At 47.8% G+C, this 60,948-nt stretch overlaps 4 protein-coding genes and 2 non-coding genes across 6 annotated transcripts in view; 3 read left to right on the top strand and 3 right to left on the bottom strand.

Moving 5' to 3' along the window:
- Nucleotides 1–2,190, top strand: part of LOC142432607 (leukocyte immunoglobulin-like receptor subfamily A member 6) — a 7,439-nt gene extending 5,249 nt beyond the window's left edge. The window contains exon 8 of the mRNA XM_075537834.1: nt 2,159–2,190. Within this exon, the coding sequence (XP_075393949.1) occupies nt 2,159–2,190 (32 nt within the window). The remainder of the gene's footprint in view (nt 1–2,158) is intronic.
- A 6,390-nt stretch (nt 2,191–8,580) lies between these two features.
- On the top strand, nt 8,581–29,851 carry LOC142432608 (leukocyte immunoglobulin-like receptor subfamily A member 3). The gene is made up of 6 exons (XM_075537835.1): nt 8,581–8,749; nt 8,967–9,248; nt 9,512–9,805; nt 28,493–28,792; nt 29,011–29,292; nt 29,550–29,851. The coding sequence occupies exons 1-6, from the start codon at nt 8,581–8,583 to the stop codon at nt 29,849–29,851; spliced, it is 1,629 nt and encodes a 542-aa protein (XP_075393950.1).
- LOC142432977 (U1 spliceosomal RNA) lies at nt 20,323–20,486 on the bottom strand. Its single transcript, XR_012781048.1, has one exon. It is a non-coding gene; the product is annotated as a U1 spliceosomal RNA (small nuclear RNA).
- Nucleotides 29,852–40,346: 10,495 nt separating the features above from the next.
- Nucleotides 40,347–40,510, bottom strand: LOC142432978 (U1 spliceosomal RNA). Its single transcript, XR_012781049.1, has one exon. It is a non-coding gene; the product is annotated as a U1 spliceosomal RNA (small nuclear RNA).
- A 7,028-nt stretch (nt 40,511–47,538) lies between these two features.
- Nucleotides 47,539–52,752, top strand: LOC142432609 (leukocyte immunoglobulin-like receptor subfamily B member 3). The gene is made up of 10 exons (XM_075537836.1): nt 47,539–47,587; nt 47,803–47,838; nt 48,023–48,307; nt 48,473–48,772; nt 48,992–49,273; nt 49,544–49,837; nt 50,424–50,462; nt 51,568–51,672; nt 52,400–52,436; nt 52,722–52,752. Exons 1-10 carry the CDS (start codon nt 47,539–47,541, stop codon nt 52,750–52,752), a joined length of 1,458 nt encoding a protein of 485 aa, XP_075393951.1.
- Nucleotides 52,753–55,616: 2,864 nt separating this feature from the next.
- Nucleotides 55,617–59,876, bottom strand: RPS9 (ribosomal protein S9). The gene is made up of 5 exons (XM_075536951.1): nt 59,802–59,876; nt 59,455–59,576; nt 59,202–59,324; nt 56,652–56,838; nt 55,617–55,859 (listed from the first exon to the last, which is right to left on the bottom strand). Exons 2-5 carry the CDS (start codon nt 59,549–59,551, stop codon nt 55,682–55,684), a joined length of 585 nt encoding a protein of 194 aa, XP_075393066.1. The 5' UTR covers nt 59,552–59,576; nt 59,802–59,876; the 3' UTR covers nt 55,617–55,681.
- Between the last annotated feature and the right edge of the window lie 1,072 nt (nt 59,877–60,948).

Consider the following 60,948-nt stretch of genomic DNA (forward strand, 5'->3'; position numbering starts at 1 on the left):
GTGCACGCCTCCATGATACAATCGCCGAGGACAAACGGGTGCATAAGCAAATGTGGTGAAGAAAGCTGATGGTGCCCGGCTATCAAAAGAGAGAGTGTCTGGGGTCTCAAAGGCTTGAAGGTAAACAAGTGGCCATCTAGTTCAGAAGCAACAAAGCCCACATGGAAGAAGCACACCAGACTGTGCGATCACGAGGTGTCGAAGGGATCAGGTATAAGGCATCATCAGAAAAAAATAAATCTTACCATAGTGAATGAAGGAGGAAGTGCAGAGTGGAGACCCAAAGCCCATTTGTCAGCCACTGGAGATCCCTTTGCAGAGGGGTCTAGGGGAGGAGAGGAGTCAGTCAGGGTGCGATGTAGCACCAATGAAGAATACAGCTTTCCTGCAGTTCCTAAATGCTTCCTGCCCCCCAACTATCATGATCCGAATTCTACCTTGCAAGTTTGGATAGAGCAGAAGATGTTCACTGGTGCAGATAGGAGCTGGAAGCACAGGGAATCAGGGCAGATGGTACCTTCAGGACCAGGGGCGTGAGGGGTGATACTGGGAGAGTAGAGGGTGAGTGGGTTGGAAAGAGGTAACCAATTACAAGGATCTACATGTGACCACCTCCGTGGGGGATGGACTACAGAAAAAGGCAGTGAAGGGAGACGCCAGACAGGGCAAGATATGACAAAATACTAATTTATAAATTTTCAAGGGCTCATGAGGGAGAGGAGACGGGGGAGGGAGAGGAAAAAATAGGACTTGATACAAAGGGCTTAAGTGGAGAACAAATGCTTTGAAAATGATGCAGGCAAAGAATGTACAGATGTGCTTTACACAATTGATATATGTATCAATTGTGATAAGACTTGTATGAGCCCCTAATAAAATGTTAAAAAAAAAAAAGAAAATATATGGCATGTCCCACCCCTGACTTCTCTTCTGACCTCACTGCTGAGACCCAAACAAGTTCATGGGGGTCAGGGAGAGAAGTGGGGGCAGAAAGGAGGCCGAAAAGGAATAAAACTCATCAAAAAGAAAAAGCAGATACATCCCCAAATTCACCTTCCTATTTCTCCAAACCTTGTAGATTCTCATCTGAACGTCAAATCCAGCAATGGTGAGTCACAAAAACGTCATCTTCCATGGGAGACACACTTTCTCAGCTGGAGGCTCTTCATTCCTACTCTACAGCAGAACTTGTGTCTTGGAGACTGAGAGAGTGCATGGGAGGAGGGTGGTGACGATGGGATCACAAACCTGGGTTGGGGAGAGATAGCACATGTGGTGGCTTCAGCTGGGTGGAATAGAGTGTCTCAGGTGAAGGAGGAGCAGGCTGAGCCCCTGGCCTTGTCTGCTGTGCAGAGGTCTCTGGATCACAACCACACAGCCATGGAATTAGACCCACGAGAGAGCAAGTCAGTTTCTCTCTTTGGGCTGAGCTGCGGGGGGAAGGGTGACCACTGGGTGTGCTCAGTCCATTCTTGAGGTGGTGACATGAGAAGATGCCCCCTCTTCTTCCCTCTGCGATGCATGTGGCCCCCGGAAAAGGTGGCACACTCCCGGGAGGGGGCTGATGCAGCAGCAACACGGCGATTCTTGTTCTTCCACACACTCGGGGCTCCCTTCTTCCTGAGGGTCGCTGTGGCTTTACAGAGGATGGGAACCGAGAGGCAGCATCCTCCTCAGTTCACATCCTAACCTGTCATCCACCTCCCGTCTATGGAGTCGCTCAGAAGCCACAATTCTTCGTGGATTTCAGGTTCAGTTGTGCTGCAGCAGCGACCCAACATGCTTTTCTTGCTTACAATGGCATGTACGGGGATCAGAACTCTGAAAGCCTGGCCAATGGAACTAGCCTGAGACTGCGAACAGTACAGGATAGAATCCCCCCGTCCATGACTACACTCTCTCACTTCAATTGACTGACAGTGCACAGACAACCCAACTGGGCTTCAGAGTTTCACAGAGAAGAATGGAGCCTCAAGTCCATGGGGACAGGCCATGGTGACATGTTTCCCCTATAATGATCTGCAGGGGACAATTTGGAGAAAGAGAGAGAGGCAGTGGGGAGTGGGGAATAACAGATTGCCGATCGCAACCCGGACGCTTGCAGACTGTGTGACCTGAGGCACATGATAAACTTCTCTGACCTTGTTTCCTCCTCCAGAAATTGATTGGGGTGAGGAGGACACAATGTGACAATGAATAGGTGGGGTGCAGACCACAATGGATGAAGGAAAATGCCCAAGCAAATGCTCATAGGCAGCAGGTGCCCAATGAATGGATATCACAGATTTATTATGGACATCACTCTTCCACCAGGTCTCCCAGGATTCGTCAAATTTCTGATCGGGGACTTGGTGGCACACAGCCTTCTCTTCCTCCTCTTCCTTCTCCTCTTCCTCTTCATCAGACACAAATTCCAGGGAAAACGCAGTAAGTGCTGTCAGCAGGGGATGGGAGGGCATGGCCACAGGAGGTTCTGGGTTCATGGGTTCCCCATGGTAAAACACTCTGGGAAAGAACCAACAGGCTCAAACTCACCCTGCAACACCGACCCACCACTCATTCTCTCGGGGCTTTAGCCTCCCCATCTGAGGCTGAGTGAGGTCTCAGGGACTCTTGCCAAGAAACAGCATTCCTTTGTTCTGACCCCAGAAGGCGCTGCCCTAAGACATGAACAGCCTGAAGGGGAAGTGGAGCTGCACAAGCAGGTGAGACCCTCTATTAGGACCACACCTCTACACCCTCCTTGTCCATGAACTCACCCAGGTCACACTGGCCCAGCCTCACAGAAACCAACTCTAACTGGAAGCAGGTGGTTGGTCACATTCCTCTTGGAGCATGCAGCTCTTGGGTCTGCTTTGGCCTCCTGTCTCCCCAAAGTTGTCCCCTCACCTGAACCTCCAGTTCGTGAGTGTTCAGTAAATGGTGGGGTCAATAGAAGTTGTGGTGTGCACATCATTTGCATGACTCAATTTTCCAATCTCCTCCTTGGACTTCAAGCAACTTATTTGCGTGGTCACAACAAGCCCTTTGGAGGAGCTACCCCATCAGCCTAGAAGGCCCTTAGCAGTGCATCGCATGGCATGTGCTAAAGGTGTCCTTCATGGTCCTCAATCTTATAAAATACTTAAAATATGCACATAAAGGATTTCATGCTTTGCTACTTATTTCTAAACTTCACGTAAGTGTTTGAAGTTAAAACACTTTCAGAGATGAAACATCTTAGATCTGAACCTTGTCCCATGAGAACATAACGTCAACTTTGCAGCAGCCTGAAGATCGAGTACCCAAAGACGGAAGATTATAAAATGGATCTTTCTTCCCCCTAATCTCCAGAGCACAGTCCTGCCCTCAGCTCCATCTCAGGAAACGCACCCTCCTCTCTGCTTCCCCCAAGTCCACTCAAGCTCTTGAGGAGAAGGACCGCAACACCGGCATGAGGAGAACAGGAGGGGACATTCTGGTATGGAACGCGGAGACACACAGATGCTGGTGACAATGCTGAGAAAATGGATAGACTAAGAATGGTTCAGTGTACAATCAGGGGGAGGAAACAATGAGACCGACACTTCCGGGGGGACATGGGAGAGGGGGAGGTGGGGTGGAAAGGAAGTGGTGTTAACAAACCCAGGGACAAGGGAACAACAAGTGATCAAAATCTGTGGTGAGGAGGGTGTAGCACGCCTGGTAGGGAGTGATGAAGGATAATGTAACCGAGAGGAATTACTGACGCCCAAATGAAGGCTGAGCATGAGAGTGGGACAAGAGGAAAGGCAAAGGACTTCGAGGAAAGAGCTAGGAGGCAAAGGGTATTTATAGAGGTCTAAATAAAGGCATGTACATATGTAAATATATTTATATATTAGGATGGAGAAATAGATTCATTTGTATATATTTATAAGTTTAGTATTAAGGTAACAGATGGACATTGGTCCTCCACTCAAGTCTTCCCTCAATGCAAGAATACTTGCTTCTATTCAACTGGCATTCCATGATGCTCACCTTCCCGACACAGTCGCTGAACACAGGGCGGGTGCATAAACTAATGTGGTGAAGACAACTGATGGAGCCCGGCTATCAAAAGATATACCGGGTAGGGTGTTAAAGACTTGATGGTAAACAAGTAGCCTTCTAGCTCAGAAGCATCAAAGCCAACATGGAAGAAGAACACCAGCCAGGTTGATCCTGAGGCATCAAAGGGATAAGGTATCAGGCCTCAAGGAACAAAAAATCATATCATTGTGCATGGGTGGGAGTGCAGAGTGGGGACCCAAAGCCCATCTCTAGGCAACTTGACATCCCCTTACGAAAGGGTCATAGGGAGAAGACGAGCCAGTCAGGGTGAAGTGTAGCAACGATGAAACATACAACTCTCCTCTCATTCCAATTTTAGTATATGTGCTGCCGAAGCGACCACATCTCCTCTCATTCTTAAATGCTTCCACCACCACCCCCACCCCTCACAACCCTCACCCACTATCATGATCTCAAATCTACCTTACAAATCTAGCTACACCAGAGGATGTACACAGGTAAAAACAGGAACTGGAAACACAAGGAATCCAGGACGGATCATTCCTTCAGTACCAGTGGTGAGAGTGGTTATACCGGGAGGGTGGAGGGAGGGTGAGGTTAAAAAGGGGAACTGATTACAAGGACCTATATATAACCTGCTCTCGGGGGGATGGGCAACAGGAAAGTGGGGGAAGGGAGACATCAGACGGTGTAAGATATAACAAAATAATAATTTATGGGGCAGTGGGGAGCAGGGAGGAAGGGGATAATTTAGGAGCTGATGTCAGGGACCTTCGTGGAGAGGAAATGTTTTGAGAATTATCAGGGTAATGAATGTACAAATGTGCTTTATACAATTTATGTCTGGATGGATTGTGATAAAGAGATGCATGAGCCCCCAGTAAAATGATATTTTTTTAAAAAGAAATTGCTTCGTGTTGAGCAAGAATGCAATACAATATGGTGGGATCTTGAAAACAACATTGTCCTTTTAACTGCAATGGTCGTAGGGAGGAAGGAGAGAGGGGCTTTTAGGAAGGAAGAGTGTCAGCCATACTTCGCAGCAAGGAGAGCTCTCAGTTCAGGATCTCTCTGTGGGCTGTCGTTAAAGACAATTCACCAGAGGACAACGTGAATCACGAGTGTTCTCCACATTAAGGTTTCTCTCCCAAGTCGTCTTCCTTTTCTGGACTCCTCATCATTGGAGGGCAACACCTTCCAGCAGTATGTGAATAAAGGAATCCCCCTGTACATCCTGAGAAGAGATTTCTTCATAACTATCATCATGAGGGATCCCTTTGTCAGTAAGAATCAGCCTCAGCTCAATAGGCAAATGTGGTGAAGAAAGCTGATGGTGCCTGGCTATCAAAAGAGAAAGTGTCTGGGGTCTTAAAGGCTTGAGGTAAACAAGTGGCCATCTAGCTCAGAAGCAACAAAGCCCACATAGAAGAAGCACACCAGCCTGTGCAATCACGAGGTGTCGAAGGGATCAGGTATAAGGCATCATCAGAAAAAAATAAATCTTACCATAGTGAATGAAGGTGGAAGTGTCGAGTGGAGACCCAAAGCCCATTTGTCTGCCACTGGAGATCCGCTGGCAGAGGGTTCTAGGGGAGGAGATGAGTCAGTGAGATGCTTTGAAAATGATGAGGGAAAAGAATGTACAGATGTGTTTTACAAAATTGATGTATGTATAGATTCTGATCAGAGTTGTATGAGTCCCTAATAAAATGTTTTTTTTAAAGAAGAATCAGCCTCACCTCACCTACAATTACCGAGCCATGTCATCAACCATTCCTGTGAAGAATTCAGAACAAAGGGGAAAAGATCACAACAGAATTTCAAACTCTCATGGGGTCTAGCCTGCATGCAGTCATGGTAGTTGGATGAACCCCAAAATTATGTTCCCGAGACAAGTTTTCTATTAAAAATGCTCAGACCGCTACTCATACCAAAAACAAGTTACCTGACTTGGTAAACAAGGTTTGCCATCAGATTGTGATCTTTTAAAATCTTTTCAAGGGAATTCCTTTGAGAACAACCACTCAAAAGCACGGATGGAAAAGTTAGAAGGCAGTGTGTTTAGCTGATCAAGCTGTTAAAAAAAAATCAGAAAAAACTGGGGAGAAGAGTTGAAGACTGTAATCCCAAGGACTAAACGTTACATGTGCAAATTTGGGGGTTGATGTATTGCATGATCTCTGTAGAATCAACACAATATACAGTTAAGTCTCCAAAAAGAATCAACATCTACATCAGGCTGGTTCCTTTCAGACAGAGATTAAGTTGACCTTCACCTTGCCGCTTTTTCATGATTGCTGGAACCATGACACCCTCACTTTTCTGCTGGGACCTAATTTTTCGCACCTCTCACCGAGCTCACGGAAACACCCCTCAGCCTTAGCAACGGGACAGAAACAGAAGGATCTGAACAAAGATGACATGCAACAGAGGGAGGGCTCCTCCTCCCCAGGCTCTCACGCTCACTGTCTCCCTCTCCACAGCCAGGAGAGGTTTCTACTTGTCTCATCCACTCAACCATAATTCCTGTGCTTTGTACAGGGTTGGAGAAGATATTCACATAAATCATGGGCAACACCGATGGCTCTTTTCCCGGTATGAAACTATTGTTGGAGTTTTCCTATACTTCATTATTCATAGAGCCCGTCCTCATTCCGGTTCTTTTTAATGATTTATAATGATTTTTCATCATTATAAAGATGATTTTCCTAAAACATGGATCTGTGCATACTATCTTCCCTTCTTAATTCTTCCCCTTGCCTGAAACTCTAACTCCAAAGCCTTGCCCGGTCCACGAACCCTGTGTGAGCAGCACCCCGAGGTGTTCTCGGTGTTTTCAGTGCTCAAGCTTTTTCTCCTCCCGTGCTCTCTCTCTGTGTGTGTTCAACCCTGAAGCCTTGAGCTCTGCCTCCTCATGGATTTCTAAATGCCAAGATCCAGGTCTCCAAACCCCATATAATATTCTCCATGCCCTATTTCGCTCCACTTTCCGTTTTCAGAAAATTGCTCCCAAATTTTCTCTGTCACCAAGTGTTCGTGTCTGTGCTGTGTTCATCTGAGCTCCGTGAATCCAGGAAGGCAGCGGTCTAAGTACTCCATCAGTGAATCTCCAGGTCTCACCTGCATTATTGGACCAATTCACCAGTGCTCAGACCACACTGCTTGGCTCTCTGGATGTGGGAGGGAAGGAGGGAAAGGGGCCTGTGTGGAGGCTCAGGAAGGAGAAGTGACTTGTTTCACTTCACCCAGCCTGTGCAAAGAGCAGGCTCTGGAATGCAACTTGCATGGGCTTTCCTCAAAGTCAGCCCCCGACATTGGGGAGGGCAGAGCCAGGCCACAGAGATCGGCTCTTCTCCTTCCTGGGAGGTGCCTGATGAGGAAATTGTGTGACACACAACAGAGGCTTAGGACTGGTCACACACTGAGTGTGTCTCTGCTGCCAGGCTCCGTAGTCCATATACTTCATCTGCAGCCTTGGAGCCATGCAGGGCGGTGGCACATCCCTGAGCCTCACTGCCCTGCTGTGTGTCGGTAAGCCGTGGGAAGAGGGGGGGGGGGGGGATTCACGCTCTTCACACTCAGACTCAGGGTCACTGGGGGACACGCGGGATCTAGAAGACTCATGAGGAAGGTGAGTCTTCCAAGGGAGGAATTCATTTTCAATCCCAATCTGAGCCAAGGGACTTGGAATACGTGTGGTGTTTCTGTGGGGTGGAAGGACAAGCTTCTGATGGGACCCTCTCTTCCAGGGGCCCTACAGAGCATCTGGGTCCAGGCACAGACAGGTGAGTTCTCTCCAGGCCCCCATCTCTATTGTCTGCTAAGCACAGGAAGCCCCTATGGGCAACTAAGGGAGGTACCAAGGGTCTCGGCTGGTGGGGACCAGTGTGCGGGGGGCTTTGGAGTGAGGGCTGAGGATACTGAGGGGAGGGGACACCGTGGAACTCCAGGTCTGATTCTTTTTCAGGAATTCTCCCCAAACCCTCCATCTGGGCTGACCCGGTACGCTTCTTCACCACGGGTAGTGCTGTGACCATCTGGTGTCAGGGGTCTCAGCCGGCTCAGGGCTTCCGGCTGTATAGAGAAGGATCATTGTATGATGAGACTGCGAATCTACAGAACTCCAGAAACTGGAGTGCTTCCTTCAATATCACTGACATGGACAGAGACCATGCAGGGAAATTCCAGTGTGACTACCACAGACCAGGTGACGCGTCACAGCCTAGTGACCCTCTGCTCCTTGTCCTGACAGGTAAGAGGGGGACACCTGACAGCCACCTTCGCTGTGAGCTCCTCCCACAGGCAGGTGGGCATGTGACCTCAAGGATGGCGGCCTCACCTCTCCCAGACTGCACCTGGGGTTACTGCAGGGGGTCTCTATTCCCCATTTTAACTCAGCTCCTTCCTTCCGTCTCAGGAGCACACTCTCCACCTCATCTCTCCGTCAATCTGAGTAGTCTAGTCACTTCTGGGGAGAAGGTGTCCCTCACCTGCAGCTCAACTCACAGATTTCACGCTTTCCATCTGCTGAAAGAAGGGACAGACCACATGGCCCTGCACAAGAGAGCTGACTTCCCAGGCACCGGGACCCAGGCTGTCTTCCCTGTGGACCCAATGAACCCTTCTTCTGGAGGAACCTACAGATGCTATGGTTCTTACAGTAATTACCCCAATGTGTGGTCACAGCCCAGTAACCCCGTGGATCTGATGGTCTCAGGTGAGAGAGCCCCTGTCCAGCCCCATCCCTTCCCTGAGGCTTCAACTGACTGATCTGAGCCAGTTTCCCAAGGACCCTAGTGGTAAGCAATTAATCACAGTGATCACTTAGGGACAAAATCTAATGAGGAGTGTGAAGAGGTCAGGGTGGTCTCTGCAGTCCCTGTGGACAAAGTGGGATGTGCGTCTCCTTCATTGCCCCATCTCCTGGTCCCCAGGGGTGCACAGGAAACCCTCTCTGACCGCCTCTCCACACTCACCGGTGATGGCTGGAGACAACCTGACCCTGCAGTGTCGCTCAGATGATGGATTTGACAAGTTTGCTCTGGCCAGGGATTGGCCGTCTTCAGATCTCCAGCTCCTGCCCGTGCAGACCAGTCCCAACTTCACCCTGACTCCTGTGTTCAGTGAACATGGGGGCCAGTATAGGTGTTACGGTGGATACGGACTCTCCTATGAGTGGTCAGCGCCCAGTGAGCCCCTGGACATCCTGGTGGCAGGTGTGCAGCCCCTTGCCAGCCCTACACTCAGATGGTCTCTCGGGAAGACACAGGGCCTGGGGCAGAGCTGAGATGCCTCTATGATTCTGGAAGCAAGGGGGGGGGGGCAGTTAGAGACAAGGCAGGAGGAGACAGACATCGGGCACTATTTGACAGCATGGAAACAGGGGTCACAGATGGGTGTCCCTGGAGAGTGTGGGGTGTCAGCCTTACGGGGGTGGGGACTGACTCCACTACACAATGGCCTCCTTCTCTCCCAGGAGCTTCCGATGACAAGCCCTCCCTCTCAGCCCACCCGGGCCCCTTGGTGAGCCCAGGACAGAAGGTGACGCTACAGTGTCGATCCAGTCACTGGTATGACACAGTCTATTGGTTCAAGGAGGACATCAATAACCCTCCTCAGCCCATTCATCCTGAGAGCCCGACGGGGTCCTCCCAGGCTGACTTCACCATGAGCCCTGCGACCTCAGCCCACGAGGGCACCTACAGGTGCTACACGGCACGCAGCAAATACCTGTTGTCCCAGCCCAGTGAGCCTCTGGAGCTGGTGCTCTCAGGTGAGTGACTCCTTAGCCCCTTCCCACTATGGGCTTGGGCCACCTGACGGCTCTGCTCCAGGGGACAACTAGACTGGAAGTAAAGAAAATAAATTCTAAAGGTGAATCATCCAAGGAGACCCAACGCCCTGAAGCATAGAAAATAGAGGTAACGTCCCACCCCTGCCTTCTCCTCTGACTTCACTGCTGAGACCCAGAGAGTTTCATCTGGGGGAGGGGGGGGGGGAAGAAGGTGGGCTGAAAAGAAATAAAACTCACCAAAAGGAAAAAGCAGAGACAACCCCAAGTTCATCCTTCCTGTTTCTCCAAACCTTGTAGATTCTCATCTGAACATCAAATCCAGCAATGGTGAGTCACAAAGATGTCATCCTCCGTGGGAAACACACTTTCTCAGCTACTGGGCTCTTCATTCATGCTCCGCAGCCCAACTTTTGTCTGGGAGACTGAGAAAGAGCACGGGAGGAGGGTGGTGACACTGGGATCAAAAACCTGGGTTGGGGACAGATAGAGCATGTGGTGTCTTCAGCTGGGGGAAATAGAGTGTCTCAGGTGAAGGAGGAGCAAGCTGAGCCCTCGCGTTGTCTGCTGGCAGAGGTCTCAGGATCACAACCAGACAGCCATGGAATCAGACCCACCAGAGAGCAAGTCAGTTTCTCTCTTTGGGCTGGGCTGGGAGGAAAGGGGTGACCACTGGGTGTGCTCAGTCCATTCTTCAGGTGGTGACATCAGAAGATGCCCCCTCTTCGTCTCTCCGGGATGCATGTGGCCCCTTGAAAATGCGGCGCACTAGCGGGAGGGGGCTCATGCAGCAGGAACACGGCCATGCTTGTTCTTCCACACACTGGGGGCTCCCTTCCTCCCGAGAGCCACTTTGGCTTTACAGAAGGACAGGAACCGAGAGGCGGCATCCTTCTCAGTTCACATCCTAGCCTGTCATCCACCTCCCGTCTACGGTATCTCTTGGAAGCCACAATATTGTGGATTTCAGATTCAATGGTGCTGGAGCCGCGACCCAACATGTTCTTGTTATAATGACATGTACAGGGATCAGAACCCTGAAAGCCTGGACAATGGAACTAGCCTGAGACTGGGAACAATACAGGATAAAATCCATCGTCCATGAGCACACTCTCTCACATACATAGACTCACAGTGCACAGACAACCACCTGGGACTTGGTGTTTAAGAGAGAAGAAAGGAGACACAAGTTGATGGGAATAGACCATGGTGACATGTTTCCCCCCTCATGATCTGCATGGAGCAGGTTGGAGAGAGAGAGAGGCAGTGGGGAGTGGGGATTAACAGATTGCCAATCTCAACTTGCAGACTGTGTGACCTGAGGCACATGATAAGGCTCTCTGAGCCTGTTTCCTCCTCCAGAAATTGATTGGGGTGAGGAGGACACAATGTCACAGTGCATAGGTGGGGTGCACCGCACACAGCATGAAGGAAAACTCCCAAGCAAATGCTAATAGGCAGCAGGTGCCCAGTGAATGGACATCACAGATTTATTACGGACATCACTCTTCCACCAGGTCTCCCAGGATTCCTGAAAGTTCTGATTGGGGATTTGGTGGCACACAGCCTTCTCTTCCTCCTCTTCCTTCTCCTCTTCCTCTTCATCAGATACAAATTCCAGGGAAAACGCAGTAAGTGCTGTCAGAAGGGATGGGAGGGCATGGCAACAGGAGCTCCTGTTTTCCCATGGGTAAAACACAGGTGCACACTAGGCAATAAAAAACAGGCTCAAACTCACCTCTGAACCCAACCCACCACTCTCCTCTCTGGGCTTCTGCTTCCCCATCTGAGGCAGAACGAGGTCTCAGGGACTCTTTCCAAGAAACAGCATTCCTTTGTTCTGACCCCAGAAGGCGCTGCCCTAAGAGATGAACAGCCTGAAGGGGAAGTGGAGCTGCAAAAGCAGGTGAGCCCTCTGATAAGGACCACACCTCCACACCCTTCTTGTCCATGAACTCACCCAGGTCACACTTTACCTGCCTCACAGAAACCAACTCTAATTGGAAGCAGGAGGTTGGTCAGTCACGCTTCTCTTGGAGAATGCAGCTCTTGGGTCTGCTTTGGTCTCCTGTCTCCCCAATGCTGTCCCCTCACCTGAACCTCCAGTTCGTGAGTGTTCAGTGAATGGTGGGGTCAATAGAAGTTGTTGTGTGCACCTCATTTGCATGACTCAATTGTACAAACTCCTCCTTGGACCTAAAGAAAGTTATTTACATGGTCACAACAAGCCCTTTGGAGGAGCTACCCCATCAGCCTAGAAGGCCCTTAGCAGTCCATCGCATGGCATGTGCTAAGGTGTCCTTCACGTTCCTCAATCTTATAAAATACTGAAAATACGCACATAAAGGATTTTATGCTTTGTTACTTATTTTTAAACTTCACATAAGTGTTTGAAGTTAAAAATTTTCAGAGATGAATCATATTAGATCAGAACCCTGTCCTATGAGAATATAACGTCAAGTTTGCAGCGCCCTGAATATCGAGAACCCAAAGACGGAAGGTTATAAAATGGAATTTCCTTCCCCCTTAATCTCCAGAGCACAGTCCAGCGCTCAGCTTCATCTCAGGAAACGCACCCTCCTCTCTGCTTCCCCCAAGTCCACTCAAGCTCCTGAGGAGAAGAACATCAAGACCAGCACGAGGAGAACAGGAGGGGACATTCTGGTATGGAACGCGGAGACACAGGTGTTGGTGACAATGCTGAGAAAATGGATAGACTAAGAATGGTTCGGAGTACAATTTGGAGGAGAAACCAATGAGAACGACCCTTCTGAGGGGACATGGGAGAGGGGGAGGTGGGGTGGAAAGGAAGTGGTGTTAACAAACCCAGGGACAAGGGAACAACAAGTGATCAAAATCTGTGGTGAGGGGGGTGTAGCACGCCTGGTAGGGCGTGATCAAGCGTAATGTAACCAAGAGGAATTACTGACGCCCAAATGAAGGCTGAGCATGAGAGTGGAACAAGAGGAAAGGCAAAGGACGTAGAGAAAAGACCTAGGAGGCAAAGGGCATTGATAGAGGTCTAAATAACCGCAAGTACCTATGTAAATATATTTATAGAGAAGATGGAGAAATAGATTTACTTGTATATATTTATAAGTTTGGTATTAAGGTAGCATATGGACATTGGGCCTCCACTCATGTAATCCCTCAATGCAAGAATACTTGCTTCTATTCAACTGGCATTCCATGGTGCTCACATTTCTGACACAATCGCTGAAGACAAAGCGGGTGCATAAGCAAATTTGGTGAAGAAAACTGATGGAACCCAGCTATTAAAAGGTATACCATGAAGGGTGTTAAAGATTTCAAGGGAAACACGTGGCCATCTAACTCAGAAGCAACAAAGCTAACATGGAAGAACACCAGCCTGCTTGATCATGAGGTGTCAAAATGATAAGGTATCAGGCCTCAAAGAACAAAACCATATCATTGTGCATGAGGGGGGAGTGCAGACTGGGACCCAAAGCCCATCTCTAGGCAACTAGACATCCCCTTACGAAAGGGTCATTGGGAGGAGACGAGCCAGTCAGGGTGCAGTGTAGCAAGAATGAAACATACAACTTTCCTCTCATTCCTAAATGCTTCCACCACCCCCATCACCCACCCACTATCATGGTCTCAAATCTACCTTACAAATCTGAATAGGCCAGAGGAATGTACTCTGGTACAAATAGGAACTGGAAGCACAAGGAATCCAGGACGGATGATTCCTTCAGGACCAGTGGTTAGTGTGGCTGTATCAGGAGGGTGGAGGGAGGGTGAGGTCGAAAAGGGGAACGGATTACAAGGATCTATATATAACCTCCTACCGGGGGGGATAGGTAACAGGAAAGTGGGTGAAGGGAGACATCAGACAGTGTAAGATATAACAAAATAATAATTTATAAATTATAGAGGGTTCATGGGGCAGTTTGGAGCCGGGAGGAAGGGGATAATTGAGGAGCGGATGTCAGGGACCATAGTGGAGAGGAAATGTTTTGAGAATTATGAGGGCAATGAATGTACAAATGTGCTTTATACAATTTATGTCTGGATGGATTGTGATAAGAGATGCATGAGCCCCCAATAAAATTATTTTTTTAAAAGGAATGGCTCAGTGTTGACCATGAATGCAATACAATATGGTGGGATCTTGGAATGGACATTGTCCTTCCTTTTACCCCAATTGTCGTAGGGACGAAGGAAAGAGGGACATGCAGGAAGGAAGAGTCTCAGCAGTACTTCGCAGCATGGAGAACTCTCAGTTCAGGATCTCTCCGTGGGCTGCCCTTAAAGACAGTTCGCCAGAGGGAGACGAGGAGCATGTGTGTTCTCCACATTGAGGTTTCTCTCCCAAGTCGTCTTCCTTTTGTGGACTCCTCGTCATTGGAGGGCAACACCTTCCAGCAGCACGTGAATAAAGGAATCCCCCTGTACATCCTGAGAAGAGATTTCTTCATAACTAATGTCATGAGGGATCCCTTTGTCAGTAAGAATCAGCATCAGCTCACCTACAATTAGTGAGCCTTGTTATCAAGGATTCTTGCAAAGAATTCGGAACAAAGGGGAAAAGTTCACAACAGAATTTCAAATTCTCATGGGAGTAGCCTGTATGCAGGCATGGCAGGTGGATGAACCCCAAAACCATGTCCCCGAGATCATGCTAACAACTTTTCTATCAAAGGGGCTCAGACAGCTACTGAAACTAAACACAAGTTACCAAAACTGGTAAACAAGGTTTGCCATCAGACTGTGCTCATTTGAAACCCTTCCAAGGGAATTCCTTTGAGAACAGCCACTCAAAAGCACGGATGGAAAAGTTAGAAAGCTGTGTGTTTAGATGAATGATGGAGTAAAAAAAAATCAGAAAAAAACTGGTGAGAACAGTTGAAGACTGTAATCCCCAGGACTAAACGTTACATGTGCATATTTGGGTACTGGTGTATTGCATGATCTCTGTAGAATCAACATAATACAGAGTTGAGTCTCCAAAAAGAATCAACATCTACATCAGGCTGGTTCCTTTCAGACAGAGATTAAGTCGACCTTCACTTTGTCACTTTTTCATGATTTCTGAAACGATGACACTCTCACTTCTCCGCTGGGACCTCATCTTTCGCACCTATCACCGAGCTCACAGAAACACGCCTCAGCCTAAGCAACGGGACAGAAATGGGGAAGGATCTGATCAAAGATGACATGCAATAGAGGGAAGGCTCCTCCTCCCCAGGCTCTCATGCTCACTGTTTCACTCTCCACAACCAGGAGAGGTTCAACATCCATCTCTCTGCAATCAGCGCCCCCCACCTCCAGGCTCCCCATCGGCTCCCACTGGGCCATCAAGCTCTCAGCTCCAAGCTCTCCTCTCCAACTCAGTCAACTCACAGGCCCACAGCTCCCCCTGGGAGCTCCCCACCACGGGAGCTCTCTTACTGCTCTCCACCCTCAGCCTATGCAATGTCCACATAGGAACTCCTGTTTTCTCACCAAGGTCCTCCTACTCTTAACTACATTACATATGCTTAGTGCTTCGGAGATCTTTGTTTATGTATGAGATTCTCATTGTGTTTTCCATAGTTTCTGGGTTATTGACTTCATCAGAATATGGACATCCAATTACTCAGTTTGTATCATGTTTTATTGCTGTTAAGGTACTCAATTCCATCTAATAACCACTTTGACGTCGACATTCGAGGTCTCTTTAACAATTTAGAAATATACAATTCATGTGGAATAAAAATGTGTCAGTGCATTGATTTTTCTTTTTTTTTTCTTCTTTTACATTTTATTAGGGACTCATACAACTCTTATCACAATCCATACATATACATACATCAATTGTATAAAGCACATCCATACATTCCCTGCCCCAATCATTCTCAAGGCATTTGCTCTCCACTCAAGCCCCTTGCATCAGGTCCTCTTTTTTTTTCCCCCTCCCTCCCCATTCCCCCCTCCCTCATATGCCCTTGGTAATTTATACCTCGTTATTTTGTCATATCTTGCCCTATCCGGAGTCTCCCTTCCCCCCTTCTCTGCTGTCCCTCTCCCAGGGAAGAGGTCACATGTGGATCCTTGTAATCAGTTCCCCCCTTCCAACCCACTCACCCTCCACTCTCCCAGCATCGTCCCTCACACCCTTGGTCCTGAAGGTATATTCCGCCCTGGACTCCCTGTACCCCCAACCCTCATATGCACCAGTGTACAGCCTCTGTCCTATCCAGCCCTGCAAGGTAGAATTCGGATCATGGTAGTTGTGGGGAGGAAACATCCAGGGTCCGGGGGAAAGCTGTGTTCTTCATCGATACTACCCCACACCCTAATTAACCCATCTCCTCTCCTAAACCCCTCTATGCGGGGATCTCCATTGGTCGACACTTGGGCCTTGGGTCTCCACTCTGCACTTCCCCCTTCATTTAATATGATATATATATACATACATATACATACATATATACATATACACATATATACACATACATACACACACTTATATCTTTTTTTTTTTTTGCATGATGCCTTATACCTGGTCCCTTGGGCACCTCGTGATCGCACTGGCCGGTGTGCTTCTTCCACGTGGGCTTATTTGCTTCTGAGCTAGATGGCCGCTTGTTCACCTTCAAGCCTTTAAGACCCCAGACACTATCTCTTTTGATAGCCAGGCACCACCAGCTTTCTTCACCACATTTGCTTATGCACCCATTTGTCTTCAGCGATCCTATCATGGAGGTGTGCAGTCAATGATATGATTTTTGTTCTTTGATGCCTGGTAACTGATCCCTTTGGGACCACTCGATCACACAGGCTGGTGTGTTCTTCCATGTGGACTTTGTTGCTTCTGAGCTAGATGGCTGCTTGTTTATCTTCAAGCCTTTAAGACCCCAGTCACTATCTCTTTTGATAGCCGGGCACCATCAGCTTTCTTCACCACATTTACTTGTTCACCCACTTTGGCTCCAGCCGTTGTGTCGGGAGAGTGAGCATCATAGAGTTCCAATTTAATAAAAGAAGGTATTCATGCATTGAGGGAGTGTTTGAGTAGAGGCCCAAGGTCCTTCCGCCACCTTAATACTTGACCTATAAATATAGACACATAGATCTATTTCCCCATCCTCCTATATATATTTGCATGTACATGTCTTTGTCTAGACCTCCATGAATGCCCTTTGACTCCTAGCTCTTTCCTCCATCTCCCTTGACTTTCCTCCTGCCCTACTACCATGCTTCATCGCCGCCTGGGCTAGAGTATACCTCTTCTCTAAGCAACCTTACCCTTGATCATTTCCCACCAGGCCTGCCACTCCCCCTAGTGCATTGATTTTTCACCGAAATGTAGACAAAGGGATAATGCAACAGTCGGGGTTGGATTGTTTTCATCTTCAAATTAGGCCTAAGGCAGTGGTTCTCAACCTTCTCAATGCAGTGACATCTTCACACAGTTCAACATGTTGTCACCACCCGACCCCAACCATAAAACTACTTTTCTTGCTATTTCATCACTGAAATTTTTCTAATGTGATAAATCGAGCAACCCCTGTAAAAGGGTCGTTTGACGTCCCCAAAGTTGTCGCGAACCAGAGAATGAAATCCCCTGCCCTAAGGGGAACTTCATCAGACCTGCGTCTATTTTCCAACATTTTCAAACACATAAATAAAAGGTCCCATAAGCCAAATTTATTGTGCCCTGCAGTTCATTTACATGCAATTTCTCATATCTAGCTCTTAAAAATCCTGACCTTATTTTCATCATCATGGTTCTGGATAATCAACACACAGTGTTCTCTCTGTGAACTTCTCCCCATGGAAGAATGACCTGGGGATCCGTCCATGGTACTGACAGTCCTTGCTTTGTTCTTTCCGCTGACACCCACCTAGGACCCTATGAAGTGCCTTCTTCTGAGACACTGCTCATAGAACCCCAAGCACAACAGAACAACCCACTGCCTGGCTCTGCACCTCCTCCCAGTAATGGTCATCCTAGAGCTCATGTTGCAGTCACCGGTCCACCCATCTTATTGATCGTCTTCCTCTTTTACACGGACTCTCTCTTTGCCATGAGGGCTATCCCCTTGCACTGGTCCCTCATGACAAAATAGCTGAATTACTCACTTCTCAAGAATATTTCTTCCAAGATCAATTTGTTCTTGATGCTAAAAGGCATGTGATAATCATTATGCTTCAACCACACTCTACTCCAACTGCATGCATTTTCAATCTTTCCCATTCGTTGTCTAATTGTCACATGCAGGTGAGATGTCTGAAAATACCATCACTTGAGGCACGTACATCCAGGTAGCATCTGTGCACTTTGATCCTTCCAACACCTCTTATCCCCAGATTTCCCCAATCCCATGCTGTCTCTCTTTGCTTCCTGCTTCTATGGGTGTCGGTTGTGAATCCAGAGAAGCGGATATCATTCACCCTTCGAACTCTGTTCTTGATGGTACATATTTCCTGAGGTTTGCTTTCTTTATTTTGAAGTGTAAACCACTCTAAGTTTGAAATCTTTTATTTCCATCTGCTAGTGCGTCAGGTCCTCTTCCATGTGACCAAGCCCGATGTGGCATTAGCGAATCACAGGTTCTAAAAGAACCTTCTTTCAGCCCTGAGAACTCAGCATTTCGTCATCATCAGCTCCCCTGACTGTTTGCTCAGCATACAGACCCAATAAAAATCATCAGAGGATTTAACCCTGACACACACTTATGGTAAACCAGCAGTAGACACTCGCTCTCCTTTAACAACTGCATCTTCATCTTTGTATTGATTCACAAGAACAAAATTACTTGCTCTAGAATGCCCATTTTTATCGTTGCCCCACAGTATGTGAAATAAATGCCTCTGCAGGGTTGATAAACCACAAGCAAGCTTCTTTCGGATCTTCTCCATTTCCCTCTACAGCCATCTGATATCAAAAGTTATGTTTCCTGTTCCATTTCCTCTGCTGAATCCCATTTGGGTTTCCAGCAGCTCCATGCCAGTGGACAGCTGCAGCCCTTGTTACACGCTCTCCAGTCACATTTTACTTTTATTTGAAATTCTTTTATCATTTCTGAAATCCATTTGGTCAGCCTTCCCGGAATACGGACACAAATACACACCTCCTCTAGGCACTGGTCCACAGAGCTGTCTTCCAAATTTCTCATCACAGACGGGAGAGCTACTCTCCACTGTGTCAGTCTCTTGAACATCTGTATTTGTATTTGGTCCATTCCTGGAGCCCATTTTTGGCTCACTCCTTTGGTGATGCTTGAACGCCTTCATTCAGAATGATTATTTCTTGATCATGCCTCCTGAAGAGTTTCAATGTGAACTTCTCCTTTGGTGACAATGACTCTGGGTGTTCCTTCCACCCTTTATGAGACTTCCTTCATCATTCAACAGGTGTCTACAAAACCCTCAATCTTGCAATTGAGCCTTGAATTTTCCCTTCAGTGTTTGAAACTTCTGAAGTGCCCAAGTCTCTTGTCCCTTTTGTTCTGCTAACTGCTACTTTGCGCGGATCATTCTAGTGTTTGGTCTCCTCAAGCTCCCTTTGAAATTTCCTCTTTGACTTGACCACTTGTTCTGGTCACATTAGCTACTCTGCGTTCAAGAGCAAATTTCAGATCCTCCTCTGACATCCTCATTGACCTTACTTTTCATTTGTCTCTTTTCAAATAACTTTTTGCTTGCTTCATGTATGGTTTCATTTGTTTTAAATACAATTCTTATTTTTGAATCATTTTATTGGGAGCCCTTACAGATATCATAAGATTCCATAGTTCAATCACATCCTGCAGGATTGTACAATTGCTTCCACAAATAGTTTAAAACATTTCGTCCTTCTTGAACTCCTTGATATCGGCTCACTTTTATCCATTCCGTCCTCCATCCAGCTCTCAAAGAATACTAATTCTTTTTTTTTCACACGAACAATAGATTTTTTTATGTTTTGTTTTTGCCTGATCTTATAAAATCCAATGTATCGATTCACATATTGTTCTGTTGCTCCATTCCATCAAGTAGGATTTAAACTCATCGATGCTATCAGGTCCCCATTCCCCCAACACACCCTTTCCTGTACCATCATGGAACCCATTACTCCTGCTACTGCTTCTGAAGGGTTATGTACCTTGACTTTCCTTTACCAAACAATCTTAAATATACAAGTGAACATGCACAAATCTGACATTGTGAATGAAGTAAAACAAATAAACACCATATTCATAGGGGGAAGAAATGTTAAAGAACCAGAAGATCATTATGGGGTTCAGCAGTGTCACACCTCACCCTGGATTTATCATCCCTTAAGTGTGGCCCTTCTGAGAGGACTTCCAATAATCTCACAGCTGGATTTAGGGTATCCACTGCATCGATTTGGTAGCTTGTTTTTGAACTTATGATCCCTCCTCCCATCAGCACTTCACGGGTCACACAGGCTGTCGTGTATCTTCCACGAGCTTGTGGTTTCTAGCTAGTTGGTCCCTTGTTTCACTTCAAGACTTTAAGACCCCAGATCCTAAATCTTTTCTTTTTAGGGGATAGCGCGAACGCAGTCTCCCACTATCACAAAATCTGCAGTCAAGTTTCCCACATTTGGGGAAATCGCAAGGGTCAGCACACCCGGAGTGCAATGGGGGAGTCTCGCTCTGGGAAAACCACCTTAGTGATCATGGTATCACCCCTGCCAGGTAATTATGCCCTTATATCTTTTAATAACCGGACAACATCCCTTCCTTCACCCCATTTGCTCATGCACACATTTTATCTACAGCGATTGTGTCAGGAGGGTGTGTACCATACAATGCCACCGTATTAGAATAAACCTTTTCTTGTACTGAGGTAAAATTTAAGTGGAGACCCAAAGTCCATCTGCTTCCTTGTTGCATTGGCATATGCATACATATGTAAGTACACATATATGACTTCTCCTCTCCTCTTTTTACCTTCTACCCCACTATTATATTTACCCATCATTCACCTCTCGGCTATTCCTCTAAGGTAAAATTTGAGTGATCAGGAAGATCAGGACAGCTGCCCATTCCTTGTCATCAATTTTGGAACACTTACTATTCGACTGTACCCATCACTGTTGACTCACCGCTCATCTCCCCCTCACAAACACACATGCCCCCACCCCCAGGAACTGTCGATCCACTATCTTTCTGCTTAAAGTTGCCTACCTTGTATAAGTAGCTACCCTGAGCAGCAATATCGCCCTCAAGGATTGGTACTCTGGTAGGAGGTCTACTCTTGCTCTCCATTTTCTGTAGAAATATAAACAATGTCCTCCCGTTAGGGCTGGTTAGTGCCCTGATCCCTCATTGCCACCATTTTTCTTCCCGCCCGACTCTGTGGGGCTTCGAGGGAAATGAGGGCAGAGCGGGGAGATAGATGCCTTTCAGAACAGGTGCTATCTACATCTGTTTTGATAGTGTATGCATCATTAGGTTTGATCTCGCACATGCCAGAATATCTGGTCCTCATCCTAGGAATTGTGTGCACTGTCTTTTCCCTTGTGCCCTTTCTGCTGATTGAACTTACCTCAGTGGACTCCAGGTGTACTTGACGTTCAGTGCATGGCTAACGTCACTCAGTATAATATTCACTCACTCTTTCCATGAGATTAGGGCTTTCATCGTTTCTTCACTCTTTGAAGGATGCATAGTGTTCCATTGTCTGTATATAACAGAGGTTTTTTATCCATTTGTCTATTGAAGGAAAATTAGGCTGTTTCCAATGTTTGTGATTGTACACTGCAATGGAATGAATATTGGAGAGCAGATATCTGGAGATGATCTGTTTCTTATTTCTTCTGGGTATATATCCAGTAGAGAAATTGCAGGATCGCATTGTACCTGGATTTCCACCTATTTTACGCATCACCAAAGCGCTTTTCACAGTGGCTGTCCGTGTCGGCAAGTCCACCAGCAGTGAATAAGAGTTCCTATCTCACCTTGCCTCCTTCAACATTTGTGATTTTGTTTTTGTGAATTGAGCTACCCTTGTGGGTGTTACATGGTATCTCATTGGTATTTCTTTTGCATTTCCCGGTTGTGTAAGGATCCGGAGCATTTGCCCATCTCTATATTGGTTCTTTGCATTTCTTCCTTTGAGAATCTCCTGTTCAAGTATTTTGCCCACCTCACATGGTGGGCTGTTTATTTTGTTTGTTTTTTCTTCTTGTAAGTGTGCGAGATTCTGTAGTTTTTAGAAATAAGTCCCTTATCTGATATGTCATTAGAAAATATCTTTTGCTAGTCAGTCAGCTCTCTTATTACTCCCTTGAGAAAATATCTCCATGTACACAAGTATCTTTAGTAGGTTCCACTGTTTTACCTTCCTCTGGGTGTGTATCCTTCATTATTGCTGGTAGTCCATGTATTCTCTGCGCTGATGTCTTTAGCTTTGTCCCAATTATCTCATTGACAATCCTGATAGTTTTGACTTTTACCTCCAGTTCTATGATCCCCCTTGAATTTCATCTTGTGTATGGAATGAGGTAAGGATCTTGTTTCATTTTTCTGAAGGCTGAAGTCCAGTTTTCCCAGCACCATTTGTTGAAAAGGGCATCTGTTTGCATTTTATATTTGGGGGACTTTGTCAATGATCAATTGTGTACAGTCTGTTGTTTTTATTTCTGGGCTGTTCATACCCATTGGTCCGAGGACCTATCATTAGACTATCACCATGCTGTTTTGACAACTGTGCCTGGATAATGCATTTTAACGTCTGGGAACGCAAGCCCGCTCATTTTGGTTTTCCTCCTGAGGAGTCCCATGACAATGCTGGGGTCTTCCCTTAACATATAAAATAAGCTTTTCCATTTTTTTTGAAAAATGAGGCTGGAATTTGTATCTGGATAGCATGTAATTTACACAGTGCCTTAGTCAGGATTGACGTATTCACAATATTGAGCCTTCCAATTCGTGAGTATAGGATAGTGTTCGTTTATGAAGATTCCTATTTTTCTAGTAATAAGGTACTGTAGTTTTCTTCACACAGATCTTTGGGGGGGGGCAGATGAGGTAGGTACATTCATGCAATTTCAGTTTATTAATGGCAATTATGAAGGGTATTAGCTTCTAGAAATATTTTTGTGTTACCTCCTCTGTGATGTGTAGCAATCCAAATGTCTGCTGCTTGCCAATCTTATATGCTGCCTTCCTACCATATTCCACTATCATTTCAAGCAATCCTATGGTGCAGCCTTTGGGTTCTCTCCATATAAAATCATATAACAATTATGCCCGGGGTGAGGGAGGAATAAGCAGTGGATATTAAGGGCTCAAGTAGAAGGCAAATGTTTTGAGAAAGATGATGGCAACAAATGTACATATGTTCTCGACACAATGGATGTTTGTATAAATTCTGATAAGAATTGAACGAACCCCAATAAAATGATTTTTAAAGGTTATGTCCTCTGCAAATAACAGTATTTTCACTATTACTTTCCCAGAACATATAACTTTGATCTACTTTCGTGCCTTATATTATTAGCTAGCACCTCCAGGATGATGTTGACTAGAAGTGGGGTATCCTTGTCTGGTCCCCTATTGCTATGGGAATGTTTTTGTCTTCCCTGCAGTGGTTGTAATGCTGGCTGTTAGTGTTTCACTTATGGCTATTACTATATTTATTTAATCTCATACTCCTATCGTCTTGAATGTCTCTATTAGGAGTGGGTGCTGAGTGCTGTCAAATGCTTTTTCTGCATCTAGTGCTGTTATCACGTGACTTGTCCTTCGTGCTGTCAGTGAGAGCAGTAATAATGTGGATGGCTTTTCAGATGATGAACCATTCCTGCATCCATCCTTCAATCCCACTTGGCCATGATAGTTTTGTTTTTTCATATACTTTTGCATGCCATTGGCAAAGATTTTTGTTAAGGATTTTTGCATCTATGTTCATTAGAGATATCAGTCTATAGTTCTCTATTCCGGTGGGATCCTTGCCGGCTTTGGTATCAGTGTTATACAAGCTTCGTAGAATATGTTTGGAAATTTACTGTCCTTTTCCATGTTCTGAAAGAGCTTGTGGGGGCTTGGTGTCAGCTCTTCCCTGAATAAATGGTAGAATTCTCCTAGGAAGCCCTCTAGTCAGGAGCTTTCTTTAGTTGGTAGGTCCATGATAAGCTTATCTATTTCTTCTTTTGCTATGGGTCACTTCAAGTTCTTGACATCTAATGACATAGTTTGGAGAGGACTTATTTTTGCAGGTATTTTTCCATGTCCTCCAAACTGATGAATTCCTTGGGGTACAGCATTTCATAGTACTTTTTAATAGTCTTTTTATTTCATTGGGGTCCATTTTTAATAAATCATTCTATTGGGGCTCATACAACTCTTATCACAATTCATACAGACATCAATTGAGTAAAACAACCTTATCCATTCATTGCCCTCATCATCCTCAAAATTCGCTTTCCACTTGGGTTCCTGGAATGAGCTCATTTTCCTTTTTTCCCTCTCTCCTCACTCCCCCCTCCCTAATGAACTCTTAATAATTTATAAATTATTATTTTATCTTATTAGCGTCTCCCCTCACCCACCTTCCTGTTGCCCAGCCCCCGGAGAGGAGGCTCCATGTAGAACCCCAAGATCAATTCGCCCATTCTACACCCTTCCCTCCCAGAGTCGCCACTCTCACTGCTGGTCCTGAGGGGTTCATCCCTCCGAAATTCCCTGTGTTTCCAAATCCCTGCTGCAACGCTGTGCATCCTGTGGTCTAACCAGGTCCGCAAGGTAGAATTGGAATCATGATAATTGGGGGGAATGGGGTCCATTTTAATTTCGCTTTTCATCCCCCCTTTCTGAATATTGACATCTGCCACATTCTAACTTCTCTTGGGTTTGCTCACAATTTGCCAAATCGCTTGATACTTTTAAAGAACCACTTTTTTTTTAGAACCCGCATTTTTGTGGGGAGGAGATGAGTCACTCAGAGTTCAGTGTAGCAACAATGAAACTCACAACCTTCCTCTAGTTCTTCAACGCTTCCTTCCCCCCATATCCCCAATTATCATGACCCCAATTCTACCTTGAAAACCTGGTTAGACCAGAGGATGCACAGCGGTAGACTTGGGATCTGGAAACACAAGCAATCTAGGACAGATGAACCCCTCAGGACCAATGGTGAGAGTGGCAATACCAGGAAGGAAGGGTGTGTAGATAGGGGAAACCAATCTCAGGGATCTATATCTAACCTCCTCTCTGGGGGATGGACAACAGGAAAGTGGGTGAAGGGAGACGCTGGGCAGTGTAAGATAAGACAATAATTAGTAAATTATTGAGGGTTCATGAGGGACGGAGGATCCGGGGGAGGAGGTAGTGAAAAAGGAATATAAGCTGATTAGAGGAATCCAAGTGGAAGGCGAATTTGGAGAAAAATTAGGGCTACGGATATATAAGGGTGCTTTGCATAACTGATGTATGTATGGATTGTGGTGAGTTGTATGAGCCCCAATAAAATGATTTATAATGAAGAAGAACCCGCATTTTACTGAATTTATTTTTCCATTCTTTTTTCCCACTCATTTATCTCCATCCTGATTTTCATAATTTTCTTGTGCTATTAAGGGACTATTCTGTTCATTCTGCCCCAATGCTGAAGGTTCTGTGAATGAGGATCCACCATAAGTCTCTTTCTTTTTCATTTGTGCGTTCATCACTCTCAAGTATCCTCTGATATCTGCCTTCGCGGCATCCCAAAGGCTTGCTGGGGTATTCCATTCTCATTTGCTTCTAGAAACTTCATAATCTTGTCTAATTTGGGTGAATACCCAGACTTTCTAAGAAGTAAGTTATTTTGCCTCCATGTATTTGCCCTCGTGTTTTTGGACTTTCTTGTGTTGATTTCCAGCGCTGTGGCCTAGTGGTCAGAGAGGGAATGGTGTGACCTCTGTGTGTGGGAATTTACTGAAGCCTGACTTGTGTCCCAGCACGTCAGATGACTGGGTTTCTCCAGTCAGTCTCAGAAGACACCGGGACGCCTCCGTTCTTGACTTCACTCCCCTCCGCAGTCCTCAGTTCTAAAGAATCCCAAAAAATGAGTTGACATAAGGGCTGCAAACACGGCTTCAAACATAACAACGTTGTGGAAGACCCAGGACAGTGTGGGGTCTCTGATGTACAGGGGTGCTATCTTTCAGGACCAACTAAGGCAACTGACAAAACCCTCAAATACAGCATAGGGTAGCAAGTTCATGCACTAGAGGCTGCTCCTTCAACGACATTGATCACAGCAAACGTCTCCCCAAACTCCCAGAAGATGATGAAGAACACGTCTTCCTGTCTCATCCACTGAGCTCTAAAGTACTGGCCTTTGTCCAGGCTGACATAAGACATTCACAAAAATCATGGGCAACACGGATGGCACTTTCCTGGTACTAATGTTAGAGTTTTTACTATACTTTATTATTCATAGAACCCTTCTTCATTCCAGTTCTTTTTAATTATGATATTCCTAAAACATGGATCTGTGCATACTAACTTTCCCTTGCTTAACACTTCCCCTTCCTGAAACTTTGACTCCAAAGCCTTGTGCGGTCAACAAACTGTGTGAGCAGCACCCCGAGATGTTCTCCCTTTGTTCCGTTGCTCAAGCTTTATCTCGGGGAGGCTTCCTCCCGTGCCCTCTCTCTCTGTGTGTTCAACCATGAAGCCTTGAGCTCGCCCTCCCTCATGAATTTCTAAATGCAAAGATCTGCGGATAATTAGACCACATATCCCACATCAAGGAGGGTCCGAAATGAGGAGTGCAGATGAAAGGAAAAGAAAGAGATATGTAAAAAGTATGGGATTGGGAGGACTTCAATCTGATGGACTGAAGTACCAAGCATATTCGAAGTTTGGTTTTCATACTCTTCTAACGAGGGAATGGTTACAGAATAAACATCAAAGAATTTGCTTTAAAAACATTCTGGGAAAAAAAAACATTCTGAATCTCTTATCTATGCAGGTGTTACTTGACTAGCTACACTTTCTAAGCACTTGAACAATAACAGCACCATATTCTAAGATAAGCACAAGGACATGCAGGGTTCAAAAGAATCTCAAAGAGGCCTTAAAGAACTGAGTTATCTCACACTGTTTCCAGCTGCAATGTCATAAAGACCTGAGTTACATTGCAATGCTTTTAGCTACAAGGTAAATTGAGACACGGGGGACTAATTAGTCACCCACCAATGAACACCTTGACCAGCAGACCTCCTACAAAGATCCAGGTTTCCAAACTCCACATATTATTGTCCATGCACTATTTCGCTCCTTTTTCCATTTTTAAAAAATTGCTTCCATATTTTCTATTTTCACCAAGTGTTGGTGTCCATGTGGTGTTCATTTGAGCTCCGTGAGTCCAGGAAGGCAGAGGTCTGAGTACTTCATCACTGAATCTCCAGGGCCCACCTCCATCATGGACCAATTCACCAGTGCTCAGTCCACACTGCTTGGCTCTCAAGATGTGGGAAGGAAGGAGGCAAATGGGCCTGTGTGGAGGCTCAGGAAAGAGAAGTGACTTGGTGCACTGGATCCAGACTGTGCAAAGAGCAGGCTCTGGATTGGACCTCAAATCTGGGCTTTTCTGAGAGTCAGCCCCAACCCTGGGGAGAGCAGAGCTGAGCCACAGAGACAGGCTCTTCCCCTTCCTGTGAGTTTGCCGATGAGGAAGCTGTGTGACACACAACACAGGCTCAGGACTGGTCACACCCTGAGTGTGTCTCTGCTGCCAGGCTCTGTGGTCCTTATACTTCATCTGCAGCCTGGGAGCCATGCAGGGCGGCGGCACATCCCTGAGCCTCACTGCCCTGCTCTGTGTCGGTAAACCTTGGGAAGAGGGTGAGGGGGGTTCCCTCTCTTCACACAAGGGCTCAGGGTCACTGGGGTCCCCAAGGGGATCCAGGAGGCTCATGAGGAAGGTGAGTCTTCCAAAGGAGGAATTTGTTCTCAATCCAATCTGAGCCCAGGGACTTGGAATATCTGTGGTGTTTCCGTGGGGTGGAAGAACAAGCTTCTGATGGGACCCTCTCTCCCCCAGGGACCCTACAGAGTGTGTGGGTCCAGGTGCAGACAGGTGAGTTCTCCTCAGACTCCCTCAGCTCCATCCTCTGCTCAGCACAGCAAGCCCTTGTGGGCAGCTCAGGGGAGGTACTAAGGGTCTGTGCTGTTGGTGGCCTGTGTGGGAGGGGCTTTGGGGTGAGGGCTGAGGATACTGAGGGGTGGGGAACCCCATGAAACTCCAGGTGTGATTCTTTTCCAGGAATCCTCCCCAAACCCTCCATCCAGGCTGACCCGGGACGCTTCTTCACTACGGGCAGTTCTGTGACCATCTGGTGTCAGGGGCCTCAGCCGGCCCATGGCTTCCGTCTGTACAGAGAAGGATCATTGTATGGTGAGCCTGTGATTCTACAGAATCCCAGACAATGGAGTGCTTCCTTCAAGATCACTGACATGGACAGACGCCATGCAGGGAAATTCCAGTGTGACTACTACAGCTCACGTGTTGTGTCCCTGCTTAGTGACCCTCTTCTCCTAGTCCTGACAGGTAAGACTCCTGGCATCCTCCCTTCCCTGTGCGCTCCTCCCACAGGCAGGAAGGAATGAGTCTTCAGTGGACAGAGGCCTCACCTCTCCCAGACTGACTGCACCTGGGGTTAATGCAGGGGGTCTGTGTCTCCCCTTTTAACTCAGCTCCCTCCTTATGTCTCAGGAGAATACCATCCACCTCAGCTCTCCATCCAGCCGAGTCCTCTGGTTGCTTCTGGAAAGAAGGTGTCCCTCACCTGCAGCTCAACAGACACCTTTCACACTTTCCATCTGCTGAAGGAAGGGACAGACCACATGGCCCGGCAAAAGGGAACTCAGTTCTCAAACTCCTTGACCCAGGCTGTCTTCCTTGTGGACCCAGTGAGCCCCTCCTCAGGAGGCACCTACAGATGCTATGGTTCTTACAGTAATTACCCCAATGTGTGGTCACAGCCCAGTAACCCCGTGGATCTGATGGTCTCAGGTGAGAGAGCCCCTGTCCAGCCCCATCCCTTCCCTGAGGCCCCAAATGACTGTGCTGAGCCAGTTTCCCAAGGACCCTAGTGGTAAGTGATTAATGACAGTGATCACTTAGGGGACAAAACCTAAGGGGGAGTGTGAGGAGGTCAGTGTGGTCTCTGCAGTCCCCGGGGACACAGTGGGATGTGCGTCTCCTTCACTGCCCCATCTCCTCGTCCCCAGGGGTGCACAGGAAGCCTTCCCTTACCGCCTCTCCACACTCACCCGTGATGGCTGGGACCAACCTGACCCTGCAGTGTCACTCAGATGATGGATTTGACAAGTTTGCTCTGACCAGGGATTGGCCATCTTCGGGCCTCCAGCTCCTGCCCGTGCAGCCCACTCCAAACTTCACCCTGACTCCTGTGTTCAGTAAACTCTGGGGCCAGTATAGGTGCTACGGTGGATACAGCCTCTCCTACGAGTGGTCAGCGCCCAGTGAGCCCGTGGACATTCTGGTGGCAGGTGTGCAGCCCCTGGCCATCCCTACACTCAGATGGTCTCCTGGAAAGACACAGGGCCCTGGGGCAGGCTGAGATGCACCTGTGATCCCGGAGGGGTGAAAAAGGCACAGTTCGAGAGAAGGCGGGAGGAGAGACCGGGCATTATTTGAGGGCATGGAATCAGGGGTCACAGATGGGCGTCCCTGGAGAGAGGGGTTGTCAGCTCTAGGCATCTGGGGACTGGCTCCTCTACATGATGGCCTCCTTCTCTCCCAGGAGCTTCCGATGACAAGCCCTCCCTCTCAGCCCACCCTGGCCCCTCGGTGGCCCCAGGAGAGGGCGTGACCCTGCAGTGTCGATCCAGTCACTGGTTTGACACAGTCTATTGGTTCAAGGAGGACATCAATCACCCTCCTCAGCCTGTTCATTCTGACAGCTCGACGGGGTCCTTCCAGGCCGACTTCACCATGAGCCCTGCGACCTCAGCCCATGAGGGCACCTACAGGTGCTACACAGCATACAGCAAGTACCTGTTGTCCCAGCCCAGTGACCCTCTGGAGCTGGTGCTCTCAGGTGAGTGACTCCTTAGCCCCTCCCCGCTATGGGCTGAGAGCCACCTCAGGGCTCTGCTCCTGGGGAAGTCGGGCCAGGCAGTCAAGAAAATAAATTCTGAAGGAGGGTCATCCAGGGAGACCCAACCCCCAGAAGGACAGAAAATAGAGGGCACCTCCCACCCCTGCCTTCTCCTCTGACCTCACTGCTGAGACCCAAACAGGTTCATGGGGGGCAGGCAGTGAAGGGGCCCTGAAAAGAAATAAAACTCACCAAAAGGAAAAAGCAGAGACATCCCCAAATTCATCCTTCCTGTTTCTCCAAACCTTGTAGATTCTCATCTGAACGTCAAATCCAGCAATGGTGAGTCACAAAGGTGTCATCCTCCGTGGGAAACACACTTTCTCAGCTACTGGGCTCTTCATTCATGCTCCGCAGCACAACTTGTGTCTGGGAGGCTGAGAACGGGACAGCGAGGAGGGTGGTGACCCTGGAATCCCAAACCTGGGTTAGATCATGTGGTGGCTTCAGCTGGGGGAAATAGAGTGTCTCAGGTGAAGGAGGAGCAGGCTGAGGCCCTCGCCTTGCCTGCTGTACAGAGGTCTCAGGATCACAACCACACAGCCATGGAATCAGACCCACCAGAGAGCAAGTCAGTTTCTCTCTTTGGGCTGGGCTGCGGGGGGAAGGGTGACCACTGGGTGTGCTCAGTCCATTCTTGAGGTGGTGACATCAGAAGATGCCCCCTTTTCTTCTCTCCGGGATGCATGTAGCACCTTAAAAGGAGGCACACTATCGTGAGGGGGCTGATGCAGCAGCAACACGGCCATGCTTGTTCTTCCACACATTCAGAGCTCCCTCTGCCCGGGAGCAGCTGTGGCTTTACAGAAGGACGCGAACCGAATGACAGCAACCTGCTCAGTTCACATCCTAACCTGTCATCCACCTCCCGTCTACGGAATCTCTTGGAAGCCACAATATTGTGGATTTCAGGTTCAATGGTGCTGAAGCAGCGGCCCAACATGTTCTTCTTGTTATAATGACATGTATGGGGATCAGAACTCTGAAAGCCTGCACAATGGAACTAGCCTGAGACTGGGAATATTACAGGATTAAATCCCTCGTCCATGAGCACACTCTCACACATACATAGACTCACAGTACACAGACAACCACCTGTGTCTTGGAGTTTTAGAGAGAAGAAGGAAGAAACAAGTCGATGGGAATAGGCCATGGGGACATGTCTCCCCTCTCATGAGGTGCATGGGGCAGGTTGGAGAGAGAGAGAGGAAGTGGAGAGTGGGGATTAACAGATTGCCAATCTCAATTTGTAGACCGTGTGACCTGAGGCACATGATAAGCCTCTCTGAGCCTGTTTCCTCCTCCAGAAATTGATTGGGGTGAGGAGGACACAATGTCACAGTGCATAGGTGTGGTGCACAGCACACGGCATGAAGGAAAACTCCCAAGAAAATGCTCATAGGCAGCAGGTGCCCAGTGAATGGACATCACAGATTTATTACGGATATCACTCTTCCACCAGGTCTCCCAGGATTCCTGAAAGTTCTGATTGGGGATTTGGTGGCACACAGCCTTCTCTTCCTCCTCTTCCTTCTCCTCTTCCTCTTCATCAGACACAAATTCCAGGGAAAACGCAGTAAGTGCTGTCAGCAGGGGATGGGAAGGCTTGGCCAGAGGAGGTGCTGGGTTCCCCATGGGTAAAACACAAGTGCACACTGGGCAAGAACCAACAGGCTCAAACTCACCCTCTGACACCAACCCACCACTCTCTTCTCTGGGCTTCAGCCTCCCCATCTGAGGCTGAGTGAGGTGTCAGGGACTCTTTCCAAGAAACAGCATTCCTTTGTTCTGACCCCAGAAGGCGCTGCCCTAAGAGACGAACAGCCTGAAGGGGAAGTGGAGCTGCACAGGCAGGTGAGCCCTCTGATAAGGACCACACCTCCACACCCTCCTTGTCCATGAACTCACCCAGGTCACACTGGCCCAGCCTCACAGAAACCAACTCTAATTGGAAGCAGGCGGTTGGTCAGTCACACTTCTCTTGGAGAATGCAGCTCTTGGGTCTGCTTTGGTCTCCTGTCTCCCCAATGCTGTCCCCTCACCTGAACCTCCAGTTCGTGAGTGTTCAGTGAATGGTGGGGTCAATAGAAGTTGTTGTGTGCACCTCATTTGCATGACTCAATTGTACAAACTCCTACTTGGACCTAAAGAAAGTTATTTACGTGGTCACAACAAGCCCTTTGGAGGAGCTACCCCATCAGCCTAGAAGGCCCTTAGCAGACCATCACATGGCATGTGCTAAGGTGTCTTTCACGTTCCTCAATCTTATAAAATACTGAAAATACGCACATAAAGGATTTTATGCTTTGTTACTTATTTTTAAACTTCACATAAGTGTTTGAAGTTAAAAATTTTCAGAGATGAATCATATTAGATCAGAACCCTGTCCTATGAGAATATAACGTCAAGTTTGCAGCGCCCTGAATATCGAGAACCCAAAGACGGAAGGTTATAAAATGGAATTTCCTTCCCCCTTAATCTCCAGAGCACAGTCCAGCGCTCAGCTTCATCTCAGGAAACGCACCCTCCTCTCTGCTTCCCCCAAGTCCACTCAAGCTCCTGAGGAGAAGAACATCAAGACCAGCACGAGGAGAACAGGAGGGGACATTCTGGTATGGAACGCGGAGACACAGGTGTTGGTGACAATGCTGAGAAAATGGATAGACTAAGAATGGTTCGGAGTACAATTTGGAGGAGAAACCAATGAGAACGACCCTTCTGGGGGGACATGGGAGAGGGGGAGGTGGGGTGGAAAGGAAGTGGTGTTAACAAACCCAGGGACAAGGGAACAACAAGTGATCAAAATCTGTGGTGAGGGGGGTGTAGCACGCCTGGTAGGGCGTGATCAAGCGTAATGTAACCAAGAGGAATTACTGACGCCCAAATGAAGGCTGAGCATGAGAGTGGAACAAGAGGAAAGGCAAAGGACGTAGAGAAAAGACCTAGGAGGCAAAGGGCATTGATAGAGGTCTAAATAACCGCAAGTACCTATGTAAATATATTTATAGAGAAGATGGAGAAATAGATTTACTTGTATATATTTATAAGTTTGGTATTAAGGTAGCATATGGACATTGGGCCTCCACTCATGTACTCCCTCAATGCAAGAATACTTGCTTCTATTCAACTGGCATTCCATGATGCTCACATTTCTGACACAATCGCTGAAGACAAAGCGGGTGCATAAGCAAATGTGGTGAAGAAAACTGATGGAACCCAGCTATTAAAAGGTATACCATGTAGGGTGTTAAAGACTTCAAGGGAAACACGTGGCCATCTAACTCAGAAGCAACAAAGCTAACATGGAAGAACACCAGCCTGCTTGATCATGAGGTGTCAAAATGATAAGGTATCAGGCCTCAAAGAACAAAACCATATCATTGTGCATGAGGGGGGAGTGCAGACTGGGACCCAAAGCCCATCTCTAGGCAACTAGACATCCCCTTACGAAAGGGTCATTGGGAGGAGACGAGCCAGTCAGGGTGCAGTGTAGCAAGAATGAAACATACAACTTTCCTCTCATTCCTAAATGCTTCCACCACCCCCATCACCCACCCACTATCATGGTCTCAAATCTACCTTACAAATCTGAATAGGCCAGAGGAATGTACTCTGGTACAAATAGGAACTGGAAACACAAGGAATCCAGGACGGATGATTCCTTCAGGACCAGTGGTTAGTGTGGCTGTATCAGGAGGGTGGAGGGAGGGTGAGGTCGAAAAGGGGAACGGATTACAAGGATCTATATATAGCCTCCTACCGGGGGGGATGGGTAACAGGAAAGTGGGTGAAGGGAGACATCAGACAGTGTAAGATATAACAAAATAATAATTTATAAATTATAGAGGGTTCATGGGGCAGTTTGGAGCCGGGAGGAAGGGGATAATTGAGGAGCGGATGTCAGGGACCATCGTGGAGAGGAAATGTTTTGAGAATTATGAGGGCAATGAATGTACACATGTGCTTTATACAATTTATGTCTGGATGGATTGTGATAAGAGATGCATGAGCCCCCAATAAAATTATTTTTTTTAAAGGAATGGCTCAGTGTTGACCATGAATGCAATACAATATGGTGGGATCTTGGAATGGACATTGTCCTTCCTTTTACCGCAATTGTCGTAGGGACGAATGAAAGAGGGACATGCAGGAAGGAAGAGTCTCAGCAGTACTTCGCAGCATGGAGAACTCTCAGTTCAGGATCTCTCCGTGGGCTGCCCTTAAAGACAGTTCGCCAGAGGGAGACGAGGAGCATGTGTGTTCTCCACATTGAGGTTTCTCTCCCATGTTGTCTTCCTTTTGTGGACTCCTCGTCATTGGAGGGCAACACCTTCCAGCAGCACGTGAATAAAGGAATCCCCCTGTACATCCTGAGAAGAGATTTCTTCATAACTAATGTCATGAGGGATCCCTTTGTCAGTAAGAATCAGCATCAGCTCACCTACAATTAGTGAGCCTTGTTATCAAGGATTCTTGAAAAGAATTCGGAACAAAGGGGAAAAGTTCACAACAGAATTTCAAATTCTCATGGGAGTAGCCTGTATGCAGGCATGGCAGGTGGATGAACCCCAAAACCATGTCCCCGAGATCATGCTAACAACTTTTCTATCAAAGGGGCTCAGACAGCTACTGAAACTAAACACAAGTTACCAAAACTGGTAAACAAGGTTTGCCATCAGACTGTGCTCATTTGAAACCCTTCCAAGGGAATTCCTTTGGGAGCAGCCACTCAAAAGCACGGATGGAAAAGTTAGAAAGCTGTGTGTTTAGATGAATGATGGAGTAAAAAAAAATCAGAAAAAAACTGGTGAGAACAGTTGAAGACTGTAATCCCCAGGACTAAACGTTACATGTGCATATTTGGGTACTGGTGTATTGCATGATCTCTGTAGAATCAACATAATACAGAGTTGAGTCTCCAAAAAGAATCAACATCTACATCAGGCTGGTTCCTTTCAGACAGAGATTAAGTCGACCTTCACTTTGTCACTTTTTCATGATTTCTGAAACGATGACACTCTCACTTCTCCGCTGGGACCTCATCTTTCGCACCTATCACCGAGCTCACAGAAACACGCCTCAGCCTAAGCAACGGGACAGAAATGGGGAAGGATCTGATCAAAGATGACATGCAATAGAGGGAAGGCTCCTCCTCCCCAGGCTCTCATGCTCACTGTTTCACTCTCCACAACCAGGAGAGGTTCAACATCCATCTCTCTGCAATCAGCGCCCCCCACCTCCAGGCTCCCCATCGGCTCCCACTGGGCCATCAAGCTCTCAGCTCCAAGCTCTCCTCTCCAACTCAGTCAACTCACAGGCCCACAGCTCCCCCTGGGAGCTCCCCACCACGGGAGCTCTCTTACTGCTCTCCACCCTCAGCCTATGCAATGTCCACATAGGAACTCCTGTTTTCTCACCAAGGTCCTCCTACTCTTAACTACATTACATATGCTTAGTGCTTCGGAGATCTTTGTTTATGTATGAGATTCTCATTGTGTTTTCCATAGTTTCTGGGTTATTGACTTCATCAGAATATGGACATCCAATTACTCAGTTTGTATCATGTTTTATTGCTGTTAAGGTACTCAATTCCATCTAATAACCACTTTGACGTCGACATTCGAGGTCTCTTTAACAATTTAGAAATATACAATTCATGTGGAATAAAAATGTGTCAGTGCATTGATTTTTCTTTTTTTTTCTTCTTTTACATTTTATTAGGGACTCATACAACTCTTATCACAATCCATACATATACATACATCAATTGTATAAAGCACATCCATACATTCCCTGCCCCAATCATTCTCAAGGCATTTGCTCTCCACTCAAGCCCCTTGCATCAGGTCCTCTTTTTTTTTCCCCCTCCCTCCCCATTCCCCCCTCCCTCATATGCCCTTGGTAATTTATACCTCGTTATTTTGTCATATCTTGCCCTATCCGGAGTCTCCCTTCCCCCCTTCTCTGCTGTCCCTCTCCCAGGGAAGAGGTCACATGTGGATCCTTGTAATCAGTTCCCCCCTTCCAACCCACTCACCCTCCACTCTCCCAGCATCGTCCCTCACACCCTTGGTCCTGAAGGTATATTCCGCCCTGGACTCCCTGTACCCCCAACCCTCATATGCACCAGTGTACAGCCTCTGTCCTATCCAGCCCTGCAAGGTAGAATTCGGATCATGGTAGTTGTGGGGAGGAAACATCCAGGGTCCGGGGGAAAGCTGTGTTCTTCATCGATACTACCCCACACCCTAATTAACCCATCTCCTCTCCTAAACCCCTCTATGCGGGGATCTCCATTGGTCGACACTTGGGCCTTGGGTCTCCACTCTGCACTTCCCCCTTCATTTAATATGATATATATATACATACATATACATACATATATACATATACACATATATACACATACATACACACACTTATATCTTTTTTTTTTTTTGCATGATGCCTTATACCTGGTCCCTTGGGCACCTCGTGATCGCACTGGCCGGTGTGCTTCTTCCACGTGGGCTTATTTGCTTCTGAGCTAGATGGCCGCTTGTTCACCTTCAAGCCTTTAAGACCCCAGACACTATCTCTTTTGATAGCCAGGCACCACCAGCTTTCTTCACCACATTTGCTTATGCACCCATTTGTCTTCAGCGATCCTATCATGGAGGTGTGCAGTCAATGATATGATTTTTGTTCTTTGATGCCTGGTAACTGATCCCTTTGGGACCACTCGATCACACAGGCTGGTGTGTTCTTCCATGTGGACTTTGTTGCTTCTGAGCTAGATGGCTGCTTGTTTATCTTCAAGCCTTTAAGACCCCAGTCACTATCTCTTTTGATAGCCGGGCACCATCAGCTTTCTTCACCACATTTACTTGTTCACCCACTTTGGCTCCAGCCGTTGTGTCGGGAGAGTGAGCATCATAGAGTTCCAATTTAATAAAAGAAGGTATTCATGCATTGAGGGAGTGTTTGAGTAGAGGCCCAAGGTCCTTCCGCCACCTTAATACTTGACCTATAAATATAGACACATAGATCTATTTCCCCATCCTCCTATATATATTTGCATGTACATGTCTTTGTCTAGACCTCCATGAATGCCCTTTGACTCCTAGCTCTTTCCTCCATCTCCCTTGACTTTCCTCCTGCCCTACTACCATGCTTCATCGCCGCCTGGGCTAGAGTATACCTCTTCTCTAAGCAACCTTACCCTTGATCATTTCCCACCAGGCCTGCCACTCCCCCTAGTGCATTGATTTTTCACCGAAATGTAGACAAAGGGATAATGCAACAGTCGGGGTTGGATTGTTTTCATCTTCAAATTAGGCCTAAGGCAGTGGTTCTCAACCTTCTCAATGCAGTGACATCTTCACACAGTTCAACATGTTGTCACCACCCGACCCCAACCATAAAACTACTTTTGTTGTTATTTCATCACTGAAATTTTTCTAATGTGATAAATCGAGCAACCCCTGTAAAAGGGTCGTTTGACGTCCCCAAAGTTGTCGCGAACCAGAGAATGAAATCCCCTGCCCTAAGGGGAACTTCATCAGACCTGCGTCTATTTTCCAACATTTTCAAACACGTAAATAAAAGGTCCCATAAGCCAAATTTATTGTGCCCTGCAGTTCATTTACATGCAATTTCTCATATCTAGCTCTTAAAAATCCTGACCTTATTTTCATCATCATTGTTCTGGATAATCAAAACACAGTGCTCTGTATGTGGACTCCTCCCCATGGAAGAATGACCTGGGGATCCGTCCATGGTACTGACAGTCCTTGCTTTGTTCTTTCCGCTGACACCCACCTAGGAACCTATGAAGTGCCTTCTTCTGAGACACTGCTCATAGATCCCCAAGCACAACAGAACGACCCACTGCCTGGCTCTGCACCTCCTCCCAGTAATGGTCATCCTAGAGCTCATGTTGCAGTCACCGGTCCACCCATCTTATTGATCGTCTTCCTCTTTTACACGGACACTCTCTTTGCCATGAGGGCTATCCCCTTGCACTGGTCCCTCATGACAAAATAGCTGAATTACTCACTTCTCAAGAATATTTCTTCCAAGATCAATTTGTTCTTGATGCTAAAAGGCATGTGATAATCATTATGTTTCAACCACACTCTACTCCAACTGCATGCATTTTCAATCTTTCCCATTCGTTGTCTAATTGTCACATGCAGGTGAGATGTCTGAAAATACCATCACTTGAGGCACGTACATCCAGGTAGCATCTGTGCACTTTGATCCTTCCAACACCTCTTATCCCCAGATTTCCCCAATCCCATGCTGTCTCTCTTTGCTTCCTGCTTCTATGGGTGTCGGTTGTGAATCCAGAGAAGCGGATATCATTCACCCTTCGAACTCTGTTCTTGATGGTACATATTTCCTGAGGTTTGCTTTCTTTATTTTGAAGTGTAAACCACTCTAAGTTTGAAATCTTTTATTTCCATCTGCTAGTGCGTCAGGTCCTCTTCCATGTGACCAAGCCCGATGTGGCATTAGCGAATCACAGGTTCTAAAAGAACCTTCTTTCAGCCCTGAGAACTCAGCATTTCGTCATCATCAGCTCCCCTGACTGTTTGCTCAGCATACAGACCCAATAAAAATCATCAGAGGATTTAACCCTGACACACACTTATGGTAAACCAGCAGTAGACACTCGCTCTCCTTTAACAACTGCATCTTCATCTTTGTATTGATTCACAAGAACAAAATTACTTGCTCTAGAATGCCCATTTTTATCGTTGCCCCACAGCATGTGAAATAAATGCCTCTGCAGGGTTGATAAACCACAAGCAAGCTTCTTTCGGATCTTCTCCATTTCCCTCTACAGCCATCTGATATCAAAAGTTATGTTTCCTGTTCCATTTCCTCTGCTGAATCCCATTTGGGTTTCCAGCAGCTCCATGCCAGTGGACAGCTGCAGCCCTTGTTACACGCTCTCCAGTCACATTTTACTTTTATTTGAAATTCTTTTATCATTTCTGAAATCCATTTGGTCAGCCTTCCCGGAATACGGACACAAATACACACCTCCTCTAGGCACTGGTCCACAGAGCTGTCTTCCAAATTTCTCATCACAGACGGGAGAGCTACTCTCCACTGTGTCAGTCTCTTGAACATCTGTATTTGTATTTGGTCCATTCCCGGAGCCCATTTTTGGCTCACTCCTTTGGTGATGCTTGAACGCCTTCATTCAGAATGATTATTTCTTGATCATGCCTCCTGAAGAGTTTCAATGTGAACTTCCCCTTTGGGGACAGTGACTCTGGGTGTTCCTTCCACCCTTTATGAGACTTCCTTCATCATTCAACAGGTGTCTACAAAACCCTCAATCTTGCAATTGAGCCTTGAATTTTCCCTTCAGTGTTTGAATCTTCTGAAATGCCCAAGTCTCTTGTCCCTTTTGTTCTGCTAACTCCTACTTTGCGCGGATCTTTCTAGTGTTTGGTCTCCTCAAGCTCTCTTTGAAATTTCCTCTTTGACTTGACCACTTGTTCTGGTCACATTAGCTACTCTACGTTCAAGAGCAAATTTCAGATCCTCCTCTGACATCCTAATTGACCTTACTTTTCATTTGTCTCTTTTCAAATAACTTTTTGCTTGCTTCATGTATGGTTTCATTTGTTTTAAATACAATTCTTATTTTTGAATCATTTTATTGGGAGCCCTTACAGATATCATAAGATTCCATAGTTCAATCACATCCTGCAGGATTGTACAATTGCTTCCACAAATAGTTTAAAACATTTCGTCCTTCTTGAACTCCTTGATATCGGCTCACTTTTATCCATTCCGCCCTCCATCCAGCTCTCAAAGAATACTAATTCTTTTTTTTTCACACGAACAATAGATTTTTTTATGTTTTGTTTTTGCCTGATCTTATAAAATCCAATGTATCGATTCACATATTGTTCTGTTGCTCCATTCCATCAAGTAGGATTTAAACTCATCGATGCTATCAGGTCCCCATTCCCCCAACACACCCTTTCCTGTACCATCATGGAACCCATTACTCCTGCTACTGCTTCTGAAGGGTTATGTACCTTGACTTTCCTTTACCAAACAATCTTAAATATACAAGTGAACATGCACAAATCTGACATTGTGAATGAAGTAAAACAAATAAACACCATATTCATAGGGGGAAGAAATGTTAAAGAACCAGAAGATCATTATGGGGTTCAGCAGTGTCACACCTCACCCTGGATTTATCATCCCTTAAGTGTGGCCCTTCTGAGAGGACTTCCAATAATCTCACAGCTGGATTTAGGGTATCCACTGCATCGATTTGGTAGCTTGTTTTTGAACTTATGATCCCTCCTCCCATCAGCACTTCACGGGTCACACAGGCTGTCGTGTATCTTCCACGAGCTTGTGGTTTCTAGCTAGTTGGTCCCTTGTTTCACTTCAAGACTTTAAGACCCCAGATCCTAAATCTTTTTTTAGGGGATAGCGCGAACGCAGTCTCCCACTATCACAAAATCTGCAGTCAAGTTTCCCACATTTGGGGAAATCGCAAGGGTCAGCACACCCGGAGTGCAATGGGGGAGTCTCGCTCTGGGAAAACCACCTTAGTGATCATGGTATCACCCCTGCCAGGTAATTATGCCCTTATATCTTTTAATAACCGGACAACATCCCTTCCTTCACCCCATTTGCTCATGCACACATTTTATCTACAGCGATTGTGTCAGGAGGGTGTGTACCATACAATGCCACCGTATTAGAATAAACCTTTTCTTGTACTGAGGTAAAATTTAAGTGGAGACCCAAAGTCCATCTGCTTCCTTGTTGCATTGGCATATGCATACATATGTAAGTACACATATATGACTTCTCCTCTCCTCTTTTTACCTTCTACCCCACTATTATATTTACCCATCATTCACCTCTCGGCTATTCCTCTAAGGTAAAATTTGAGTGATCAGGAAGATCAGGACAGCTGCCCATTCCTTGTCATCAATTTTGGAACACTTACTATTCGACTGTACCCATCACTGTTGACTCACCGCTCATCTCCCCCTCACAAACACACATGCCCCCACCCCCAGGAACTGTCGATCCACTATCTTTCTGCTTAAAGTTGCCTACCTTGTATAAGTAGCTACCCTGAGCAGCAATATCGCCCTCAAGGATTGGTACTCTGGTAGGAGGTCTACTCTTGCTCTCCATTTTCTGTAGAAATATAAACAATGTCCTCCCGTTAGGGCTGGTTAGTGCCCTGATCCCTCATTGCCACCATTTTTCTTCCCGCCCGACTCTGTGGGGCTTCGAGGGAAATGAGGGCAGAGCGGGGAGATAGATGCCTTTCAGAACAGGTGCTATCTACATCTGTTTTGATAGTGTATGCATCATTAGGTTTGATCTCGCACATGCCAGAATATCTGGTCCTCATCCTAGGAATTGTGTGCACTGTCTTTTCCCTTGTGCCCTTTCTGCTGATTGAACTTACCTCAGTGGACTCCAGGTGTACTTGACGTTCAGTGCATGGCTAACGTCACTCAGTATAATATTCACTCACTCTTTCCATGAGATTAGGGCTTTCATCGTTTCTTCACTCTTTGAAGGATGCATAGTGTTCCATTGTCTGTATATAACAGAGGTTTTTTATCCATTTGTCTATTGAAGGAAAATTAGGCTGTTTCCAATGTTTGTGATTGTACACTGCAATGGAATGAATATTGGAGAGCAGATATCTGGAGATGATCTGTTTCTTATTTCTTCTGGGTATATATCCAGTAGAGAAATTGCAGGATCGCATTGTACCTGGATTTCCACCTATTTTACGCATCACCAAAGCGCTTTTCACAGTGGCTGTCCGTGTCGGCAAGTCCACCAGCAGTGAATAAGAGTTCCTATCTCACCTTGCCTCCTTCAACATTTGTGATTTTGTTTTTGTGAATTGAGCTACCCTTGTGGGTGTTACATGGTATCTCATTGGTATTTCTTTTGCATTTCCCGGTTGTGTAAGGATCCGGAGCATTTGCCCATCTCTATATTGGTTCTTTGCATTTCTTCCTTTGAGAATCTCCTGTTCAAGTATTTTGCCCACCTCCACACGGTGGGCTGTTTATTTTGTTTGTTTTTTCTTCTTGTAAGTGTGCGAGATTCTGTAGTTTTTAGAAATAAGTCCCTTATCTGATATGTCATTAGAAAATATCTTTTGCTAGTCAGTCAGCTCTCTTATTACTCCCTTGAGAAAATATCTCCATGTACACAAGTATCTTTAGTAGGTTCCACTGTTTTACCTTCCTCTGGGTGTGTATCCTTCATTATTGCTGGTAGTCCATGTATTCTCTGCGCTGATGTCTTTAGCTTTGTCCCAATTATCTCATTGACAATCCTGATAGTTTTGACTTTTACCTCCAGTTCTATGATCCCCCTTGAATTTCATCTTGTGTATGGAATGAGGTAAGGATCTTGTTTCATTTTTCTGAAGGCTGAAGTCCAGTTTTCCCAGCACCATTTGTTGAAAAGGGCATCTGTTTGCATTTTATATTTGGGGGACTTTGTCAATGATCAATTGTGTACAGTCTGTTGTTTTTATTTCTGGGCTGTTCATACCCATTGGTCCGAGGACCTATCATTAGACTATCACCATGCTGTTTTGACAACTGTGCCTGGATAATGCATTTTAACGTCTGGGAATGCAAGCCCGCTCATTTTGGTTTTCCTCCTGAGGAGTCCCATGACAATGCTGGGGTCTTCCCTTAACATATAAAATAAGCTTTTCCATTTTTTTTGAAAAATGAGGCTGGAATTTGTATCTGGATAGCATGTAATTTACACAGTGCCTTAGTCAGAATTGACGTATTCACAATATTGAGCCTTCCAATTCGTGAGTATAGGATAGTGTTCGTTTATGAAGATTCCTATTTTTCTAGTAATAAGGTACTGTAGTTTTCTTCACACAGATCTTTGGGGGGGGCAGATGAGGTAGGTACATTCATGCAATTTCAGTTTATTAATGGCAATTATGAAGGGTATTAGCTTCTAGAAATATTTTTGTGTTACCTCCTCTGTGATGTGTAGCAATCCAAATGTCTGCTGCTTGCCAATCTTATATGCTGCCTTCCTACCATATTCCACTATCATTTTAAGCAATCCTATGGTGCAGCCTTTGGGTTCTCTCCATATAAAATCATATAACAATTATGCCCGGGGTGAGGGAGGAATAAGCAGTGGATATTAAGGGCTCAAGTAGAAGGCAAATGTTTTGAGAATGATGATGGCAACAAATGTACATATGTTCTCGACACAATGGATGTTTGTATAAATTCTGATAAGAATTGAACGAACCCCAATAAAATGATTTTTAAAGGTTATGTCCTCTGCAAATAACAGTATTTTCACTATTACTTTCCCAGAACATATAACTTTGATCTACTTTCGTGCCTTATATTATTAGCTAGCACCTCCAGGATGATGTTGACTAGAAGTGGGGTATCCTTGTCTGGTCCCCTATTGCTATGGGAATGTTTTTGTCTTCCCTGCAGTGGTTGTAATGCTGGCTGTTAGTGTTTCACTTATGGCTATTACTATATTTATTTAATCTCAAACTCCTATCGTCTTGAATGTCTCTATTAGGAGTGGGTGCTGAGTGCTGTCAAATGCTTTTTCTGCATCTAGTGTTGTTATCACGTGACTTGTCCTTCGTGATGTCAGTGAGAGGGGTAATAATGTGGATGGCTTTTCAGATCATGAACCATCCCTGCATCCATCCTTCAATCCCACTTGGCCATGATAGTTTTGTTTTTTCATATACTTTTGCATGCCATTGGCAAAGATTTTTGTTAAGGATTTTTCCATCTATATTCATTAGAGATATCAGTCTATAGTTCTCTATTCCGGTGGGATCCTTGCCGGCTTGGGTATCAGTGTTATACTAGCTTCGTAGAATGTGTTTGGAAATTTACTGTCCTTTTCCATGTTCTGAAAGAGGTTGTGGGGGCTTGGCGTCAGCTCTTCCCTGAATAAATGGTAGAATTCTCCTAGGAAGCCCTCTGGTCAGGAGCTTTCTTTAGTTGGTAGGTCCATGATAAGCTTATCTATCTCTTCTTTTCCTATGGGTCAGTTCAAGTTCTTGACATCTAATGACATACTTTGGAGAGGACGTATTTTTCCAGGTATTTTTCCATGTCCTCCAAACTGATGAATTCCTTGGGGTACAGCATTTCATAGTACTTTTTAATAGTCTTTTTATTTCATTGGGGTCCATTTTGAATAAATCATTCCATTGGGGCTCATACAACTCTTATCACAATTCATACAGACATCAATTGAGTAAAACAACCTTATCCATTCATTGCCCTCATCATCCTCAAAATTCTCCTTCCACTTGGGTTCGTGGAATCAGCTCATTTTCCTTTTTTCCCTCCCTCCTCGCTCCCCCCTCCCTCAGAACCCTTAATAATTTATAAATGATTATTTTATCTAATCGGCGTCTCCCCTCACCCACCTTCCTGTTGCCCATCCCCCAGAGAGGAGGCTCCATGTAGAACCCCGAGATCAGTTCGCCCTTTCTACACCCTTCCCTCCTGCTGTCGCCACTCCCACTGCTGGTCCTCAGGGGTTCATCCGTCCGAGATTCCATGTGTTTCCAGTTCCCTGCTGCAACGCTGTGCATCCTGTGGTCAAACCAGGTCTGCAAGGTAGAATTGGGATCATGATAATTGGGGGAAATGGGGTCCATTTTAATTTCCCTTTCATTCCCCCTTTCTGAATATTGACGTCTGCCACATCCTAACTTCTCCTGGGTTTGCTCACAATTTGCCCAATCTCTTGATACTTTTAAAGAACCACTTTTTTTTTTTTTAAAGAACCCGCATTTTACTGGGGAGGAGATGAGTCACTCAGAGTTCAGTGTAGCAACAATGAAACTCACAACCTTCCTCTAGTTCTTCAACGCTTCTTCCCCACCACCTCCCCAATTATCATGACCCCAATTCTACCTTGAAAAACTGGTTAGATCAGAGGATGCACAGCGGTAGACTTGGGATCTGGAAACACAGCAATCTAGGACAGATGAACCCCTCAGGACCAATGGTGAGAGTGGCAATACCAGGAAGGAAGGGTGGGTAGAAAGGGGGAAACCGATCTCGGGGATCTATATCTAACCTCCTCTCTGGGGGATGGACAACAGGAAAGTGGTTGAAGGGAGACGCCTGGCAGTGTAAGATAAGACAATAATTAGTAAATTATTAAGGCTTCATGAGGGAGGGGGGAACCAGCGGAGGGGGAAGTGATAAAAGGAAAATCAGCTGATTAGAGGAATCCAAGTGGAAGGCTAATTTGGAGAATAATGAGGGCAACGAATATATAAGGGAGCTTTACTCAACTGATGTATGTATGGATTGTGGTGAGTTGTATGAGCCCCAATAAAATGATTTATATTGAAGAAGAACCCGCATTTTACTGAATTTATTTTTCCATTCTTTTTTTCCCACTCATTTATCTCCATCATGATTTTCATAATTTTCTTTTGCTATTAAAGGACTATTCTGTTCATTCTGCCCCAACGCTGAAATTTATGTGAACGAGGATACACCATAAGTCTATTTCTTTTTCATTTGTGCGTTCATCACTATCAAGTATCCTCGGATAAGTGCCTTCGCGATGTCCCAAAGGCTTGGCTGACTTTATAATTTTGTCTAAATTGGGTGAATACCCTGAATTTCTATGAAGTAAGTTATTTTGCCTCCATGTATTTGCCCTCGTGTTTTTGGACTTTCTTGTGTTGATTTCCAGCGCTCTGGCCTAGTGGTCAGAGAGAGGGAATGGTGTGACCTCTGTATGTGGGAATTTACTGAAGCCTGACTTTTGTCCCAACACGTCAGATGACTGGGTTTCTCCAGTCAGTCACGGAAGACACCGGGACGCCTCCGTTCTTGACTTCACTCGCTTCCGCAGTCCTCAGTTCTAACGAATCCCAACAAAATGAGTTGACACCGGGGCTGCAAACACGGCTTCAAACATAACAACTGTGTAGAAGACCCAGGACGGTGAGGGTCTCGGATATACAGTGGTGCTGTCTTTCAGAACCAACTAAGGCAGGTAACAAAACCCTCAAATTCAGAATAGCGTAGCAAGTTCATGCACTAGTGGCTACTCTTTCAACGTCTTCCCAAACTCCCAGAAGATGATGAAGAACACATCTTCCAGTCTCATCCACTGAGCTCTGAATTACTGGCCTTTGTACAGGCTGAGATAAGACATTCACAAAAATCATGTGCAACACGGATGACACTTTTCCTGGTACTAATGTTAGAGTTTTTACTATACTTTATTATTCATAGAGTCCTTCCTTTTATCAGTTCTTTTTAATTATGATATTCCTAAAACATGGATCTGTGCATACTACCTTTCCCTTGCTTAACACTTCCCCTTCCTGAAACTTTGACTCCAAAGCCTTGTGCGGTCCACAAACTGTGTGAGCAGCACCCCGAGATGTTCTCCCTTTGTTCCGTTGCTCAAGCTTTATCTCGGGGAGGCCTTCCTCCCATGCCCTCTCTCTCTGTGTGTTCAACCATGAAGCCTTGAGCTCGCCCTCCCTCATGAATTTCTAAATGCGAGGATGTGCGGATAATTAGACCACATATCCCACATCAAGGAGAGTCCGAAATGAGGAGTGCAGATGAAAGGAAAAGAAAGAGATATGTAAAAAGTATGGGATTGGGAGGACTTCAATCTGATGGACTGAAGTACCAAGCATATTCGAAGTTTGGTTTTCATACTCTTCTAACGAGGGAATGGTTATAGAATAAACATCAAAGAATTTGCTTTAAAAGCATTCTGGAAAAAGTACATTCTGAATCTCTTATCTATGCAGGTGTTACTTGACTAGCCACACTTTCTAAGCACTTGAACAATAACAGCACCATATTCTACGATAAGCACAAGGACATGCAGGGTTCAAAAGAATCTCAAAGAGGCCTTAAAGAACTGAGTTATCTCACACTGTTTCCAGCTGCAATGTCATAAAGACCTGAGTTACATTGCAATGCTTTTAGCTACAAGGTAAATTGAGGCACAGGGGACTAATTAGTCACCCACCAATGAACACCTTGACCAGCAGACCTCCTACAAAGATCCAGGTTTCCAAACTCCACATATTATTGTCCAGGCCTCTTTTGCACCTTTTTCCGTTTTTAGAAAATTGCTTCCAAATTTTCTATTGTCACCAGGTGTTCATGTCTGTGTTGTGTTCATCTGAGCTCCGTGAGTCCAGGAAGGCAGCGGTCTTACTACTCCATCAGTGAATCTCCAGGGCGCACCTCCATCACTGGACCAATTCACCAGTGCTCAGTCCACAATGCTTGGCTCTCAGGATGTGGAAGGAAGGAGGGAAATGGGCCTGTGTTGAGGCTCAGGAAAGAGAAGTGACTTGGTGCACTGGATCCAGACTGTGCAAAGAGCAGGCACTGGATGGGAACTCAAATCTGGACTTTTCTGAGAGTCAGCCGCAACCCTGGGGAGGGCAGAGTCAGGCCACAGAGACAGGCTCTTCCCCTTCCTGTGAGTTTGCCAATGAGGAAGCTGTGTGACACACAACACAGGCTCAGGACTGGTCACACCCTGAGTGTGTCTCTGCTGCCAGGCTCTGTGGCCCTTATACTTCATCTGCAGCCTGGGAGCCATGCAGGGCGGCGGCACATCCCTGAGCCTCACTGCCCTGCTCTGTGTCGGTAAGCCTTGGAAAGAGGGTGAGGTGGGTTCCCGCTCATCACACACAGGTTCAGGGTCACTGGGGGACCCCAGGATCCAGGAGGCTCATGAGGAAGGTGAGTCTTCCAAGGGAAGAATTTGTTCTCAATCCAATCTGAGCCCAGGGACTTGGAATACCTGTGGTGTTTCCCTGGGGTGGAAGGACAAGCTTCTGATGGGACCCTCTCTCCCCCAGGGACCCTACAGAGTGTGTGGGTCCAGGTGCAGACAGGTGAGTTCTCCTCAGACCCCCAGCTCCATCCTCTGCTCAGCACAGGAAGCCCCTGTGGGCAGCTCAGGGGAGGTACCAAGGGTCTGGGCTGCTGGTGACCAGTGTGGGAGGGGCTTTGGGGTGAGGGCTGAGGATACTGAGGGGTGGAGAACCCCATGAAACTCCAGGTGTGATTCTTTTCCAGGAATCCTCCCCAAACCCTCCATCCGGGCTGACCCGAGACGCTTCTTCACCACGGGCAGTTCTGTGACCATCTGGTGTCAGGGGCCTCAGCCGGCCCATGGCTTCCGTCTGTACACAGAAAGATTTCAGTATGGTGATTCTGCGAATCTACAGAATCCCAGACAATGGAGTGCTTCCTTCAAGATCACTGACATGGACAGACGCCATGCAGGGAAATTCCAGTGTGACTACTACATCTCAGGTGATGTGTCCCGGCTTAGTGACCCTCTGCTCCTTGTCCTGACAGGTAAGTCTCCTGGCGTCCTCCCTTCCCTGTGCCCTCCTCCCACAGGCAGGAAGGAATGAGTCTTCAGTGGACAGAGGCCTCACCTCTCCCAGACTGACTGCACCTGGGGTTAATGCAGGGGGTCTGTGTCTCCCCTTTTAACTCAGCTCCCTCCTTATATCTCAGGAGAATACCATCCACCTCAGCTCTCCATCCAGCCGAGTCCTCTGGTGGCTTCTGGAAAGAAGGTGTCCCTCACCTGCCGCTCAACAGACAGCTTTCACACTTTCCATCTGCTGAAGGAAGGGACAGACCACAAGGGCAGGAGCAAGGGAACTCAGTTCTCAAACTCCTTGACCCAGGCTGTCTTCCTTGTGGACCCAGTGAGCCCCTCCTCAGGAGGCACCTACAGATGCTATGGTTCTTTCAGTAATTACCCCAATGTGTGGTCACAGCCCAGTAACCCCGTGGATCTGATGGTCTCAGGTGAGAGAGCCCCTGTCCAGCCCCATCCCTTCCCTGAGGCCCCAAATGACTGGGCTGAGCCAGTTTCCCAAGGACCCTAGTGGTAAGTGATTAATGACAGTGACCACTTAGGGGACAAAACCTAAGGGGGGGATGTGAGGTGGTCAGGGTGGTCTCTGCAGTCCCCGTGGACACAGTGGGATGTGTGTCTCCTTCACTGCCTCATCTCCTCGTCCCCAGAGGTACACAGGAAGCCATCCCTCACCGCCTCTCCACACTCACCGGTGATGGTTGGAGCCAACCTGACCCTGCAGTGTCGTTCAAAGGATGGATTTGACAAGTTTGCTCTGACCAAGGATTGGCCGTCCTCTGGCCTCCAGCTCCTGCCTGTGCAGCCCAGTCCCAACTTCACCCTGGCTCCTGTGGTCAGTGAACTCGGGGGCCAGTATAGGTGCTACGGTGGATACAGACTCTCCTATGAGTGGTCAGCGCCCAGTGAGCCTGTGGACATCCTAGTGGCAGGTGTGGAACCCCTGGACAGCTCTACACTCAGATGGTCCCCAGGGAGACAGACACAGTGCCCTGGGGAAGTGCTGAGATGCCCCTGTGATCCCGGGAGTGCGGGGGAAAGGCACAGTTAGAGACAAGGCGGGAGGAGAGACCCGGCATTATTTCAGTGTGGAAACAGAGTTCACAGATGGGGCATCCCTGGAAGGCAGGGAGGGGTGTGTGTCAACTCTAGGGGTCTGGGGACTGGCTCCTCTACACAATGGCCTCCTTCTCTCCCAGGAGCGTCTGATGACAAGCCCTCCCTCTCAGCCCACCCAGGCCCCTCAGTGGCCCCAGGACTGAACGTGACCCTGCAGTGTCGATCCAGTCACCGGTTTGACACAGTCTATTGGTTCAAGGAGGACATCAATCACCTTCCTCAGCCCGTTCATTCTGAGAGCCCGGTGGGGTCCTCTCAGGCCAACTTCACCATGAGCCCTGTGACCTCAGTCCATGAGGGCACCTACAGGTGCTACACGGCACACAGCAAGTACCTGTTGTCCCAGCCCAGTGACCCTCTGGAGCTAGTAGTGTCAGGTGAGTGACTCCTTAGCCCCTCCCCTCTATGGGCTCTGGACCACCTCAGGGCTCTGCCCTTAGGGCTCAAGCTAGCATGAATGAAAGGCAATTCTCAAGGAGAGTCATTCAGAGAGAATCTACCCTTTGGAGGGATTGAAGAAAGGGTACTTCTCACCCTTGCCTTCTCTGTCCCAACCCTGAGACCCAGATATGTTACTGTGGGAGGCAGGATACTTGAAGGGTATCCAAGCTCACTAAGAGGAAAGGCCAGAGGCCTCCTAATTCTCATTACGTCTGTTTCTCCTATTGGTATAGCTTCTCATCCAGAGATCCCATCCAATCTGTTTAGTACCAGAGGGCGCATCCCCATGAGGCACCACCACGCACCCTCTCAGCTGATGGAATGTTCCATCCTGCATCCAGCATGGCTTGTGTCCAGGGGACTGGGAGAGAGGCAGACATGAGCTTGTTCACTGCAGGCACCCGGGGGGTTCTGGGGTCAGGACCAGAAGCGCGGAGGGGCAGTTCAAACAGATGGAGGTATGGGGTCCAGCCTGGAGCAGAAGCTGAACACTGACACCCCTCGCCTTGTCCTGCCCCCCAGGAGGCCTGCAGGATCAATACCCATCAGAGGCACTGAAAGGTAGGTGAGGGTCTCTGAGGGGGGACCGTGAGAGGAGCTGAGTCCGGCACGGGCTCAATCACCTATCTCGATGGTGACACTGAAGGTTCCTTCTCTCTGGATTCATGTGACCACTGAAAAATGGGAAGCCGCCCAGCAAACTCATTGGGGCGGGGGGGGGGGGGGAGCATAGTGTTGATGCTGGCTTCCGTGTCCTTCCATCGCCTTCCAATAAGAGCTGTGGTTTAGGGGAAGAAGAGCACAGGCCGAGCCAAACTCTCCTTGGGTCCCATCCCAGATGAGCAGCCTCTGGGTTTCTGGCAAGTCACATTCCCTGCCCCCAAGTCTGTCGCCTAACCTGAAGGTCAAGCCTCCACTCTGTCCCTCTGGCCTGCTTTGAGATGTAGGGGCATCACCATGCAGAAAGCTGGGCCTGGAGCCACCCTGCCCCCGTAATTGGTCCAGGGCAGAGCTGCCTTCCACCGCCACCCTCCTCCCAACTACACAGATCCAATATCCAGAAAGGCCCCACGTAGGGGTTACAGGACTTTACAGAGTGTGGGATTGAGCCAGGCTGGGCTAAGTGATGGGAGGTGGCTGAGGTTTGGTGGACAGCAGAGACCAAAGAAAACCCCACCTCACTGCCATCGAGTCAGTGCTGACTGTTTGTGACCCCACAGACCAGGGTAGAACTGTCCCTGTGGGTTTCTGAGAATGTAACTCTTTACGGGAATAGAAAGTCCCATCTCTCTCCCAAAGCCTGGCTGGTTTCGAACTGCTGACCTTCCGGGTAGCAGCCCAACACTTAACCACCATGCCACCAGGACTCCGAGGTAGAGAGACAGCAGTCATAAAAGGTCCAATAGGATTCTGAGATTCCCAATCCCAGCCCTGACACGTCCTGGCTGGGTGTCCTGGGGTTCATGATTTACCTTTCAGAGCCCCGGTATCCCTGTCTGCAGAACAGGAGGGGTCGGGAGAGAGGCGCTGACACTGCATGGCTGTTGTGAATGTGGCAGCGCATGCTGACCAGCGGGGTGGGCTGGAGTGGGGTGGGGTGGGGTGGGGGAGGGGTGTTCAATACACCCGCACCACTGACTGAGTCATGACACCGCTCTTGCTCCAGAATACGTCCAAGTTCTTATCTGGGTCTCCGCGGCTTCTATCGTTCTCCTCCTCCTCTTCCTCCTCCTCTTCGTCTTCATCCGACACCGGCGCCAGCGGAAACGCAGTAAGTGCCATCCGCGGCCACTCCCGGTGGGGGGCTCCCCGCGGGCAGAACGAGGGGGGTCCGAGGGGAGAGGAGGTCCTCTTGAAAAGACTTCTCCAGCGTTTCGCTGTCGGAAAGTCTAAACATGGAACGTGGGAATGCACTGGGCGGCCTAAGAGAGGCTTTCTGATCCAAAGGCTGCCATGGAACAGAACTTGAAAGTATTCAATAAAGCAATCGGACATACTGGACCTCTCCGTGCTGGGGGCTCCCCGAGACTATGTCCAGGAGTTGCTCTGAAAACCTTGAATGGAAACTATACCCTCTAAACAAGGGCAGTTTAGCCCCAAGAGTACAGGTAGCGTCTGAGTGTCTGGTGACTCCATGTGGTTTGCTTTTTCACATGGTGATCTGAGGGCAGGTTGACGGAGCACATGGCTTCCCATGCAGCAGTTCAATGCAACAGCATCTTCCCGCTTCATCCATCCTGCTCTGACTGTCTTTATTACTCTTTCATTATCTCTGATTACTATTCCTTGTTCTTTGGTTATCTGATGAGAAGAGACCTTAAATGGCACTGAATATTTCAGATAGAAACACAAATTTTTGTCTTGTAGTGTTTAGAACTGTTTCCTCTTGAATTCTGCATTGAGAAGGGGGAGGGGGTCAACTTTCTGGCTCGTAGATCCTCTGGAGATTTGGAAGCAGTCCTCAGGGCAGACTGAAAGCTGGATTCTACTCCCTACAGGTGCTGCTGTGTCCAAGGCCAGAGACCTGCCAACGAGGTAAGATCTCCCCAAAATCCTTGGGCCTCCCATCCATCCCCACCCACAGCTGCCTGGTGATGGCACCCAACGCTCCTTTCTCCTTCCTCAGCTCCGGTGTAGCCACTGAGACCCAAGAAGAGAACACGTGTAAGGGAGAGGACCACCTGGGGGTGGGAGATGGAAGGCCCTCAGAAGGGGAAGGGAGGTTGATTGGAGATGGGCCGGGTCCTGCAGGTAAGACAGCTTAACTCTGAAACAGCGTGGCCCTGGCCCCATCACTCACCCGGCCTCTCTGGGCTTCAGCGTCCCCAGCGAGGACAAAGAGGCCGAGTGAGATCTCAGGGAATCTGGCCAAGAAGTAACATCCCTTTGCTCTGGCCCCCTCAGATGCCGCTGTGAAAGACCACCAGCCTGGGGAAGTGGAGCTGGACATTCAGGTGAGTCCCCTCTGGCTGTGACCAGGCACCCACAACTTTGCCCATACACTCATCCAGGTGGACACCTGTCCACCCCCCTGCAGCTGCCAGCCCTGAGCGGAGCGGTTGGCTCCCCTTCCTTGTGGACGCCTCCTGCGCAGGTGGCTGCGCTGCCCTGGCCTCCTCTCCTGAGATTCCCTTGGGTGCCGTCTGGTGGGATCGTCCAGTACTAAGCCCACCTCCACTCCTAGCAACCCTCTAACACAGCAGAGCTTCCCCGTCGGGTTTCCAAGGCTGTCATCTTCCAGGGCACAGGCCATGAGGCTTCCTGCCATCCAGCAGCTGGTGGGGAGGTTTCCACTAGCAACTGAGTACTTTCATCCAGGTCAGCGTGTGTTCTGCAAATAAGAGGGGCTTCAAAGAGTGTGCTAGGTCCCCATTCTTGCTTTCCTTTAGCACTTCATCCACAGGCCACAGTAATTCAATCCTGTCCGGAAGAGTTGTACAAGTACCACCACGTTCTAGAGCATTTACTTCTTCGACCCCATTCTCTTCCCATCCCGTATTTTCATGAGTTTTTTGAAGCGCCCCTCACAAGCTCAACATTTAGAGGTCAGCGGGGTTACCAAGGAGCCCTGTGGCCCAGCTCAGCTACTTTGTGGTTGCTGTTAAGTGTCATGCAGTTGGTTCCGACCCATATTGACCCCATGCATAGAATGCAAGTCTGCCGGGTCCTGCGTCCTCCTCCCCAAAGTCTCTATGCCTGTGCCCCGTGCTGCAGCCTGTCAGTCCAGCTCCTGGAGGGCCTTCCTTGTTGTGGCTGCCCTGCCGCTTTACCAAGCATGTCCCTCTCCAGGGACTGGTCTCAGCTTCTCAGCTCAGCCTCTGCTTTCCGTGTTTTCCTGCCCCCAGGCCCGTAGGGGTGGGAAACCCATGTGTAACTGGGTCAATCTCAGACTGAACGTGGTACATGGGGATATCACTGTTCCTCTCCACGTGACGGCTCCACATCCAATCCCTGCTTCCAGTCCTGAACACCCCAGAGCACCACACTCACATGTCCACTCCACCCACCTGCCCCACCCCCAGCACCTGCCAGCCTTCTTTGTGGTCCCATGACATGCATTTCGACTTCACATGCCTCCAGCACCCACAATCCCCGAAAACGGACTGAAGGTCAAGCAGGGTGAGGTGATCAACAGACCAGCCTCCCCTCTCCCCAGCAGTCCTGAAAAGGAAGAACCCCCCCCCACCCTCAGGCAGTGACATCCCCAGGCAGGGAGTGACCATCTCTCATGCCCTGCCCAGGGAATTGCAGGACACAAATGCCAGACAGGTAAGAGCCATTCTCTCCACATTCCCAGGAACCTCACCAGGAATCAGGTGGCACTATGTTTAAGCCAGTGGTGGCTGCTAACCAAGAGGTGGGCAACAAACGCAGACAGCCCTGGAAAAAGATGTCACTCAGCACCCAGATTACAGGCTTGGAAACCCACAGGGGCAGGTCCACTGTGTCCCCAAGGTGGAATTCAATGCGCGGCTACAAGTATACCCCCACCTAACTCAGCCTGCCTCTATCCTTCTCCCACAGCAGGCAGCTGACCTGCAAGACACCCAGGTGACGTACGCAGAGTTGAACCACTCGACTCTCAGACAGACCATACAAGCTTCCTCCCAGGAAGAGGCTGCCCAGGACCCCAGTGTGTATGCGGAGCTGGCTAATCACTAGCAAAGACCCAGCCCGGTATCCATGGAAGCCTGTCCCCAGACACCCATCCAGAGCCCGGGCCAGCCTGAGACCTAGAAGGTAACATCTATGAGCTGTTTCTGACGCCTCCAAATTAGCCATCTGACAGGCCCTGCCAATTGTCACCCGGCCAATGGCAGTGTTCCACCATCCAATCTAGCTGAGGACGGACACACAACTCCCATTAGGCTTATCTCCTATTTGCACGTTCTTTAACAAGGTCAGTGTGGAAAGACCCAGAAGTGTCCGGTGAAGTCATGCTAGGTTCAGAAGCCACTTATGCAGTCTTCCAAAACACTGACACTGCTGTTTCAAAATGTTCACTTCCTCTGCTGCACCACGGTTTCACAACGCAGAGAAAAGGGGAAGCCAGCCTCCTGACCATGAGTACCTTCAGAAACCCCCAGAAGCAAGGGGAGGGGAAAGTACAAGGTTGCTGGGAAATGCAAAAACCCAGCAGAGCTTTACCTCAGCCCACTGACATCAAGTCTTCCAAGTGGCTTTCAAACGAGCCTTTGCTAACACTCAAGCCTCGCGATCAGCCCATTGTACCTGTGGCAACTGGACAATGTAGAAAGGAACCCCAGAGAACTGCTCATTTACGCTTCAAAGAATCACGGACAAGAACCTTAGAAACATGAGATCATACTTCAGACATGCCACCAGACCAGCTCCTGTAAGATGAATCTTGCTTGGCAGATGTCCGTGAACACCTGCATGAGCCGAGGTAACTGGGGAATGGCACAGGACTGGGCTCTGCTGTACACAGGGTGACTCGGGGTTCAACCGCACTATTCAAAACCACCACCTAGCCATTTCCCTTTGCCAGCAATCAAAACTAGCGACCGTGGCCTTTTCAGTTCCAGTTTGTTCAATGTCTAGTGGGATCAGCTCACTTCGGTTTACTTGGAATTGCTGCCCCAGTGGGACAGGCAAGGAATGACCTCCACTCCTCTTTCTACCTGGAAACTACCTTGCTCCAACACTGCCACTACCACCTCCAGTGAGGTGCTGACTTATCAAATAAAACACCAATTGCACTTTCTTGATTATTTTTATTATTGGATTGGGAAACTAGGCCCAGGAGGGACTGGGTGGGCTTAATCCTCCTCCTCATCCTCACCAGCTCCAGCCCCGCCCTGGCCCTTCTTGGCATTCTTCCTCTTCACGCGGCCCGGGCGTCCTCCTCCATAAGGTGAGCGGAGGGAGAAGTCGATGTGTTTCTGGGAGTCCAGGCGGACGATGAAGGATGGGATGTTCACCACCTGCTTGCGGACCCTGGAGGGAAGGTGGGGGTAGCAGATGAGGATTGAGGGGAGTAAGTTGGCCTTACCCCAGGGCAAGACACCATCCCTCCTCTCCCCTCAGTGGTTCCAGTGGCACTAGTCAGCCTCACGTCACTACAGCCAGGTCTGGGACCCCATGGAAATTTGGCATCACCTCACGCGCACGAATTGTGCAGAGTGACAGTTCTCACTAACGTGTCACCAAGTGGTCCCCCCAAAGCACACAGGTAGTAAGGTGGCCCAGCAAAGTACCAGGGCCATGCTGTGCAAAACAGGTTTTGTCTCCTCAAAGGCAAACAACCTCCATCATGAGCTCCCAAGACCAAGTCTAACATGCCCTGGGCATGTCAATGTCACACCTAAGGCAACTGACAATCTTCACCCAGGAAATGACCATCAGGGTCTGGAATGGCCACAAGAGGGCACAGTAGCCAGGCAATAATATGCCTGAGCCAGAGTTCATGGTCTGGGGAGTCTCCTGGGACCAGGGACACTAAGACCTGTTACACTGTTACCTGTCTGGCTGCCTGTCCAGCCTGGCCGAAGCCTTCACAAGGTGTACGGCTCAAGCCGCAGTGACCCTTGCGCTGGGCTATGGGGGCTGAGACGGCCCCCAGCTCCTGGAGCTCTTTTTGCATGGGGGCGACAACCCTCCAAGTGAGCTCACAGATGCCACCTGCAAGAGCTGCATAGGAGACGGGGCAGGAAGGCTGAGTGAAGGCAGCCAGCAGAGGGAAGGGGCTGGGACTAGGGTGAGCCAGGCAAGTCCTTCCAGAAGAGGCACCTGATGTGGCGCTGTCGGATCAGCACTCGGGCATGGTGGATGGACTTGGCCAGACCCAGCTTGAAGACCTGCGTCTGCAGGCGCCTCTCCAGAAAGTCTTCGATCTTCAGGCCCAGGATGTAATCCAGCTTCATCTTGCCCTCATCCAGCACCCCAATGCGGACCAGCCGCCGCAGCAGTGCATTGCCTGGAGGGAGTGAGAGGAAGCTACTGACTCGGTCCCACCCAACCTGCAGCCGATTATGTTTGCAGCTGTGAAACCACCACCAAGGACTTTGAGGACGTAGGCACCCGACTCAAGCCGTGGTCATTTTCAATTGCCTCAGATACATGTAAAAGCTGGATACTGAATGAAGACAGACAGAGGAGGAATGGATACATTTGAATTCTGGTGCAGACAAAGAATATTCAAAGTACCACTGACTGCCAAAAGGATAAACAAATCTGTTTAGAGAAAGATTGTGACCATAGTGTTCCTTAAAGGCATGGATGGGAGACTCGTCCCTGGAGACCTCCGTGACCTTGGTAAAGTAGAGGGGGAGCAAAAGGAGGTCCTCAAGAAGATGGACTGAAAAAAAAAAAAAAAAAGATGGACTGAAACCAGGGCTGCAAAAGAGCTCAAAGCACGGGAACAACTGTGAGGACAGGGCCAGCGCCACAATGGACGTCCAAGACCCCACAACACAGATCTGCCCCAGGGAAGGCCAGTGCCACACTGTCCTTCCTGAGAACATGCTGGCTCACAGAACCCAACCCACAGGGCTGAGAACAGGTCAAGCAGCCAGGTAAACATCATCAATCCCCAGCAGGTAAGGCAGGCTGAGTGGATTCCACCTTCTAATTCCATGGCTTCCTGGACTACCAAGTCTTAATGACTGAGGAACTGCCGCCCCATCCCAACACCTCTCCCTTCCCGGAAGACCTATCAAACACCTGGCCCTTGCCCTGCACTCAGATTTCCCTGCCTTGTTGTAGGACTATCATCTAACGTGGCATTTCCCAAAGTGGGCATACTGTCCCTTTGGGGGATGTTCAGGATGATCCAGGGGGGCTACAAAAGCAAACACCTACCCTTAATCCTTACATTTTTATTGTGGTGCTGGGTAACATTTAAAGTACTATGGACTGCTAAAAGGACCACTGATTTCTCGGGCAGAAAGTACAGAGCGTCCCTTAAAGGCGAGGTACATTTTGGACATATTCTAAAGAGCACCTAATCCCTGTAGGACATCACGCTTGGAAAAGAGACCATGGAAAATGGGCCCTCGTCAAGCTGGATTAACACACGACTGCAACAATGGGCTCAAGCTAAGAAACAATTGTGTTAGGATAACATCTGAGGTGGCCACCTACCCCCAGACTTCACACCTAATGAAATCAAAATGTTTAAGTCTTTACACAAGATTACAATGGATACTCACAAATGTGGATGGCCAAAACACATTTTAGAAGTCAGACATTCGTAATTCAAACTCCTGTCATTAAAAATCCTAACAGCCTTATATCCCAAGTAGTAGCTCATCATGATAGCTTCCTGTATCTGACGTCCTCCCCCCTCCTTAGCAGAGCTCCCAGGCTCTGGAGCTGGGCTCCATAAACTAGTATAGCTCCTCAACACATGGAATGATCAGGTCACCCTTTACAGGGAAGTTGTGCATACATCAAAGCGGTAACATCCTGATTTCGACAGGAGAAAGCAATTTTGCACCTTTCCAAAACACCTCTTAAAAAAAAAAAACTTACTCGAAAACCGAAATGCACTACCACAGACCTTTGTAACTCAGAATTGCCCCGGGTTTCCAAGACTGCAAATCTTGATGGGAGTAAGAAGCCTCATCTGTCTCTCATCTGTTGAGTGGTGGGTGATTTTGAATTGCTGACTTTGCAACCAAACAACCCATCACACCTACACTTTCTAAAAAACCTTAAACTGAGTGTGATGATGGTATGTTTCATGTGGTTTACCTACTAAACTGTATGTGAATTTCATGCCAAAAAATTTAAAGAGAAAAAACCTGAAGGCCACAAAAGAGGGAGTTTAAGGCCCTAATGATATGCTCTGCTCTCGCCCAATGCCTTCACTGAAATGCTCTTCCCCAGCCCCACAGGACAGAATAGGGTTTGAGGCATACAATAGCTTGTCTTCCGTGGTTAATGAGCAAACATGCCCACCCCCACCTGTTGCCCATCTGAGTCTCATAAATGTCAGTGGACGCAACCAAATTCAGTTTTTCAACATCAGAGAATCCAGGAATTAATCTTGTCTACCAAGCCCACTGTCAGAACGCAGGGTTATCAAGGAAACTGTCAACAGCTTACACAAGGTGCAGGCACATCTGGTATGTTTGTTTCCCTCGGTTAACTCCAGTGTGTCTAAACTAAGGCTACACCCTTCCTACTCCACGGTCCTCAGTAAACGCCAAAGCAAATGACAGACCCCACTGGGCTAAACACCACACAGTTCCATCGCAACAATGGGGGCGCGAGGGGAAGCCCGCGAGACAGAGGCACAATCCCGGGAGCCCTCCCTGCAGGGGACCAATGACCCACCTTCGAATAGACGCCGCTGGTCCTTCTCGTCCAGCGTCAGCAACTCCCGGGCGGCTTTGCGGATCTTGGCCAGAGTGAACTTGACCCTCCAGACCTCACGCTTATTGCGGAGCCCGTACTCGCCTACAGAGGGGAGGGGAGGGCGGTGGTGAGGACAGAGGCTGATGGGTTGATGGGTTCACAGGCTCGGACGCACCCACGTGCTCGCCACCGCCTAATCCCAACAGCCGAAACCAGGCCCGCCGGCACTCACCAATCAGCTTCAGCTCCTGGTCGAGCCGAGACTTCTCGAAGGGTCTCCGCGGGGTGACATAGGTCTTCCGACAAACCCAGCTCCGAGCGACCGGCATGCTGGCTCCGCTGGCTCGTGTGCGCCTGCGCGGGAGCCGGGACCGTGAGCCACCCCGGCGGCGCCTGCGCAGTCCCACCACGCGCACACGCTTTTACAGCCGAGCGCCGCGTGGCGCCCCGAGTAAAACTCAGCCCCCACGACTGGGCCGCCCTCCTCTCTAGCCCCCGTCTGCGCGCTCCCATGTTCTCTCTTTAGTGGGTAAAGTTCGAAAACAAACCCCGCCGAAGTAGGCCCGACCGACCACTCACCTGACCACCGGCCCCCGTGGCAAAAAGAGAGGCGCACGAGTCGCTCAGCCGCGCTCTTATAGGAACGACGCCGCGGCGTGACGTCAGTGCGCTCCGCACACGCCTGCGCCAATCAGAAGAGGCGTTGGCGGGCGGAAAGGCAGTAGAGATGCGAGGGTGGACTAGAGCGGCTTGGCTGAGTGGGCCGGAAATGCTGCTCTTCCTAACGCAGGGTGGGAAGGTGGAGGACCGGAGGAGTGGGACAACGCATTCAGGCACTCTTCCTCGCGGTCCTTGTGAAGCGGTTCTTAGTAAGGTGCCAATCTTCGGTCCTCTATGATATTATATATTAATTAACATATATAATATTATATTACCATTATATGGAATTAATATTACATATTAATATATTAATGTGAAAATTATCGAGTGCGTCACAAGTGAAACGATACATACATGTATTTTTTTTTCTAATGTCATGCGCACTAGCCTCAGTGCAAGACATCAGGGTCAGGACCCTGCCTCTGAGTCGCTGTATAAATGTTCGCATAATAAGCTCCACATTGAATTCCTGTCTCCTCTGAAATAGCCCCCCAGGAGGTTGGGGCTTCAGGAACTCAGAGCTTCGTCCAGGTCAGATGTCCCATTGAGCCTGAACAATGGAATCCTCCCACCTAGAATGTCAGCCTGAAGCTTCCCCAAAAGTTGGTCCTCTTGCACCCCGGCTGCCTATCTGCGTAGGGAGGGGTGCAGAAACCAGGGATTAATCGAAATTTCACTTAAGTGATTTGCCTGAGAAATCACAGCTCACGTTTCCATCTTAGTCTCATCCCAGCCTTGCTTTCCTTTTGAGATGATGATGATGGTAATAAACATATAGGTAGCAAAACAGCTGCTTTCCCATTTCCACAATCTCCACATATGCCATTCAGTGGCATGACAGACATAGTGGAAGATTGTGGAAGATAAAGGTTGCGGGAAGTTTGGTAGAAAGGCTGCCATGCCTGGTATCATTTGTCACCTTTTGTCTTTTTTGCTACCTGTAAAACTTGCTTTAAAAAAAATTGATCTTCTTCAACATGCACCTCATTCATTCATTCATTTATGCAGCAAAACTTAATCATCCCCACAAGGAACCGGTCGTCTAAGTCGTGGGCTATTGTTGACA

The sequence above is a fragment of the Tenrec ecaudatus genome, chromosome 18 (assembly GCF_050624435.1).
Source record: "Tenrec ecaudatus isolate mTenEca1 chromosome 18, mTenEca1.hap1, whole genome shotgun sequence".
Lineage (NCBI taxonomy): Eukaryota > Metazoa > Chordata > Mammalia > Afrosoricida > Tenrecidae > Tenrec > Tenrec ecaudatus.

Coding starts and splice junctions, on each gene's coding strand:
- LOC142432608 (XM_075537835.1), top strand. CDS start 8,581: ATGGCCCTGCACAAGAGAGCTGACTTCCCAGGCACCGGGACCCAGGCT. Junction 8,750..8,966: donor CGTGGATCTGATGGTCTCAG/GTGAGAGAGCCC, acceptor CCTGGTCCCCAG/GGGTGCACAGGAAACCCTCT. Junction 29,293..29,549: donor CGTGGACATTCTGGTGGCAG/GTGTGCAGCCCC, acceptor CTCTCCCAGGAG/CTTCCGATGACAAGCCCTCC.
- LOC142432609 (XM_075537836.1), top strand. CDS start 47,539: ATGCAGGGCGGCGGCACATCCCTGAGCCTCACTGCCCTGCTCTGTGTC. Junction 47,588..47,802: donor CACTGCCCTGCTCTGTGTCG/GTAAGCCTTGGA, acceptor TCTCTCCCCCAG/GGACCCTACAGAGTGTGTGG. Junction 48,773..48,991: donor CGTGGATCTGATGGTCTCAG/GTGAGAGAGCCC, acceptor CCTCGTCCCCAG/AGGTACACAGGAAGCCATCC.
- RPS9 (XM_075536951.1), bottom strand. CDS start 59,551: ATGCCGGTCGCTCGGAGCTGGGTTTGTCGGAAGACCTATGTCACCCCG. Junction 59,325..59,454: donor CCAGGAGCTGAAGCTGATTG/GTGAGTGCCGGC, acceptor TCCCCTCTGTAG/GCGAGTACGGGCTCCGCAAT. Junction 55,860..56,651: donor ATCCGACAGCGCCACATCAG/GTGCCTCTTCTG, acceptor CCTTCCCTCCAG/GGTCCGCAAGCAGGTGGTGA.